General features: G+C 37.1%; 1 protein-coding gene and 1 long non-coding RNA gene across 2 annotated transcripts; one reads left to right on the forward strand and one right to left on the reverse strand.

Annotated features, from left to right (window-relative positions):
- Positions 1 to 12,407: 12,407 nt before the first annotated feature.
- LOC126212766 (uncharacterized) lies at positions 12,408 to 12,857 on the reverse strand. The gene has a single exon (XM_049940172.1). The coding sequence runs from the start codon at positions 12,855 to 12,857 to the stop codon at positions 12,408 to 12,410; it is 450 nt and encodes a 149-aa protein (XP_049796129.1).
- Positions 12,858 to 19,334: 6,477 nt separating this feature from the next.
- Positions 19,335 to 20,376, forward strand: LOC126213243 (uncharacterized). The gene is made up of 2 exons (XR_007541113.1): positions 19,335 to 19,716; positions 19,970 to 20,376. It is a non-coding gene; the product is annotated as an uncharacterized LOC126213243 (long non-coding RNA).
- The last annotated feature ends 51,713 nt before the right edge of the window (positions 20,377 to 72,089 follow it).

Genomic DNA, 72,089 nt, shown 5'->3' on the forward strand with positions numbered 1-72,089 from the left:
CGGCGGTGCACAAATGCTGCGCAGCTAGCGCCATTCGACGGCCAACACCGCGGTTCCTGGTGTGTCCGCTGTGCCGTGCGTGTGATCATTGCTTGTACAGCCCTCTCGCAGTGTCCGGAGCAAGTATGGTGGGTCTGACACACCGGTGTCAATGTGTTCTTTTTTCCATTTCCAGGAGTGTATTTCATGCTGTGAAAATTTTGCTACTTTCTTGGAAAAATTCTTGCTCGTTTTTAATGAAACTTTCCTCCTTACTGTGCATCATAAAAAAGTAGGAAATAAAGTAAATTGGATTACTGAAGGAATAAAAATCTCGAGTGCAAGAAAAAGACTTTTTGTCGAAATTCCAGTGTCTATTAGTAAAACTTCAAAAAGAAACCAAGAAAAGAGTCATGATAATCGCTGATTTCAAAACAGATCTAGCCAGTGGAGCCAATAACTCAACAAAATTCATTGATATGATTCAAACATCGGGTTTCTGCGCAAATTCTCTCGAGTAAACGAAGTGTCTGCAATATGAATAGATAATATTTTAACCAACTAAAACATAACAAAAGTCCTGATTTTATTACCCATGTAAAAGATTACAAAAATATTTTTTAAAAAGTTGTAAACACAGCCAAAGAACTGGCAAATAATATATTTATATTGGATAGTGAAAACAAATCAAAGGCATTATGGTCAGTAAACAAGGATGAAACAGGAGCCACAGGTAGAGGCCACGATATTTCTGAAATCAAGATAGAGGACGAAACTATTGTAAATCCTGTTCAAATTTCTGAATTTTTTAATGAATTCTTTATAAATGTAAACAAATCTAATGTCAATGTAGCAAAGTATCCAGACACGGTAAATTTCTTCAATGGTGAACACCTTAATGGTGAATTTTTCAGTACATTTACAAAAACTACAGTAAAAGTTATAGAAAATGTGATATTGTCACTAAAAAGTAAAACATCAGCAGGATGGGATGGGATACCAACAAAAGTGTTAAATACAGTATTTAAAATAATTGCACAGCCACTAACTACAATAGTTAACCAGTCCTTTCAAGAAAGTTATTTTCCAGGAACACTGAAGTATGCAGTAGTTAATCCACTATTCAAAAAATGAACACATGGGAAACTATCATCCAGTCTCTCTTCTTCCATCACTGTCAAAATATTTGGGAAGGTAGTCACCATACAAATACAAAACTTCATAGCAAAATTTAAAATAATCTCAAAAACCCAGTATTGATTTCAAAAAGGCAAAACCACAATATCTGCTCTAAATAATTTTGTTGATAAAATTAGCTTGTCTCTAGACAACTCACTGCATGACACAGGAATTTTTTGTGACCTATCAAAGGCCTTTGATATTGTGAATCACTCCTTGCTACTTTGTAAAATGGGAAAGTATGGAATTAGGGGCACAGTAACACAGTGGTTTAAATCTTATCTAACCAACCAAAGACAAAGAGTGGTTATAACATCAGAGAGAGAAACTTATACTTCAAAATGGAAAACCATTTCACAAGGAGTACCCCAAGGTTCTGTCTTAGGTCCCATTCTGTTTTTGTTTTACATAAATGTTCTGCCACTTAATATTGAGTTTTATTTGCAGATGACACATCCTTAATCATTGAAAGTAACATTTCAGATGGAATTCCACAAAATGTATTAAATACTTTAAAAAACTTAGGTACCTGGTTTGATTTAAATGGGTTAAAATTAAATATGGAACAGACTCAGTTAATGCAATTTAAAACAAAGCGTGCAAAATTAAATGATATTCAGGTCAGTCACTGAAACCAGGATTTGCAGGACGCTAACTGTGTGAAATTCCTAGGAATACAACTAGATAAAAATCTATCATGGGAGTCACACATACAGTACCTTGCAGATAAATTAAATAGCCTAGCACATGCAATGGGAATATTGTACAATGCCTCCACCATGGGCATAAGAAAAGTAGTATATGACAGCTACTTTGAGTCAGGAATAAGGTATGGAATTGTATTTTGAGGTACCTCAAACCATATGTGTCGAATACTAAAATTTCAAAAAACCATCATTAGAAATATGCACAATGTAGAGCGAAGAAAATCATGTCACCCATTCCTAAAAATCTGAGGATACTAAGTGTTCCCTCAATGTACATATACACTCCTGGAAATGGAAAAAAGAACACATTGACACCGGTGTGTCAGACCCACCATACTTGCTCCGGACACTGCGAGAGGGCTGTACAAGCAATGATCACACGCACGGCACAGCGGACACACCAGGAACCGCGGTGTTGGCCGTCGAATGGCGCTAGCTGCGCAGCATTTGTGCACCGCCGCCGTCAGTGTCAGCCAGTTTGCCGTGGCATACGGAGCTCCATCGCAGTCTTTAACACTGGTAGCATGCCGCGACAGCGTGGACGTGAACCGTATGTGCAGTTGACGGACTTTGAGCGAGGGCGTATAGTGGGCATGCGGGAGGCTGGGTGGACGTACCGCCGAATTGCTCAACACGTGGGGCGTGAGGCCTCCACAGTACATCGATGTTGTCGCCAGTGGTCGGCGGAAGGTGCACGTGCCCGTCGACCTGGGACCGGACCGCAGCGACGCACGGATGCACGCCAAGACCGTAGGATCCTACGCAGTGCCATAGGGGACCGCACCGCCACTTCCCAGCAAATTAGGGACACTGTTGCTCCTGGGGTATCGGCGAGGACCATTCGCAACCGTCTCCATGAAGCTGGGCTACGGTCCCGCACACCGTTAGGCCGTCTTCCGCTCACGCCCCAACATCGTGCAGCCCGCCTCCAGTGGTGTCGCGACAGGCGTGAATGGAGGGACGAATGGAGACGTGTCGTCTTCAGCGATGAGAGTCGCTTCTGCCTTGGTGCCAATGATGGTCGTATGCGTGTTTGGCGCCGTGCAGGTGAGCGCCACAATCAGGACTGCATACGACCGAGGCACACAGGGCCAACACCCGGCATCATGGTGTGGGGAGCGATCTCCTACACTGGCCGTACACCACTGGTGATCGTCGAGGGGACACTGAATAGTGCACGGTACATCCAAACCGTCATCGAACCCATCGTTCTACCATTCCTAGACCGGCAAGGGAACTTGCTGTTGCAACAGGACAATGCACGTTCGCATGTATCCCGTGCCACCCAACGTGCTCTAGAAGGTGTAAGTCAACTACCCTGGCCAGCAAGATCTCCGGATCTGTCCCCCATTGAGCATGTTTGGGACTGGATGAAGCGTCGTCTCACGCGGTCTGCACGTCCAGCACGAACGCTGGTCCAACTGAGGCGCCAGGTGGAAATGGCATGGCAAGCCGTTCCACAGGACTACATCCAGCATCTCTACGATCGTCTCCATGGGAGAATAGCAGCCTGCATTGCTGCGAAAGGTGGATATACACTGTACTAGTGCCGACATTGTGCATGCTCTGTTGCCTGTGTCTATGTGCCTGTGGTTCTGTCAGTGTGATCATGTGATGTATCTGACCCCAGGAATGTGTCAATAAAGTTTCCCCTTCCTGGGACAATGAATTCACGGTGTTCTTATTTCAATTTCCAGGAGTGTATGAGATGATTATTTTTGTACACAGTAACCCTGATTTCTTTGTAGCAAATCATTTTCAACATAATTACGACACCAGAAATCAAAATAATTTTATGCTGCCCACCCACCGCTTAAAACTTTATACTCAAACTCCACATCATACGGGCATGAACATTTATAACAAAGTAAAAGGAAGAGAATTGCTCAGCATAAATTTAGAAACACTGAAAAAAATCCTTATATGAGAAATTAGTGCAGAACTGTTACCATTCAGTAGCATTCATAAATGACAACCTGAAAATTTGAGCAGAAGAGAGCAATTACTTTGGACTGCTAATCTTAAAAGTTTGTTACTTTTGAAGAAAATTATTAATTGATTAATAAAGCAATTATTCAGTACTATATATTACAGGTATTGTAAGGAAAATTGTAAACCAGTTTTTGTGTTTTGACGAGTCTCCTGTACTTTTAAGTCAATTTGTTCGAAATTGTATTTTATGAGACAATAAACTTTTACTTCTGCATGTGCTTCTACTACTTGGAAACACAAATAGGCGATATTTCGCGCAGGGGCGATATTTGGGACACCAACTCTACTGTCTACCAACATGGTCACTTGACTAGCATGCAAGTGAGTCACTGGCAAAGGCAGAAAGCACACAGTCTTCTTTCACAAATTTTACTGTATATCAGAGAAACAGTGAGACAGCTTTTTGTGAATGTTCATGTTTAACATTTGGAAATACTCTGAAGATAAACCTGACCCCACTTTAATATCAACAAATGGCAGAAGCATGAATAAATGCTACAGTGTCACAATCGACAATGATGTGCTTTGTGGTTCCCAGCTCCTCAAAAGGAATACTGCACGATAAAATCCAAAATGTATCTCATTCAGAATTCCATAAGATATGTTTCTGTGTCATCGAAACATATATTAATGTACGATCCAATTTTACTATATAGTGATTGATTTGGCATATCTAAGGAGTTTTATTCTGTCTAGAGGGATTTGTGCGAAGCAAAACAGGACAAAACTTTGCTGCAGTATGCAGTGTGGCATTGACATAAACTTGTAGTGGAGAGGAAAGTGCTAGCTGTGCGCACCGTGACGCGTGCATGTTGTTTACCAAATATATATGTATTTGAGACAATTACGTCATGCCAGTTGCACATGCGCATAAGATTGTTAAAACGTGCACAACTGAAGGAGTACTTACGACGGAGTCTTATAGAGGAATAGCAATATAGCAGAGTGGGGTAGATTCATCGCTGTGTTTATCAGGTTACTGCATCTACATTATGTTCAAAGGCATTAAAAATTGCCGAGATATTGAAAGAAAGGGTCTTTGAGGTTTGCCAATGACATTGTAAGTCTGTCAGAGACAACAAAGGACTTGGAAGAGCTGTTGAAGCGAATGAACAGTGTCTTGAAAGGAGGATATAAGATGAACATCAACAAAAAACAAAATGAGGATAGAGGAACGTAGTCGATTTAAGTCGGATGATACTGAGGGTATTAGATTAGGAAATGAGACACTTAAAGCAGTAAAGGAGTTTTGCTATTTGGTGAGCAAAATAACTGATGATGGTCGATGTAGAGAGGATACTAAATGTAGACTGGCAATGGCAAGGAAAGCGTTTCTGAAGAAGAGAAATTTGTTAACATCGAGTATAGATTTAAGTGTCAGGAAGTCGTTTCTGAAAGTATTTGTATGGAGTGTAGCCATGTATGGAAGTGAAACATGGACAATAAATAGTTTGGACAAGAAGAGAATAGAAGCTTTCGAAATGTGGGGCAACAGAAGACTGCTGAATGGGTAGATCACATAACTAATGAGGAGGTATTGAATAGAATTGGGGAGAAGAGGAGTTTGTGGCACAATTTTACTAGAAGAAGGTATCGGTTGGTAGGACATGTTCTGAGGCATCGAGGGATCACAAATTTAGTATTGGAGGGCAGTGTGGAGGGTAAAAATCATAGAGGAAGACCAAGAGATGAATACACTAAGCAGATTCAGAAGGATGTAGGTTGCAGTAGGTACTGGGAAATGAAGAAGCTTGCATGGGATAGAGTAGCATGGAGAGCTGCATCAAACCAGTCTCAGGACTGAAGACCACACCAACAACGAATGGAAACACACACAAAGAATTATTTCGTATAATCACAGCTGCTTCAGTTACCTACTTAATCTCACTAGTATATCTTCTCAGTTTGTAATTTAGGACCGCAAAAACCAAGTTTATTTTGTTCAGCCACACCTTTGGAATATCTCAGTAAATTTTATTGTCCATTTCATTTCCTTGTATGAACAAGTGTTGTGATTTGTATATACTTCATTAGTTAATGTTACATATTTTGTTTTAGTTAAAATTTGATTTGATTTGATTTGATTTATTGTTGGTCACGTAGATCATACAATTTGTACAGCAAAGCACATCATGATGTAGGACAAGTCAATTTGAAAAATTATGTTAAGATGGGATATGTCGAGACGTGACAGTAGTGGCACAAAACTCACATAGCAGAATACATATAGGATATAGACAAAATATAAAAAAGGTGGTGTGTGATGAGAGATGACGGTGGTGCATACTGTACATAGCAGAATACATATAAGAGATACAGACAGAATATGGGTAACAAACAATTATTAATTTATCTTACTAAGTAGAAACATCTACAACTGAATAAACAGCTTATTGAAGGTGTAATATGGTTTAATAAGTTTTGTAGCAACTGGAACTCAGCACTTTGGTTAATCTCTCTCGATGACTGGCAACCAGCTTCGACACGCCCACCCTTGATGTCAAACTTAGCGTTTAATATTTCTACAAGACTCTAGCGACAGCGAAACAGGAGAAGTGACGTAGTTCACAGAAGTTACCATATCCAGTTGAAGTTGAAGGAGTTCTGAGTATTATCTTTGAAGATGAAATTTTGGCGGGCAGAAAGTTCTGTGTTTGTTATAGTTTTCGTCGAGGTGGTATATGTCGCGTGGAACTTTTATAGTTACTAAGTAATAGACTTTGTGGTATTATGATATCTAAGAGACGAAAAGCGGAACGCAAAATTGTTGGAGGGAAAACAGGAAATGTAATATACATTCTCATTCTGAGAGGCAAACAAGCTGATTAGTTAAAATGAATGTTGTTAGAATGTCGTATTTTCGCATAGAATATAAATATATAGGAGTTATTTAATACTGAGACGTATGAACGTTATAAACGGCAGATTTTTAGCTCCATAGCTGTGTTGTATGCAACTTAGTTCTGTTGTAGTGGCTGTTTGAAGGCTTATTCAAAGATAACTCTCGTTTAAACATGTTGAGATATTAAGTAATGGAGTTGTTGAACTTTATTTTAGTCACTGAAGTATATAGCGATGAAGCGCGCTTAAAACAGGAAGAGAAATGCAGCAAAACTGGAGATACGATGGGAAATTCGAATTTGCAATACAAGATGCAGAAATAGCAGAGAAGGATTCGTATGAATGTCTCGCTGAACATTCAGAAAATTCGTAAATCACATCAGTGTCTAGTAAATTCACTCTTTATTATTAAACATATGCACCATTAGGGAGTAAATGGTTTTGGATTAAGTATTAGAGCTTCAGTGTTAGAATGGACTATTTTTAGATCTTAGCCGTGCTGCTTAGAAAGAAAATGCTGTAGGACAGATGGAATAAAAGTATGGTGTCAGTCGTGTTTGTGGGCCAATATAGTGAGAAAGAACTCCTAAGGGCAGAGCAGGCAGTACTGGCGATCTTGGGTTGAACCAAAAACATGCAAACTCTGAACAAATGTTTCAACAGTAATTAAGTTTCATTCTTGATAATTTAGTCCTGTTTTCTTGCCAATTGGCAATCATTGCCTCATCACTATTTCCTACCTGAGGCTAACTTGGGGTTATTCACACAAGGTCAGGTGCTGATGCTACACCCATCTGCTTTGACCCATAATGTCACGGTGAGCATGGATGTTTTTAAGTCTTTGTGTTTGTAGATTGTGTGTTGTAGTATTTGGTGGCTCTCTGTTTTGCTGTATGTTTTTTAGTAAGTAGTTTGACATGAACTGAATGTTTCATGTTGGTATTGAAAGAATTTGTGCTGGCTTTCTGGTTACTTTGAACTTGCGTATTTTGACTGATGGATTCATTTGTATGTCTGGAAATATTAGTGCCGTGTGTTTCTTGTGGTCGGAGATCTAATATTTTTCTTTTATCTTCTGTGGTAAAGAAGATATAGATATTTATGAGTAGCTCATTGCTTGTTGCAATTAGTGTAGTTGTTTGCGTATATTGAAATTGGTGGTGGTGAAAGTTTTCATGAATTTTCGGGATTTCCTTGTTAGTGTTCGGTAATTGTTGGAATGTTATTGGTAGGTATCATGGGTACTGATGTACCATCGTTATTTAGGAAACATTTCTGACCGTGTGAACATGATTTGGTTTTGTTGTACTGAGGACTTTGGTGTAGATAGAGTAAGTGAAAGTGTTGTACCTAGGGCTTTGCTTGAGGTTTGTGGGTGAAGTGAAATTCGCAGCACCATGTGATAGAGTGGTTGGTTTCTGGTATTGAGGGCTTTTTTGGAGCTGTGTAGCTCAAGTGAAAATTGTGTTGAGTTTCTGAGTTCTGTATAGGTTACTGGTATTGAGGTCTTCATTTGAGATGTATAGGTCATGTGAATTTTACAACACCAATAGTTTACATTTGTGTAATTTCTTTTGTTAAGTTTTGAGTATTTTGTGTGCTTGATTTTTGGGTGAATATTTATCTTCCATTGACGTCATTATTCTTACTGTCGTATATTTAGTTTGTCCTCTTCATTTGGTTGTCCTGTTAGTTTCATTCTGTTGCTGGAGTTAAATACTTTACATGATATTTGTTTGTTCGCAGGTGTTATGAGTGATGTCGTGGTCACCATATTGTATGTGTCTGATACAGTGTACACCGTGTTGATGGTGTTACTCGTCAAAAAGGTGGGTGAAGTCATGACTTTACGCCAGTCTACCTTTTATAATAGAGAAGTAGATCACTTTATGTAAACCGATTTTGTTCTACAGATATAGTTTGTGTGTCTTTTGATTAGGTAAAAATAATGCTGTGTTCCAAGGCCCATTGATCTGTTTCTTTCAGAATGGTGTAGATTACTTTGGATTTACACTTTGTGTTTTTGTTTATGGCTACATACTGGCTGTTTACTGATTACCAGCTAGCTTAATGGCTGAAAAGTAATGATAATGAACATATTGGTCTCTGTCACTGCTCATGTTACTGTTACAGAATGTCAACATCTACTTTTAAATAGCACAAGCAATCATTGTAGTCTTTTTATACCACAAGATTTTTGTTAAATATCCATCTTTAGAGCAGTAGTTGCCAGAAGAAGCAATTTCAGTTCAGATTTAATATTTTGTAAAGGTTTACAGCAGTCAGTTGCCTTTGGTTTTATTCTTCAGTTTCTATTTACCATGACTGCTTTTAAATTAACACGCAATTTGTCATCAGATGGTATATATTTATTGCATATTTAAGCATTCTTGTGGCTTATGTAGTTATGGCAAGAGAACGAAACATACGCACCGAATGTGGTTAGAAGTATGTACAGTTCACACTTGGCCACAGCTGCACAACTCCAACAAAGCTGCAAACATGCAATAAATATGTACCACCTGATGATAGTGATTCAAAACTGGTCTTAGTAAATAAAGATTGAAAAATAATACAAAAGGTGGCTGACAGTAATTTCTGGAAAGTTATATATACATATAAAACTCTCCAGAAATTATATATATAACACCTCTCACATTATATTAGTGGGACAGTTATAAAAAGCTTTTGTAGCTATTGTTGAACGCTTTTGTGAACCTTAGGCAGACTTAGTGATAAACAATTATTATTTTTCCTTCTAAATTTTGATTGAATTAACCTCTTGGTTGACAGACAGCTATGGTGGCACAGGGTCTTCATTATATATATCATTCCATATACTTAGAACGAGCAAGGGCTGCACATGCAATGCTAATGGAGCAAAACATTCAATGAGATTCTTTTTTTTTTTGTCATTGTCTTAAGCGGTGGGAAGTACATCAGTGGGGATGGTGGATAGGGCGACAGATGGTCTCACCTTCCTGTGCATCATACTGTAGCTGAGAAAGCTGTGTGGTGCCTAAAAAACAGTCATTATCGCAGGCACATAGGTGTCAAGAAAGAACTGCCATTGGCTGACTTAGACACTGCCACAATCATGGAGCTATTTTAATCAAGGTGTAGCGTGGTTGTGAAAAAATCAGTTCAAGCTGAAATTTGATCTGCAATATCAATACAAGATACAAATATGACTTTTGTGTAAACTTTGCATCCTTAACTAGTATTTAACAAAGTTATGCACTCTGGTATGAATATATTTCAGAAGATCCCATCTAACATACAACAAGTAATTAGTTATCTCAGCAAATTCAAAGTAAACTTTAAAACGTATCTCATCAGTGACTCCTTCCACTGCACTGGACTCGCATTCGGAAGGACAACCGTTCAATCCCGCGTCCGGCCATCCTGATTTAGGTTTTCCGTGATTTCCCTAAATCGCTCCAGGCAAATGCCGGGATGGTTCCTTTGAAAGGGCACGGCCGACTTCCTTCCCCATCCTTCCCTAACCCTATGAGACCGATAACCTCGCTGTTTGGTCTCTTCCCCCAAACAACCAACCAACCAACCATCCTTCCACTGATTATCTTAGTGCAAGGATTTGATTCTAAGGCATTTGATCGTGTGAACCACATAAATTAATGATGAAATTATATCAGTATGGAATTAGAGGAAAATGCTATGACATACTTAAATCATACATTACAAACAGGAAACAATGCACGGAAATCAGACATACTAGTGGGGGAAATATAACGAACGACAGATCAGAATTGCAAACAGTTAAACACGGTGTGCCACAAGGGTCAGTACTTGGGCCAATACTATTTATACTCTACGTGAATGTCTTCTATAGCTATATAAATCATAAACTTATAATGTGTGATGATGACACAACAATCATTTGCACAGCTGACACAGGAGCTTGAGAAGGAAGCACTCCTGACTATCGAAAATGCAAATAAATATTTAACACAAAACAAGCTGTTTATGAATCAGTCTAAAACAATGAATGTAGTACTTCATGCCAAGCATAGTGAAAATTATAATATAAATGTTAATATAAATGGAAAGACTATTAAAGAAGTAACCAGCACAAACTTTCTAGGAACTATAATAGACAAACATGTGTGTAAAAAGATTAACAAACAGACCTTCATCATGCATAAAACAGCTAGGACTGTGGATGATAAAGACCTCAGATCAATGTATAATGGACTTGTCTTCCCACATATGTCTTATGCAGTTCATATATGGGGAAGTGCACAAGCTGGCTACTTAAAAAGAATATTCACAATTCAGAAAGAGGCAGTGAGAAGCATTGCAAAAATACAACCAAGACAGACCTGTAGGCAAGCTTTTGTACACTATAATATTATGACAGTATATTCACTGTACATATACTAAAGCTTAATCACAGTAAGGTGAAGCGATAAACACCACCTAACTAAAGATGTACACCAACGTGGTACAAGAGGAAATGAAATTACTACATGATAAACGGAAATCTAAAACTGTCTACAACTTCCCCTGAAAAAGCAAGCAAAAGGTTTTTTAATAAACTCCCCAAAATCATTAAAAAAGAAATGTTTTAAAAATCATTTGAAACTATATCTCACAGAGAAATGTATATACAGTTTGAGTGAATACTAAGATGGTGGTTAAATATGTTATATCATAATTGAAATGTACCTTTAAAAATTATCATTTCTGTATGTTGTCTGGATTTGTGTGTATATATTATGTGAAACATGTATTACCTTTGTATGCTTATAGAATATTTCTGTTTATTATTTGTTTCATTGATATATAACAAAATCAGGTTTGTTGTTAATAGCCTATTGTATGACACACCCTATGGTCTCTGCTGGATTTTCAGCTGGAGTCCATGGACAAAGAATAAATAAATAAAAATTCTTTAGATGGATGGCAGGTAGTGTGTTGTAAACTGTCCTATGTAATTACATATTTAGGTTACTGTTTTCCTTTAAAAATTACTTGATTAATGAAGTAAAAATTAAGGTTCTTATTAGACGTCCTGCAGCTATCTAATATAACTGAAATAGCAGCAGCTTCCTCTCTAATTCACTAGAATACATTTAACTGGCATAAACAGAACTAGCATTAAGCAGTATTGTGATAGTTTCTTGTTAATATAGTGTACAGCTTAAGCAATGTTTGGTTGTCTTTTGTTAATGTTTACCTTCAGTTGCTCCTTGTAGGTTCACCTTCTTGGTGGTAGAGTAGAAGATATTTCTATTCTTGTTCACCTTCTTGAAGTGGGACCAGAAAAATAAATATTACCACAATAGGGATTTTGTTCATCAAGCATGGAATGAAACAGCTGAGGATTGTGGAACAGACAGTAAGTACAAAAAAGTAAAGTAAATAGCTAAAAGACACAAAGAAAAAAGTAACACAAACAAGTTCGTTTATTTTCCTAATTTTAATTGTGTATAGATACTATTACAGTATTTTGATAATGAAATGACGTCCACAATAGTTACAGTATTTGATAATTTCGACATGAAATATATTTGCATTTATGACTGTTGACATAGTTTTTGAAGGCTTCTCTGACACTCCTCGCTCTTCTTGAAGCACTACTGTTTGCTCTGTCATTTTGGAAGCATGCTGCTAAAGCACTGTGTTCTGTTATGCCCTGGTCAAAAGACAATTGAAGGGAAATTTCAGGCCCATCTTTATCGATTATTATATTGTGCAAGCGCAGATGCACTGAATAATAATGTCTGCATGTACTACAGAAGTTTCAGTTCCCTTTCGGAAAAGACCCCACTTGCTGGCCATAATTCTGAAAGTGCGTACCACCACCGTTCTACCCCTCGATAGCCTCCTGTTAACTAACCTCTCTTCCTCAGTCTGTGACAGTCCAGGGAAAGGGCGCATTAAGTTTTCCAGTAGTGGAAATGTTTCATCTCCAGCCAACACTAATGGGTCTTTTACTGAAGTACCTGGTAGTTCTTTCGGTAGAGGCCAGTTTTCAGTTTCGTTCAAAATATTATTGTATAAGTTACTTGCTCTAAATGTGCCACCATCTGATTGCTTGCCGTAGCATCCAATGTCAACTGCTATTAATCTGCAGTTACCATCGGGTACAGCTAGTAAAGCAAGCGAAAAATATTTTTTGTAATTGTAATACATTGACCCAGAATGAGGGGGACACAGATTAGATTAGATTAGTACTTGTTCCACAGATCATCAATATGACACTTCGTAATGATGTGGAACATGTCAGGTTAATAAAAGGTATCTATACAAGATATTACATTACACAAAATACTACATGACACTTAATATTTTTAATTTTTTTGTGGGGGTTGGGGAAATTACCCACTTACTATACCCAAAAATTCATCTAATGAGTAGAAGGAGTTCCCATTAAGAAATTCTTTTAATTTCCTTTTAAATGATATATGGCTATCTGTCAGACTTTTGATGCTATTAGGCAAGTGACCAAAGACTTTCGTGGCAGCATAATTTACCCCCTCCTGAACCAAAGTTAGACTTAATCTTGAGTACTGAAGATCATCCTTTCTCCTAGTGTTGTAGCCATGTACACTGCTATTACTTTTGAATTGTTCCGATTGTTAAAACAAATTTCACAAGTGACTATATATATTGTGAGGCTACAGTGAAGATTTCTAGCTCTTTAAATAAGTGTCTGCAGGATGATCTTGGATGAGCTCCAGCAATTATTCTGATTACACGATTTTGTGCAATGAACACTCTTTTACTCAATGATGAGTTACCCCAGAATATGATGCCATACGAAAGCAGAGAATGAAAATAGGCATGGTAAGCTAATTTACTTAGATGTGTATCGCCAAAATTTGCAGTGACCCTAATAGCATAAGTAGCTAAACTCAAACGTTTCAGCAGATCCTCAGTGGTTTTTTTTTTCCATTTCAACCCCTCATCAATGCATTGTTATTGTTGTGGTCTTCAGTCCTGAGACTGGTTTGATGCAGCTCTCCATGCTAACCTATCCTGTGCAAGTTTCTTCATCTCTCAGTACTTACTGCAACTTACATCCTTCTGAATCTGCTTAGTGTATTCATCTCTTGGTCTCCCTCTACGATTTTTACCCTCCACGCTGCCCTCCTATGCTAACTTTGTGATCCCTTGATGCCTCAGAACATGTCCTACCAACCGGTCCCTTCTTCTCGTCAAGTTGTGCCACAAACTCCTCTTCTCCCCAATTCTATTCAATACCTCCTCATTAATTATGTGATCTACCTATCTAATCTTCAGAATTCTTCTGTAGCACCACATTTCGAAAGCTTCTATTCTCTTCTTGTACAAACTATTTATCGTCCATGTTTCACTTCCATACATGGCTACACTCCATACACCTAGATATTTTGAATATTCTACCTTAACCCGAACATGCTTACCACCAATGGCCCCCACACAATTCGGAAAATTCCAGTTGGCATACAGGTGTTTTGCAGCGGTTTGAAGCAGTGGTATAGTAGGATTTGCAGTTCATGTGATAAGGACAAAAATGTATTAAGTATACAGTGTACTTAATTATTTACGCATATTTTCACGTCTATATTTTCAGGCGAGGTACTGAAGAATAAATGGAAGAACCTACGTGACACTTTCCGCTCTGAACTCTAAAAAAATTCGTGCTGAACGTTCAGGAGACGAAGGTGGCATGCCGCCTTTCCAATCCAATTGCCTGTGGTACGAGCTAATGACGTTCCTGACTGACATAATGACGCCACGGAAGACCAAGACTAATGTTCACCACAGGAAAAAAACAGCATCGCAACACGACGACGCACACGGCGACGTGCTCTTCAAGACTGTCTGTAAGTTCAGAGGGTAGCGTTTCGATGCCTCCTCCCTCACCCACCCTACACACAAACCAAAACAAGAGTTCCAAGAAATCGACAAACTCTGAGTTGCTAAAAGTAGAGAAGCAAAAGTTGTTGCTAACTGAGCAGCAAATGTCGAAGTCAGAAACGCAAGATGACAGCTATCATTTTGTAGTGAGTTTGCTGCCAGCAATAAGAAAACTATCACCAGCAGTTCAGTTGAGAGCCAGGATAAAAATTCAGCACGTTCTTTTGAAAGAATTGGAATAATGTACCACTTCCACTGCACATTCGTTGATGTCACCCTATGCACCTGAAAATCCAGTTGAAATGGTAACTGCTGGAAATCCGCAAAATGAAATAGTCATCTCTGGAATTCCACCTGATGAAATTGTTATTTCATGCCACCAAGATTCTGAAAACTTTGATACTGAAGTGAGTGAACTGTGATGTATTTTACTTCTCATTGTCAACTACGTCAAAATTTATTAAAAGAAAGTTTGAATCTATCACAATTTGTAAATTTTTCATTATAAAATGATTGCTGTAAACTTAATATTGTATACGTACCTGTTGGTGACCATAACTTTCTCTTCAGGGGTAATAGTCATCCTGAAATTTGTGTTTTGCTTCTGTAATCTATTTGAAACAGACGACACTATATAATCAAACGTCTGTACCCATTCTGAAATAATTCCAAAATTTATCCTCATCTTTTCTCAAGTCACTGTACAAATGATGGAATTCTCCTAAAGCCCTCCTCTCCTTGTTGATTTCATGGACCCATTCACGACCGCGTTGAATCCTCAGAGCACTGTTTTCTGATAAAAAAGAATTTACTGGGTCGAGGAAAAACGACATCGTGCCGCGACTGCTCAATAACTGTTGGCCAGATCGCGCGCGCGCGCTGTATCGTGTGTAGTGTGAACGCTCCATCGCATTGCATCGCTTTGGCTATTATGCCTCGCATCGCGTCGTGTCGCTTCGCATCACAGTCAGTGTAAACGTACGCTTACCCACCGCAGTTCTCTATGGAAAACATTGAAGGCCGCCATCTCCTACAAGGAGTGCGCGCGCTGCCATCTGCCGGCGACGTGAAAGAATAGATTAGAGGTTAACTTAAATGCCGCCAGATGTCCACATGAGTTACCATACTTTACTTCCATATATACTTGACAATGAAACTCGCAGGTATGACAGATTGTTCCAAAAATGAAACAAAGATAGACCTTTCTGTGACATAGAACTTGTTGCAGGTTAAAAAGGGATGATTTCTTAAAGAAATTGGGAAAGATATGGCTGTTCTCACAATGTATACTGCCAATAACGTTTTTAAGTATAACGTTGTCATTAAATTTTCCTATGTCGTAAGTGCTTAACTCTAACCCGAACGATTTGTTTGGGGTGAGACCAAAGCTGGTAATTTTTGAAGGAGGATGTGCAAGCATGTCCTCTCATGTAGGAATCAATAGGTTATTTTAATACGGTAAGCTCAACGTCTGGGCGAGCATTAGATTTGAATGCAGACGTCCTCTATCGCTACTTTACATGTTACGGACGTAAGAGAATTTCTTGGTAATTTTTATGCTAGGGATTTAGCGTATCATAATTATTTACGAGTAGTTGTTACTCTCTTCGGCTGACACCGTGGACACCACAAGAAAATAGGCACAGGAAGGAATACAAAGTGGAGCATGCATTTCTTGTATAGATGGCATCTGAGGTACTCCTCATCTGTGCTAAAGCAGATGTAGCTTTAAGAATATGTAAGTACAAATCAATCAAATGGTGTATACATCTCAAAAATTAATGCAGTTTAGCTATATAGCGTTGGTGAAACAGAACTCTGTACTCGCAGTTAATGATTCTCATCTGATAATCCTCGTATGCATGTAATGGCCAGTAGGGACTAAAAAACGAGCATCAGTACAATTCAGCCGCATGAATCAGTTATGAACGAATCAGTATTATTTAATTTTATTTAGATATGATAACAAACCAGTGGCCGAACATGATAGTTGTTTCAATTTTGAATTTAATATCTGATTCACTACCTGTGCTTCTTCCGCATAACACCAGTTTTTCTGGCCTGTGCGGTGCCTACTGCACCTCGATCCTGACCTAAATAACTGTCAGTTTTGCCCTCCCCCTCCCATCACATCACATCCGTCTTACTTTACCAAAATACTTTTCCTGTTTCAATAATCTATCCACCCTACCTCTTATACAGAGTGTTCATGTCCTACCTTTTGCTTCATTATACCATAATTAATTATTGTCAAATGGTGGCTCCTGGGAAAACTCAGTCTACCTTTTTTTATTTGTACCACAATGAAAAGTGGAATTTTGAGTCTTCTGCAATGAAAGTCTGGAGATAACACTTGTCAGGCAACTACACAGGTTTTGTTGGCGTCCTCACATCGAAATGTTTTGCCTTAGGGTAGATGACGTCTTGTTGTGAATACAAATGGTCTAAAATTGATTGTTTTGTCATTATTTTTATATATGATATCCCTGATTTATTCAATTGTTCTACCTGTTTGTATATGTATAGGTGAATTCTTGTGAGGCGCTGATCAGCCACCAGTTCTTAATATTATTGCTGCCTTCATCATCAGAAATGTCTTTCCAATAGCTGCTCTCCAACTTTTCACAAATCTTTCTGTGTGGTCGACACACACCCCTCGAGCTGCCCTACTTTCTTACCCTGTGCCATTCCTCTCCTAACAGTGAAGTAGTGTAGTGCCTAGCATGCTCAAGTAGCAGTAGGGAGGCTCAGTTACGATTCTTGTTCCGGCCATCCAAATTCGGGTTTTGTGTGGTTCCCCAGATCTCACCAGACAGGTGATAAACCTTTGTAGCATGTGATAGCCAGTAGGGACTACAAAATGAGTATCAGTACAATTCACCCACATAAGTCAGCTATGCACGAAATAGTGTGTATTTAATTTTATTTAAATATGATAACAAACCAGGTGCAGATATGGTTCCGTCAGAAGTCAACAGCCACTTCTTTTCCTAAAAGTCTGATCATAAACTGTCTCTAATGACCATGGCCATCAACAGGACATACAAAACTGCTCTTACTTCTATTACAAACACAAATTTGTGTATCTGTGATGATATTGTTATAAATTTGGCAGAAGAATATGCTAGTACAAAGGTCTATCACTAAGGGCACCCTTACCCAGGAGCAGGGCACCACCCCCTTCCTCCTCCAGCTGTCATCAAAATTGCAGGGATAGAAAAGTAATAGATGTATACTACTACTCATTCTGTAGGGTAATTCCAAGTATTTCATCAGTTCATTGAATACAGCATGACGCCTGACGTGCTGTATTCAATGAACTGACGTGTGTGTGTGTGTGTTTGATTTTTTCCCATAATCAAATTTTATTCATATCTTCCGAGTTAGGAAAAGCCTTTGTGTTATATTGAAATTCTGATGCACTGTAAAGTTCTACAGTATGGCTTTATCTCTGTGATTTGACTTTAGATTTCCTATCAGTCCAGTGCGAAGAACTCTCTGGAGGTGAGCAATACACTTGGTTTTCATTGTTTGGTTATTCCAAAGTAACTGAAAAGTCCTGGCAAGAAATATCCTGGAAATGGGGACTAGTGTTTTAAAATGCGATATTTTAATATAAAAGTATTGTAACTTCATGTAGTTAATTAAATCTTCAGTAAAATCTGTGGAACGCATGTTACAGTGTTTAAATTATGAGTACTTAAAGGGTTACATATTTGTTAAAGCAAAGTTCCCTATCTATGTCCAGCCTATTTAGGTCATTACATTAATCACTGTGTTATCCTGTAAATTGCTGTTATTTGCCACACTGAATGTCACTTGGTAGGTACAATTTAAAAACAAAGTAGATATGTAAACTACAATGGGCCTGACAATCTTAAATTCAGTTCTTTTCCTTCGTAATTTAACGAACCATTCACTTTGTTGACATGACAGCTGGCTTGTTCATATCATCCATGCATACATCTATGGGACACCAAAGGAAATAAGGCAAGTTTCTTGCAAACCTGAACATTTAAAATTTGCATTTGACTTGAAAATGCAACGAATACAAATCAGTGCATCTAAACTGTCAATCATTGCTTTTGGAGTTCTGGCTTTATCAATTAACGACACAAACACAATGAAAGTGAATAGAAATGGATTACGAAAGCACGCTTTTCATAGCACATACTTCTCTTCTCGGTTATTCGAAATGTATAAAGAAAAAGGAATTACAGTAGTAAGGCCAGAAGCTTCATATTTTGGTGTTGTATTACTGTATCGAATACGCATTTAACACCAGAAAAACGGTTAAGTTGCGCTCCTTATGCTCTGTTGTTCACTAAAACAGTGTAACATTTACTATATAAAATAAATATCGCGTGCACACGACAGAAATAACGAACAAGAAGGAATTGTAAACACTCGTCTGCTAATGCTTTGGGGGGATCCAAGATAGCGGCAGGCCCCGCGCACTGGTTTCAAAACAACGTACAGCGTAAGTCTGCAGCGCCATCTCCCCTTATTCTACCTCCATGGTAGCAACACTATGGGTTGTATGAATAAAAACGAGAACATTCACCAGAGTTGATACTAAGAGCAAAAGAACATTCTCAAAGAAATTTCCAGTTTCGTATGAATAAAAACTAGGAAGATAATTTTTGACCCTGAAGTACTTCCTCTCTACCTCCCCGCCCAACGAGTTAAAATTTTAACTCGTTGTCCCCGCCTTACTGAGTAATTTCTCAGTAAAGAGATTAAACTCTAACATCTTTGGTCCTTAGTTTGTTTCGTTTGCGTGTGTTTTGTGATACCGAAAGTTTTTCTCACATTATTTCTGTGCCGAAATGGAAGACTCAGAATTAGCCTTTGTCAACATTATAAAAGATTACCCCGCAATCATCAGTAAATCGCAAACTCTGGCCGCAAGAAGGGAGAAGGCAGATTGTATTAAGGAAATACAACACCGTTATAGGGTTAGTTTCCGGGAAAGAAATTACAGACGGGCAGATAATGGACAAACTGCACAACATGAAATCCCTTATTGAGGCCAAGTCGGATGTTAATAAGATGGCAACCATTAAGATTTCCCTGAAAAATTGAGAGCAGACATTTTTGAAGTTTTTGGACGGAGATGACTGCAACCCAACTATCCACAGAGTTCTTGGTAAGTTCAATACTTTCCGATTTTTTAATTACGTGCTTAATGCTTTGAAATTGTGATTCAGAAAAATACGTATTTTTAACAAAGGGAAAACGAAACAACGTTTGGTAAATTTCGTGTAATATATCACCAGTGTACTATGCATGAAATTGAACGAACCCCTCCCACATTTCTGCGTAAACCTGTTTGGTATATTTACTAACTAAAAACTGAATCCTGACACACTACTATTACTTCTTTTTTAAATTTTTATTAGGAGCTTGTGCAGTAGGTGGTGGTTGCACCTCTGTCATCTCTTCACCACGAAATTCGGAGGTAGCTGACAGACTGCACCTTGTATGAACAAGAATCAATGTTGCAGCTACCACAAATAGTTGCAGCCGACCCTATGGATCTCATGGGCCCCGAAGTCGTCATACCTGCTCAGTCGCCTGCTTCGGGGCATGAGAGAGTGCCTAATTGTCAGAGATTGAGTATGGAAACAGATGAGACAGTTAATTTGTCTACTTCAGAGCTGCAAAGGCTGGTGCTATTATACCAATTAGACATATTGAAACGAAAGCAGCAGAAATTGATGCGTGATGAAGAGAAACAATAAAAACATTGTGTAGTGTCTTATTTACATACCGAATTTTATCAATAAAAACATCTTTTTTAAGTGAATGTTCATTTACATTCCTTATTTACCAAATTCCATATCCTCTTACAAAAAATTATTCATTGCTAATTTCTTTTCAATTAAACAATAAGAGTAATATAATCCAATCTGAAATGTTAAAAAAGTGTATGCACTTATATTGTTGTGTCCGGCCAGTATCTTCACCACATCCTTGAAACAATTTCTGGCAAAGTAAAGCAAAATCAGTAACTTGTTTTACTGTAGCATCTGGCAAATACCTTCACCACTAATTTTTGGTACAATAAAGCAAAAAGAGTAACTTGTTTCTATTTTAAATGCTGCAAGTAAGACAGTTGGGCACTTATTTACTGTAGCACCTGGCAAATATCTTCACCACATCCTTTAAACAATTTCTGGTAAAGTAAAGGTAAAAGGGTAACTTGTTTGTATTTTAAAAGCTGCAGGTTAGACAGTTGTGCACTTAATTACTGTAGCATCTGGCGAATACTTTCACTGCTAATTTTTGGTACAGTAAAGCAAAAAGAGTAAGTTGTTTCTATTTAAATGCTGCCAGTTAGACAGTTGTGCACTTATTCACTGTAGCACCTGGCAAATACCTTCGCCACAACCTTGGAACGTTTTTGGTAAAGTAAAACAAAAACTTGTGCCATCAATCTGCTGAAGTTGCAGTACATAAATTACATTAAGGTTCCAGCAGTTCACATTAACCTGTTGTGTCCAAAGCTATTTACTGTAGTATCTGAAAATTCTGTTCCAGTTTGAATAGTAGTTACATGTTAAACAATTTTTGTTGGAAGTAAAATCGATGACAGAGAATGAAGGAAAAAAAAAACACTAAACAGCATTTTATTATGTAACATCAGAGCACTGTGCTTTATTTTCATGAGGGAATAATTATTGTAATTACAAAAAATATACAAATTGGGTGTAATTATTCAATGTTTTGACAGACTCCCATACATTACAGTTAACGTATTACATTTACAATTTCCCGTCTTCTATTTATTCCACGTACACATACGTTTGCTGCTTCCTCTTCTCCCAGTACTGGAAGATTGTTGTCGTCATCAATAGGTGCCTCAGAATCCTCATCCCCTATATGTTTTGCTACGTTGTGCAAAACAAAACAGGCTATTATCACACTGGGGATTTTTGTTTGGGCAAGCCTTATTTTATTTTGCAGAATTGGGAAACGCCTTTTCACCTGTCCAAAGCACCGTTCGATTATCACCCTTTCCTTAGAGTGAAGTCTGTTGGGTGCCCTCTCATGAGGTATTTCGGGATTTTGAAATAGTGTCATTAACCACGGTGCAATGCCATATCCTTCGTCTCCTAAAATTAGGGCGTTGCACTGGTTCTCACGCAATATATGATACATAACGGAGTTTCTCCATATCCTAGCGTCATGTACAGACCCAGGCCATGCAGCATCAACACTCGTAAACATTTCACTGTTATCACACATCACCTGCACTTTTATAGATGGAAAGCCCTTTCGATTAACATATTCGTCTCCATGTGAAGAAGGTTTCATTATAGGTATGTGAGTGCAGTCTAGAGACCCTACCGCACATGGAAACTTGTATCTCGATTGCCGTGTATATTAATTTAAACCATTAACTTTTTCTGTTTGTGTGTATGCAGTACTGAACAGTGATGTTGCTATTGGCTGACTACATCACGTATCCTAAGCTCTGAATACCCGCTGTCATCGGCTGGCGAGATCACGTGACATGAGCCATGACTGGCTTACAAAAGCGCATCAATATCTCTATTTAAATGCTTCAGAAAGTAGCATGTGGTGTTTAGTGGAATTCAAATGTATACTTTTGTAAAACGAAAATATGCAGCGTAAATGTTGCTGCACATCAAAGATCTTTCCAGAACGTGTTTCTTTCCCCTGTGTTTAGTTTTCTAAAGCACCGGGAAATTCTACTCCCATGTATAAAACCATAACTATTCACAGGACTGATAAGTTATACAGTTCCAAGAGAAAATATACTGTCAGTTAACAGGGAAAAATTATGTTTTCATCCAGGAGAAAGTGTAATTTTAACCGGGACAAAAACGGGAATTTTTTTTCTTTTTATCGTACACCCTGACTAACAATGCAATATGGACATCACATCAAACTACACATACTTGAAAATGGTGATTAAGCCATAACAGTCTGTTGTAATTAACGATTACTTATTATAAGCAGCTATTTGATGTATCTACTCTAACAAAAATGTTACTCACTCAGTTAAATGAATACACTGAAAAAACTTCATTTTTAATGGTTCCTTCTATCACAAAGGTGAAGCCAAAATATTTGTTTAAATAATCAAATTAAAAGATATATTTATATGAACAATACTATTGCAAACCTCGTAATTATTTTGGAATTAATTATGAGCTGGCTTTGCTATATGTTTTTGAACAGAGCCAAATATATACTTTAAGAGTCCTAGTAGTTCTTATCCAAATGTTTATAATTATTACAGAATTTATATTTGTTTATAAGTCAACAATAGAATCTAAGTCATGAAAAAGTTACTGATTTCACCCTATTACAAAAGATATTAACTAGGAATGGTCAAAATAAATTAGGAAATTAATTACATACACAAAATGAAGCACAAAATTAGACCTTGTGTTATATTTCTTAAGAGTGAGAGCCAACCTTTACTCTTTTATGAAAATCCAGATTATACTCTTTTATGTTGACGGTAATTAGGCAAAAATGAAAATAAAATGAATTTAAAGAGGGAGGTGGCAAAACAAGAGTGGTAGTAAAAAGATCTCAACTTGCTTCATCACATGCTGATCACCCAGTATCACAGTCAAATCTCGAATTGTCACTTGTCACAAAGGAATGAAAAGCCTTGCTCACCAAGTCCAGGTTTTACACTACTTGTGGACCAGTAAAATATACAGTATTCACAAATTATTACATTTATGGAGCATTACATATAAAACCAGAGGTACAGTTACAATATAATTTCTTAAACCTTATTACATGTTTACTCCATCAAAGATCTTGAGTATTCAGATACATTAGTACAATGTCAGCAGAGAAATTTATGGGATCTATATAAATCTATGGATTAGTGGTGTTGCAACGTGTGATTAAAATTTTGAGACACTTATTTATAAATATTTGTGAAGATATGAGTTCCAGCATTTCCTTTTGACATCCTCTCCTTTTTTTCCCAACACTACTAAATTCACTCTCTTTATCTCTACTATATTCTCTATGCAACTTTCTGAACACAGAATCTGTCTTAAAACTCTTGGAACAGACTCAAAATTTCGTGTCTGTTATTTACTACTCGAGGAAAGGACTTACTTCCTAACAGCTCAAGTTGCATGTTTTTCATAAATGAAATATTTAAGTTTGTATCTACAACAACAGAATGAGTAAGCAATGGTGCTGGGTTTCTTGTGATCTTCAAAAAATTGACACACTCACTCTTCCTTGCAGTTCCAAATTCTTGGCATGTAACTCTTGTAAATAACTGAGGGGGAAACTTCATCATAATCATTTTTAGTAGACAGACTATAGCGTAATGCTGCTGTTAGTTTATATTCAAGACTCAGTTTTTTCTGCTTTGGCCCTTGACATCTGCTGTCTTCAGCCAATAAGTAGTGAAGCAGTCTTGGAATATCAGTGGAACTTCATGTGACTTCAAATGTGCGTTATCAAGGGGAGCACATAATAATTGTTCCGTGCTTTCATCCTAAATTTGTATTTCCCACGGAACATCAACCTTCTGAAAGTGGACATGGCAGAACAGCAAATAAAAGTGAATAAGTAATGGGTATTTCACAATCAGGTACTTATACGCCACAAGAGATTTATCAAAACCACTATATGTATATAAAGTTACTGTCCTGCTATAAAAACACAAGAAGCCTCTCTGCTCAGAAACAGAGATCCACTCGTGAATATGAAACATGGGGAAGGGACAGCTACTCCGTGCACCCATCATGACAAAATATTTCACAGAATAACTAAAAACACTGGAGAGAGGAAGAGATTAACTTGTTTCATGATAAATTAAAGGTATTGTAAAATGCCCAATATAAATTAATAATGGTGATAATACATATGTTCATAGTTTGGTAATATGAATCTTAGAAATCTGGTGGAAGCTGCATGTTCATAAATTCCCTAGAAAGAGAAAAACACACACACAAACACTAGTCTTTTTGGAGGCTGCTATGAAAGAATACAAAATAATTACTAATAGTTGTGGATTTATATAGCTATCAAAACCTAATATCCATGAGGCCCTTCTGCATCTCTGTGTTTCGACTATTAATTCACATTCTGTACATTATTTCATAGGCTACACAAAAATTGACAGCATTAAGAAAGCTGGATCTTTGCCACTTAAGTGCTGCATATTAGCAGAGACATGAGCATTCAATTCATTTCAAATAATTTAATTACATACTTAATTAGGGAAGTCTAGGGCACTCACATATGTATGAAATTCAGACGCAGAAATTAAGACAATTTGTAGAAAGAACTCATACAAGACACTTGTAACTTTTTCTAAAGACATGTATGTTGACAGATTTTTTTGTCTGTTTTCGTATATGCTGATAAACTACAAATCTTGAATGTAAAAATAGGTCTGTCTTTCAATTTGCTGTAACCTACATATGCATGTTTCCCTTTTGTGAATCTCCATCTGCATTTCTAAAGAAAAATAATTATTTGTGAATTATAAAATCACTCAGTGCTATACCCAAAATTACTTACAGGAATTTTAAACATCTGGTTGCTAGAGATAATTTATTGGAGATGTACTATGTGCAATAGCTACTTGGAACTTGGTTTTGATTTACTAGGTTGACTTATATGAACAGGCAGCTACTGAAAGTTTTTACAGCAGAAAACAGAACTGAATACTACTTCCAGTCCATTGGAAGTGACTTATATTCTGCATATATCACACTTCATTGGAAATTGATTTGTTTGCTAACAATGTGTACTACAGAGGAAATGTAATGCCATGTAAATGCAGTGTAAGATACTTGATGTTCTTGAAGAAACCTCTGCTTGACTCAGTTATCAGTTTTATACAAATTTGTCTTTCTTGCACTTATGGGATAAAGAATTTACATAATGTAAAGAACCTAATGTTTGTAGGGCTCACCAAGTCATTAAAATTAAATTTTCTTAACAACTTAAAAAAAACAAAAACCCACACTTGAACTTGCAGAAGGAATAAGGCTCTTCCTGTGAATTCATGATAACTATGTCTTCCTCATTTTTTCATCCTCTGGATATTTAAACACAGAAACTTTTGGGCCCCTATTGTAGTTGTCTCTAAAGTTCAGCACACAGCAGCTAAATGGCATTATGCCAATATAATAAGTGATTATTCCAATCACCAACGAACTAAATTATGACACAGTTAGATGCAGCACGGTGTTTATGACCTTTTGAAGACACATGTTGTGATGTCACGTCCAATGAGGTGCTGCCTTTATACACAAGGATGTAAGTCATTCAGTCTTGGGGGTAAAAGAGTATTAGCACTTCAGATAAGGTTTTTCATATGGAAACCTTGCAGCTCAAAACACTGTTTTATATGCACAGCTCATTTAGACATAGCCATAATTTGTTGTGCACTCTGAATAGCCATAGTGTATTTTAACAATGTGTTACCATCTTTGTATCTGTGTAAACAATTGTATATGTACTGCTCCTTATTTTGATGAAACGTCAGTTGTGAAAACTGGCTAGCTAACTGTGTGAAATTCCTAGGAATACAACTAGATAAAAATCTATCATGGGAGTCACACATACAGTACCTTGCAGATAAATTAAATAGCCTAGCACATGCAATGGGAATATTGTACAATGCCTCCACCATGGGCATAAGAAAAGTAGTATATGACAGCTACTTTGGGTCAGGAATAAGGTATGGAATTGTATTTTGAGGTACCTCAAACCATATGTGTCGAATGCTAAAATTTCAAAAAATCATCATTAGAAATATGCACAATGTAGAGCGAAGAAAATCATGTCACCCATTCCTAAAAATCTGAGGATACTAAGTGTTCCCTCAATGTACATATATGAGATGATTATTTTTGTACACAGTAACCCTGATTTCTTTGTAGCAAATCATTTTCAACATAATTACGACACCAGAAATCAAAATAATTTTATGCTGCCCACCCACCGCTTAAAACTTTATACTCAAACTCCACATCATACAGGCATGAACATTTATAACAAAGTAAAAGGAAGAGAATTGCTCAGCATAAATTTAGAAACACTGAAAAAAATCCTTATATGAGAAATTAGTGCAGAACTGTTACCATTCAGTAGCATTCATAAATGACAACCTGAAAATTTGAGCAGAAGAGAGCAATTACTTTGGACTGCTAATCTTAAAAGTTTGTTACTTTTGAAGAAAATTATTAATTGTTTAATAAAGCAATTATTCAGTACTATATATTACAGGTATTGTAAGGAAAATTGTAAACCAGTTTTTGTGTTTTGACGAGTCTCCTGTACTTTTAAGTCTATTTGTTCGAAATTGTATTTTATGAGACAATAAACTTTTACTTCTGCATGTGCTTCTACTACTTGGAAACACAAATAGGCGATATTTCGCGCAGGGGCGATATTTGGGACACCAACTCTACTGTCTACCAACATGGTCACTTGACTAGCATGCAAGTCAGTCACTGGCAAAGGCAGAAAGCACACAGTCTTCTTTCACAAATTTTACTGAATATCAGAGAAACAATGAGACAGCTTTTTGTGAATGTTCATGTTTAACATTTGGAAATACTCTGAAGATAAACCTGACCCCACTTTAATATCAACAAATGGCAGAAGCATGAATAAATGCTACAGTGTCACAATCGACAATGATGTGCTTTGTGGTTCCCAGCTCCTCAAAAGGAATACTGCACGATAAAATCCAAAATGTATCTCATTCAGAATTCCATAAGATATGTTTCTGTGTCATCGAAACATATATTAATGTACGATCCAATTTTACTATATAGTGATTGAATTGGCATATCTGAGGAGTTTTATTCTGTCTAGAGGGATTTGTGCGAAGCAAAACAGGACAAAACTTTGCTGCAGTATGCAGTGTGGCATTGACATAAACTTGTAGTGGAGAGGAAAGTGCTAGCTGTGCGCACCGTGACGCGTGCATGTTGTTTACCAAATATATATGTATTTGAGACAATTACGTCATGCCAGTTGCACATGCGCAAAAGATTGTTAAAACGTGCACAACTGAAGGTGTACTTACGACGGAGTCTTATAGAGGAATAGCAATATAGCAGAGTGGGATAGATTCATCGCTGTGTTTATCAGATTACTGCATGTACATTATGTTCAAAGGCATTAAAAATTGCCGAGATATTAAAAGAAAGGGTCTTTGAGGTTTGCCAATGACATTGTAAGTCTGTCAGAGACAACAAAGGACTTGGAAGAGCTGTTGAAGCGAATGAACAGTGTCTTGAAAGGAGGATATAAGATGAACATCAACAAAAAACAAAATGAGGATAGAGGAACGTAGTCGAATTAAGTCGGATGATACTGAGGGTATTAGATTAGGAAATGAGACACTTAAAGCAGTAAAGGAGTTTTGCTATTTGGTGAGCAAAATAACTGATGATGGTCGATGTAGAGAGGATACTAAATGTAGACTGGCAATGGCAAGGAAAGCGTTTCTGAAGAAGAGAAATTTGTTAACATCGAGTATAGATTTAAGTGTCAGGAAGTCGTTTCTGAAAGTATTTCTATGGAGTGTAGCCATGTATGGAAGTGAAACATGGACAATAAATAGTTTGGACAAGAAGAGAATAGAAGCTTTCGAAATGTGGGGCAACAGAAGACTGCTGAATGGGTAGATCACATAACTAATGAGGAGGTATTGAATAGAATTGGGGAGAAGAGGAGTTTGTGGCACAATTTTACTAGAAGAAGGTATCGGTTGGTAGGACATGTTCTGAGGCATCGAGGGATCACAAATTTAGTATTGGAGGGCAGCGTGGAGGGTAAAAATTATAGAGGAAGACCAAGAGATGAATACACTAAGCAGATTCAGAAGGATGTTGGTTGCAGTAGGTACTGGGAGATAAAGAAGCTTGCACAGGATCGAGTAGCATGGAGAGCTGCATCAAACCAGTCTCAGGACTGAAGACCACACCAACAACGAATGGAAACACACACAAAGAATTATTTCGTATAATCACAGCTGCTTCAGTTACCTACTTAATCTCGCTAGTATATCTTCTCAGTTTGTAATTTAGGACCGCAAAAACCAAGTTTATTTTGTTCAGCCACACCTTTGGAATATCTCAGTAAATTTTATTGTCCATTTCATTTCCTTGTATGAACAAGTGTTGTGATTTGTATATACTTCATTAGTTAATGTTACATATTTTGTTTTAGTTAAAATTTGATTTGATTTGATTTGATTTATTATTGGTCACGTAGATCATACAATTTGTACAGCAAAGCACATCATGATGTAGGACAAGTCAATTTGAAAAATTATGTTAAGATGGGATATGTCGAGACATGACAGTAGTGGCACAAAACTCACATAGCAGAATACATATAGGATATAGACAAAATATAAAAAAGGTGGTGTGTGATGAGAGATGACGGTGGTGCATACTGTACATAGCAGAATACATATAAGAGATATAGACAGAATATGGGTAACAAACAATTATTAATTTATCTTACTAAGTAGAAACATCTACAACTGAATAAACAGCTTATTGAAGGTGTAATATGGTTTAATAAGTTTTGTAGCAACTGGAACTCAGCACTTTGGTTAATCTCTCTCGATGACTGGCAACCAGCTTCGACACGCCCACCCTTGATGTCAAACTTAGCGTTTAATATTTCTACAAGACTCTAGCGACAGCGAAACAGGAGAAGTGACGTAGTTCACAGAAGTTACCATATCCAGTTGAAGTTGAAGGAGTTCTGAGTATTATCTTTGAAGATGAAATTTTGGCGGGCAGAAAGTTCTGTGTTTGTTATAGTTTTCGTTGAGGTGGTATATGTCGCGTGGAACTTTTGTAGTTACTAAGTAATAGACTTTGTGGTATTATGATATCTAAGAGACGAAAAGCGGAACGCAAAATTGTTGGAGGGAAAACAGGAAATGTAATATACATTCTCATTCTGAGAGGCAAACAAGCTGATTAGTTAAAGTGAATGTTGTTAGAATGTCGTATTTTCGCATAGAATATAAATATATAGGAGTTATTTAATACTGAGACGTATGAACGTTATAAACGACAGATTTTTAGCTCCATAGCTGTGTTGTATGCAACTTAGTACTGTTGTAGTGGCTGTTTGAAGGCTTCTTCAAAGATAACTCTCGTTTAAACACGTTGAGATATTAAGTAATGGAGTTGTTGAACTTTATTTTAGTCACTGAAGTATATAGCGATGAAGCGCGCTTAAAACAGGAAGAGAAATGCAGCAAAACTGGAGATACGATGGGAAATTCGAATTTGCAATACAAGATGCAGAAATAGCAGAGAAGGATTCGTATGAATGTCTCGCTGAACATTCAGAAAATTCGTAAATCACATCAGTGTCTAGTAAATTCACTCTTTATTATTAAACATATGCACCATTAGGGAGTAAATGGTTTTGGATTAAGTATTAGAGCTTCAGTGTTAGAATGGACTATTTTTAGATCTTAGCTGTGCTGCTTAGAAAGAAAATGCTGTAGGACAGATGGAATAAAAGTATGGTGTCAGTCGTGTTTGTGGGCCAATATAGTGAGAAAGAACTCCTAAGGGCAGAGCAGGCAGTACTGGCGATCTTGGGTTGAACCAAAAACATGCAAACTCTGAACAAATGTTCCAACAGTAATTAAGTTTCATTCTTGATAATTTAGTCCCGTTTTCTTGCCAATTGGCAGTCATTGCCTCATCACTATTTCCTACCTGAGGCTAACTTGGGGTTATTCACACAAGGTCAGGTGCTGATGCTACACCCATCTGCTTTGACCCATAATGTCACGGTGAGCATGGATGTTTTTAAGTCTTTGTGTTTGTAGATTGTGTGTTGTAGTATTTGGTGGCTCTCTGTTGTGCTGTATGTTTTTTAGTAAGTAGTTTGACATGAACTGAATGTTTCATGTTGGTATTGAAAGAATTTGTGCTGGCTTTCTGGTGAGTTACTTTGAACTTGCGTATTTTGACTGATGGATTCATTTGTATGTCTGGAAATATTAGTGCCGTGTGTTTCTTGTGGTCGGAGATCTAATATTTTTCTTTTATCTTCTGTGGTAAAGAAGATATAGATATTTATGAGTAGCTCATTGCTTGTTGCAATTAGTGTAGTTGTTTGCGTATATTGAAATTGGTGGTGGTGAAAGTTTTCATGAATTTTCGGGATTTCCTTGTTAGTGTTCGGTAATTGTTTGAATGTTATTGGTAGGTATCATGGGTACTGATGTACCATCGTTATTTAGGAAACATTTCTGACTGTGTGAACATGATTTGGTTTTGTTGTACTGAGGACTTTGGTGTAGATAGAGTAAGTGAAAGTGTTGTATCTAGGGCTTTGCTTGAGGTTTGTGGGTGAAGTGAAATTCGCAGCACCATGTGATAGAGTGGTTGGTTTCTGGTATTGAGGGCTTTTTTGGAGCTGTGTAGCTCAAGTGAAAATTGTGTTGAGTTTCTGAGTTCTGTATAGGTTACTGGTATTGAGGTCTTCATTTGAGATGTATAGGTCATGTGAATTTTACAACACCAATAGTTTACATTTGTGTAATTTCTTTTGTTAAGTTTTGAGTATTTTGTGTGCTTGATTTTTGGGTGAATATTTATCTTCCATTGACGTCATTATTCTTACTGTCGTTTATTTAGTTTGTCCTCTTCATTTGGTTGTCCTGTTAGTTTCGTTCTGTTGCTGGAGTTAAATACTTCACATGATATTTGTTTGTTCGCAGGTGTTATGAGTGATGTCGTGGTCACCATATTGTATGTGTCTGATACAGTGTACACCATGTTGATGGTGTTACTCGTCAAAAAGGTGGGTGAAGTCATGACTTTACGCCAGTCTACCTTTTATAATAGAGAAGTAGATCACTTTATGTAAACCGATTTTGTTCTACAGATATAGTTTGTGTGTCTTTTGATTAGGTAAAAATAATGCTGTGTTCCAAGGCCCATTGATCTGTTTCTTTCAGATTGGTGTAGATTACTTTGGATTTACACTTTGTGTTTTTGTTTATGGCTACATACTGGCTGTTTACAGATTACCAGCTAGCTTAATGGCTGAAAAGTAATGATAATGAACATATTGGTCTCTGTCACTGCTCATGTTACTGTTACAGAATGTTAACATCTACTTTTAAATAGCACAAGCAATCATTGTAGTCTTTTTATACCACAAGATTTTTGTTAAATATCCATCTTTAGAGCAGTGGTTTCCAGAAGAAGCAATTTCAGTTCAGATTTAATGTTTTGTAAAGGTTTACAGCAGTCAGTTGCCTTTGGTTTTATTCTTCAGTTACTATTTACCATGACTGGTTTTAAATTAACACGCAATTTGTCATCAGATGGTATATATTTATTGCATATTTGCAGCATTCTTGTGGCTTATGTAGTTATGGCAAGAGAACGAAACATACGCACCGAATGTGGTTAGAAGTATGTACAGTTCACACTTGGCCACAGCTGCACAACTCCAACAAAGCTGCAAACATGCAATAAATATGTACCACCTGATGATAGTGATTCAAAACTGGTCTTAGTAAATATAGATTGAAAAATAATACAAAAGGTGGCTGACAGTAATTTCTGGAAAGTTATATATACATATAAAACTCTCCAGAAATTATATATATAACACCTCTCACATTATATTAGTGGGACAGTTATAAAAAGCTTTTGTAGCTATTGTTGAACGCTTTTGTGAACCTTAGGCAGACTTAGTGATAAACAATTATTATTTTTCCTTCTAAATTTTGATTGAATTAACCTCTTGGTTGACAGACAGCTATGGTGGCACAGGGTCTTCATTATATATATCATTCCATATACTTAGAACGAGCAAGGGCTGCACATGCAATGCTAATGGAGCAAAACATTCAATGAGATTCTTTTTTTTTTGTCATTGTCTTAAGCGGTGGGAAGTACATCAGTGGGGATGGTGGATAGGGCGACAGATGGCTCTCACCTTCCTGTGCATCATACTGTAGCTGAGAAAGCTGTGTGGTGCCTAAAAAACAGTCATTATCGCAGGCACATAGGTGTCAAGAAAGAACTGCCATTGGCTGACTTAGACACTGCCACAATCATGGAGCTATTTTAATCAAGGTGTAGTGTGGTTGTGAAAAAATCAGTTCAAGCTGAAATTTGATCTGCAATATCAATACAAGATACAAATATGACTTTTGTGTAAACTTTGCATCCTTAACTAGTATTTAACAAAGTTATGCACTCTAGTATGAATATATTTCAGAAGATCCCATCTAACATACAACAAGTAATTAGTTATCTCAGCAAATTCAAAGTAAACTTTAAAACGTATCTCATCAGTGACTCCTTCCACTGCACTGGACTCGCATTCGGAAGGACAACCGTTCAATCCCGCGTCCGGCCATCCTGATTTAGGTTTTCTGTGATTTCCCTAAATCGCTCCAGGCAAATGCCGGGATGGTTCCTTTGAAAGGGCACGGCCGACTTCCTTCCCCATCCTTCCCTAACCCTATGAGACCGATAACCTCGCTGTTTGGTCTCTTCCCCCAAACAACCAACCAACCAACCATCCTTCCACTGATTATCTTAGTGCAAGGATTTGATTCTAAGGCATTTGATCGTGTGAACCACATAAATTAATGATGAAATTATATCAGTATGGAATTAGAGGAAAATGCTATGACATACTTAAATCATACATTACAAACAGGAAACAATGCACGGAAATCAGACATACTAGTGGGGGAAATATAACGAACAACAGATCAGAATTGCAAACAGTTAAACACGGTGTGCCACAAGGGTCAGTACTTGGGCCAATACTATTTATACTCTACGTGAATGTCTTCTATAGCTATATAAATCATAAACTTATAATGTGTGATGATGACACAACAATCATTTGCACAGCTGACACAGGAGCTTGAGAAGGAAGCACTCCTGACTATCGAAAATGCAAATAAATATTTAACACAAAACAAGCTGTTTATGAATCAGTCTAAAACAATGAATGTAGTACTTCATGCCAAGCATAGTGAAAATTATAATATAAATGTTAATATAAATGGAAAGACTATTAAAGAAGTAACCAGCACAAACTTTCTAGGAACTATAATAGACAAACATGTGTGTAAAAAGATTAACAAACAGACCTTCATCATGCATAAAACAGCTAGGACTGTGGATGATAAAGACCTCAGATCAATGTATAATGGACTTGTCTTCCCACATATGTCTTATGCAGTTCATATATGGGGAAGTGCACAAGCTGGCTACTTAAAAAGAATATTCACAATTCAGAAAGAGGCAGTGAGAAGCATTGCAAAAATACAACCAAGACAGACCTGTAGGCAAGCTTTTGTACACTATAATATTATGACAGTATATTCACTGTACATATACTAAAGCTTAATCACAGTAAGGTGAAGCGATAAACACCACCTAACTAAAGATGTACACCAACGTGGTACAAGAGGAAATGAAATTACTACATGATAAACGGAAATCTAAAACTGTCTATAACTTCCCCTGAAAAAGCAAGCAAAAGGTTTTTTAATAAACTCCCCAAAATCATTAAAAAAGAAATGTTTTAAAAATCATTTGAAACTATATCTCACAGAGAAATGTATATACAGTTTGAGTGAATACTAAGATGGTGGTTAAATATGTTATATCATAATTGAAATGTACCTTTAAAAATTATCATTTCTGTATGTTGTCTGGATTTGTGTGTATATATTATGTGAAACATGTATTACCTTTGTATGCTTATAGAATATTTCTGTTTATTATTTGTTTCATTGATATATAACAAAATCAGGTTTGTTGTTAATAGCCTATTGTATGACACACCCTATGGTCTCTGCTGGATTTTCAGCTGGAGTCCATGGACAAAGAATAAATAAATAAAAATTCTTTAGATGGATGGCAGGTAGTGTGTTGTAAACTGTCCTATGTAATTACATATTTAGGTTACTGTTTTCCTTTAAAAATTACTTGATTAATGAAGTAAAAATTAAGGTTCTTATTAGACGTCCTGCAGCTATCTAATATAACTGAAATAGCAGCAGCTTCCTCTCTAATTCACTAGAATACATTTAACTGGCATAAACAGAACTAGCATTAAGCAGTATTGTGATAGTTTCTTGTTAATGTAGTGTACAGCTTAAGCAATGTTTGGTTGTCTTTTGTTAATGTTTACCTTCAGTTGCTCCTTGTAGGTTCACCTTCTTGGTGGTAGAGTAGAAGATATTTCTATTCTTGTTCACCTTCTTGAAGTGGGACCAGAAAAATAAATATTACCACAATAGGGATTTTGTTCATCAAGCATGGAATGAAACAGCTGAGGATTGTGGAACAGACAGTAAGTACAAAAAAGTAAAGTAAATAGCTAAAAGACACAAAGAAAAAAGTAACACAAACAAGTTCGTTTATTTTCCTAATTTTAATTGTGTATAGATACTATTACAGTATTTTGATAATGAAATGACGTCCACAATAGTTACAGTATTTGATAATTTCGACATGAAATATATTTGCATTTATGACTGTTGACATAGTTTTTGAAGGCTTCTCTGACACTCCTCGCTCTTCTTGAAGCACTACTGTTTGCTCTGTCATTTTGGAAGCATGCTGCTAAAGCACTGTGTTCTGTTATGCCCTGGTCAAAAGACAATTGAAGGGAAATTTCAGGCCCATCTTTATCGATTATTATATTGTGCAAGCGCAGATGCACTGAATAATAATGTCTGCATGTACTACAGAAGTTTCAGTTCCCTTTCGGAAAAGACCCCACTTGCTGGCCATAATTCTGAAAGTGCGTACCACCACCGTTCTAGCCCTCGATAGCCTCCTGTTAACTAACCTCTCTTCCTCAGTCTGTGACAGTCCAGGGAAAGGGCGCATTAAGTTTTCCAGTAGTGGAAATGTTTCATCTCCAGCCAACACTAATGGGTCTTTTACTGAAGTACCTGGTAGTTCTTTCGGTAGAGGCCAGTTTTCAGTTTCGTTCAAAATATTATTGTATAAGTTACTTGCTCTAAATGTGCCACCATCTGATTGCTTGCCGTAGCATCCAATGTCAACTGCTATTAATCTGCAGTTACCATCGGGTACAGCTAGTAAAGCAAGCGAAAAATATTTTTTGTAATTGTAATACATTGACCCAGAATGAGGGGGACACAGATTAGATTAGATTAGTACTTGTTCCATAGATCATGAATATGACACTTCGTAATGATGTGGAACATGTCAGGTTAATAAAAGGTATCCATACAAGATATTACATTACACAAAATACTACATGACACTTAATATTTTTAATTTTTTTGTGGGGGTTGGGGAAATTACCCACTTACTATACCCAAAAATTCATCTAATGAGTAGAAGGAGTTCCCATTAAGAAATTCTTTTAATTTCCTTTTAAATGATATATGGCTATCTGTCAGACTTTTGATGCTATTAGGCAAGTGACCAAAGACTTTCGTGGCAGCATAATTTACCCCCTCCTGAGCCAAAGTTAGACTTAACCTTGAGTAGTGAAGATCATCCTTTCTCCTAGTGTTGTAGCCATGTACACTGCTATAACTTTTGAATTGTTCCGATTGTTAAAACAAATTTCACAAGTGACTATATATATTGTGAGGCTACAGTGAAGATTTCTAGCTCTTTAAATAAGTGTCTGCAGGATGATCTTGGATGAGCTCCAGCAATTATTCTGATTACACGATTTTGTGCAATGAACACTCTTTTACTCAATGATGAGTTACCCCAGAATATGATGCCATACGAAAGCAGAGAATGAAAATAGGCATGGTAAGCTAATTTACTTAGATGTGTATCGCCAAAATTTGCAGTGACCCTAATAGCATAAGTAGCTAAACTCAAACGTTTCAGCAGATCCTCAGTGGTTTTTTTTTTTTTCCATTTCAACCCCTCATCAATGCATTGTTATTGTTTTGGTCTTCAGTCCTGAGACTGGTTTGATGCAGCTCTCCATGCTAACCTATCCTGTGCAAGTTTCTTCATCTCTCAGTACTTACTGCAACTTACATCCTTCTGAATCTGCTTAGTGTATTCATCTCTTGGTCTCCCTCTACGATTTTTACCCTCCACGCTGCCCTCCGATGCTAACTTTGTGATCCCTTGATGCCTCAGAACATGTCCTACCAACCGGTCCCTTCTTCTCGTCAAGTTGTGCCACAAACTCCTCTTCTCCCCAATTCTATTCAATACCTCCTCATTAATTATGTGATCTACCTATCTAATCTTCAGCATTCTTCTGTAGCACCACATTTCGGAAGCTTCTATTCTCTTCTTGTACAAACTATTTATCGTCCATGTTTCACTTCCATACATGGCTACACTCCATACACCTAGATATTTTGAATATTCTACCTTAACCCGAACATGCTTACCACCAATGGCCCCCACACAATTCGGAAAATTCCAGTTGGCATACAGGTGTTTTGCAGCGGTTTGAAGCAGTGGTATAGTAGGATTTGCAGTTCATGTGATAAGGACAAAAATGTATTAAGTATACAGTGTACTTAATTATTTACGCATATTTTCACGTCTATATTTTCAGGCGAGGTACTGAAGAATAAATGGAAGAACCTACGTGACACTTTCCGCTCTGAACTCTAAAAAAATTCGTGCTGAACGTTCAGGAGACGAAGGTGGCATGCCGCCTTTCCAATCCAATTGCCTGTGGTACGAGCTAATGACGTTCCTGACTGACATAATGACGCCACGGAAGACCAGGACTAATGTTCACCACAGGAAAAAAACAGCATCGCAACACGACGACGCACACGGCGACGTGCTCTTCAAGACTGTCTGTAAGTTCAGAGGGTAGCGTTTCGATGCCTCCTCCCTCACCCACCCTACACACAAACCAAAACAAGAGTTCCAAGAAATCGACAAACTCTGAGTTGCTAAAAGTAGAGAAGCAAAAGTTGTTGCTAACTGAGCAGCAAATGTCGAAGTCAGAAACGCAAGATGACAGCTATCATTTTGTAGTGAGTTTGCTGCCAGCAATAAGAAAACTATCACCAGCAGTTCAGTTGAGAGCCAGGATAAAAATTCAGCACGTTCTTTTGAAAGAATTGGAATAATGTACCACTTCCACTGCACATTCGTTGATGTCACCCTATGCACCTGAAAATCCAGTTGAAATGGTAACTGCTGGAAATCCGCAAAATGAAATAGTCATCTCTGGAATTCCACCTGATGAAATTGTTATTTCATGCCACCAAGATTCTGAAAACTTTGATACTGAAGTGAGTGAACTGTGATGTATTTTACTTCTCATTGTCAACTACGTCAAAATTTATTAAAAGAAAGTTTGAATCTATCACAATTTGTAAATTTTTCATTATAAAATGATTGCTGTAAACTTAATATTGTGTACGTACCTGTTGGTGACCATAACTTTCTCTTCAGGGGTAATAGTCATCCTGAAATTTGTGTTTTGCTTCTGTAATCTATTTGAAACAGACGACACTATATAATCAAACGTCTGTACCCATTCTGAAATAATTCCAAAATTTATCCTCATCTTTTCTCAAGTCACTGTACAAATGATGGAATTCTCCTAAAGCCCTCCTCTCCTTGTTGATTTCATGGACCCATTCACGACCGCGTTGAATCCTCAGAGCACTGTTTTCTGATAAAAAAGAATTTACTGGGTCGAGGAAAAACGACATCGTGCCGCGACTGCTCAATAACTGTTGGCCAGATCGCGCGCGCGCGCTGTATCGTGTGTAGTGTGAACGCTCCATCGCATTGCATCGCTTTGGCTATTATGCCTCGCATCGCGTCGTGTCGCTTCGCATCACAGTCAGTGTAAACGTACGCTTACCCACCGCAGTTCTCTATGGAAAACATTGAAGGCCGCCATCTCCTACAAGGAGTGCGCGCGCTGCCATCTGCCGGCGACGTGAAAGAATAGATTAGAGGTTAACTTAAATGCCGCCAGATGTCCACATGAGTTACCATACTTTACTTCCATATATACTTGACAATGAAACTCGCAGGTATGACAGATTGTTCCAAAAATGAAACAAAGATAGACCTTTCTGTGACATAGAACTTGTTGCAGGTTAAAAAGGGATGATTTCTTAAAGAAATTGGGAAAGATATGGCTGTTCTCACAATGTATACTGCCAATAACGTTTTTAAGTATAACGTTGTCATTAAATTTTCCTATGTCGTAAGTGCTTAACTCTAACCCGAACGATTTGTTTGGGGTGAGACCAAAGCTGGTAATTTTTGAAGGAGGATGTGCAAGCATGTCCTCTCATGTAGGAATCAATAGGTTATTTTAATACGGTAAGCTCAACGTCTGGGCGAGCATCAGATTTGAATGCAGACGTCCTCTATCGCTACTTTACATGTTACGGACGTAAGAGAATTTCTTGGTAATTTTTATGCTAGGGATTTAGCGTATCATAATTATTTACGAGTAGTTGTTACTCTCTTCGGCTGACACCGTGGACACCACAAGAAAATAGGCACAGGAAGGAATACAAAGTGGAGCATGCATTTCTTGTATAGATGGCATCTGAGGTACTCCTCATCTGTGCTAAAGCAGATGTAGCTTTAAGAATATGTAAGTACAAATCAATCAAATGGTGTATACATCTCAAAAATTAATGCAGTTTAGCTATATAGCGTTGGTGAAACAGAACTCTGTACTCGCAGTTAATGATTCTCATCTGATAATCCTCGTATGCATGTAATGGCCAGTAGGGACTAAAAAACGAGCATCAGTACAATTCAGCCGCATGAATCAGTTATGAACGAATCAGTATTATTTAATTTTATTTAGATATGATAACAAACCAGTGGCCGAACATGATAGTTGTTTCAATTTTGAATTTAATATCTGATTCACTACCTGTGCTTCTTCCGCATAACACCAGTTTTTCTGGCCTGTGCGGTGCCTACTGCACCTCGATCCTGACCTAAATAACTGTCAGTTTTGCCCTCCCCCTCCCATCACATCACATCCGTCTTACTTTACCAAAATACTTTCACATCGAAATGTTTTGCCTTAGGGTAGATGACGTCTTGTTGTGAATACAAATGGTCTAAAATTGATTGTTTTGTCATTATTTTTATATATGATATCCCTGATTTATTCAATTGTTCTACCTGTTTGTATATGTATAGGTGAATTCTTGTGAGGCGCTGATCAGCCACCAGTTCTTAATATTATTGCTGCCTTCATCATCAGAAATGTCTTTCCAATAGCTGCTCTCCAACTTTTCACAAATCTTTCTGTGTGGTCGACACACACCCCTCGAGCTGCCCTACTTTCTTACCCTGTGCCATTCCTCTCCTAACAGTGAAGTAGTGTAGTGCCTAGCATGCTCAAGTAGCAGTAGGGAGGCTCAGTTACGATTCTTGTTCCGGCCATCCAAATTCGGGTTTTGTGTGGTTCCCCAGATCTCACCAGACAGGTGATAAACCTTTGTAGCATGTGATAGCCAGTAGGGACTACAAAATGAGTATCAGTACAATTCACCCACATAAGTCAGCTATGCACGAAATAGTGTGTATTTAATTTTATTTAAATATGATAACAAACCAGGTGCAGATATGGTTCCGTCAGAAGTCAACAGCCACTTCTTTTCCTAAAAGTCTGATCATAAACTGTCTCTAATGACCATGGCCATCAACAGGACATACAAAACTGCTCTTACTTCTATTACAAACACAAATTTGTGTATCTGTGATGATATTGTTATAAATTTGGCAGAAGAATATGCTAGTACAAAGGTCTATCACTAAGGGCACCCTTACCCAGGAGCAGGGCACCACCCCCTTCCTCCTCCAGCTGTCATCAAAATTGCAGGGATAGAAAAGTAATAGATGTATACTACTACTCATTCTGTAGGGTAATTCCAAGTATTTCATCAGTTCATTGAATACAGCATGACGCCTGACGTGCTGTATTCAATGAACTGACGTGTGTGTGTGTGTGTTTGATTTTTTCCCATAATCAAATTTTATTCATATCTTCCGAGTTAGGAAAAGCCTTTGTGTTATATTGAAATTCTGATGCACTGTAAAGTTCTACAGTATGGCTTTATCTCTGTGATTTGACTTTAGATTTCCTATCAGTCCAGTGCGAAGAACTCTCTGGAGGTGAGCAATACACTTGGTTTTCATTGTTTGGTTATTCCAAAGTAACTGAAAAGTCCTGGCAAGAAATATCCTGGAAATGGGGACTAGTGTTTTAAAATGCGATATTTTAATATAAAAGTATTGTAACTTCATGTAGTTAATTAAATCTTCAGTAAAATCTGTGGAACGCATGTTACAGTGTTTAAATTATGAGTACTTAAAGGGTTACATATTTGTTAAAGCAAAGTTCCCTATCTATGTCCAGCCTATTTAGGTCATTACATTAATCACTGTGTTATCCTGTAAATTGCTGTTATTTGCCACACTGAATGTCACTTGGTAGGTACAATTTAAAAACAAAGTAGATATGTAAACTACAATGGGCCTGACAATCTTAAATTCAGTTCTTTTCCTTCGTAATTTAACGTATTTTTCACTTTGTTGACATGACAGCTGGCTTGTTTATATCATCCCTGCATACATCTATGGGACACCAAAGGAAATAAGGCAAGTTTCTTGCAAACCTGAACATTTAAAATTTGCATTTGACTTGAAAATGCAACGAATACAAATCAGTGCATCTAAACTGTCAATCATTGCTTTTGGAGTTCTGGCTTTATCAATTAACGACACAAACACAATGAAAGTGAATAGAAATGGATTACGAAAGCACGCTTTTCATAGCACATACTTCTCTTCTCGGTTATTCGAAATGTATAAAGAAAAAGGAATTACAGTAGTAAGGCCAGAAGCTTCATATTTTGGTGTTGTATTACTGTATCGAATACGCATTTAACACCAGAAAAACGGTTAAGTTGCGCTCCTTATGCTCTGTTGTTCACTAAAACAGTGTAACATTTACTATATAAAATAAATATCGCGTGCACACGACAGAAATAACGAACAAGAAGGAATTGTAAACACTCGTCTGCTAATGCTTTGGGGGGATCCAAGATAGCGGCAGGCCCCGCGCACTGGTTTCAAAACAACGTACAGCGTAAGTCTGTAGCGCCATCTCCCCTTATTCTACCTCCATGGTAGCAACACTATGGGTTGTATGAATAAAAACGAGAACATTCACCAGAGTTGATACTAAGAGCAAAAGAACATTCTCAAAGAAATTTCCAGTTTCGTATGAATAAAAACTAGGAAGATAATTTTTGACCCTGAAGTACTTCCTCTCTACCTCCCCGCCCAACGAGTTAAAATTTTAACTCGTTGTCCCCGCCTTACTGAGTAATTTCTCAGCAAAGACATTAAACTCTAACATCTTTGGTCCTTAGTTTGTTTCGTTTGCGTGTGTTTTGTGATACCGAAAGTTTTTCTCACATTATTTCTGTGCCGAAATGGAAGACTCAGAATTAGCCTTTGTCAACATTATAAAAGATTACCCCGCAATCATCAGTAAATCGCAAACTCTGGCCGCAAGAAGGGAGAAGGCAGATTGTATTAAGGAAATACAACACCGTTATAGGGTTAGTTTCCGGGAAAGAAATTACAGACGGGCAGATAATGGACAAACTGCACAACATGAAATCCCTTATTGAGGCCAAGTCGAATGTTAATAAGATGGCAACCATTAAGATTTCCCTGAAAAATTGAGAGCAGACATTTTTGAAGTTTTTGGACGGAGATGACTGCAACCCAACTATCCACAGAGTTCTTGGTAAGTTCAATACTTTCCGATTTTTTAATTACGTGCTTAATGCTGTGAAATTGTGATTCAGAAAAATACGTATTTTTAACAAAGGGAAAACGAAACAACGTTTGGTAAATTTCGTGTAATATATCACCAGTGTACTATGCATGAAATTGAACGAACCCCTCCCACATTTCTGCGTAAACCTGTTTGGTATATTTACTAACTAAAAACTGAATCCTGACACACTACTATTACTTCTTTTTTAAATTTTTATTAGGAGCTTGTGCAGTAGGTGGTGGTTGCACCTCTGTCATCTCTTCACCACGAAATTCGGAGGTAGCTGACAGACTGCACCTTGTATGAACAAGAATCAATGTTGCAGCTACCACAAATAGTTGCAGCCGACCCTATGGATCTCATGGGCCCCGAAGTCGTCATACCTGCTCAGTCGCCTGCTTCGGGGCATGAGAGAATGCCTAATTGTCAGAGATTGAGTATGGAAACAGATGAGACAGTTAATTTGTCTACTTCAGAGCTGCAAAGGCTGGTGCTATTATACCAATTAGACATATTGAAACGAAAGCAGCAGAAATTGATGCGTGATGAAGAGAAACAATAAAAACATTGTGTAGTGTCTTATTTACATACCGAATTTTATCAATAAAAACATCTTTTTTAAGTGAATGTTCATTTACATTCCTTATTTACCAAATTCCATATCCTCTTACAAAAAATTATTCATTGCTAATTTCTTTTCAATTAAACAATAAGAGTAATATAATCCAATCTGAAATGTTAAAAAAGTGTATGCACTTATATTGTTGTGTCCGGCCAGTATCTTCACCACATCCTTGAAACAATTTCTGGCAAAGTAAAGCAAAATCAGTAACTTGTTTTACTGTAGCATCTGGCAAATACCTTCACCACTAATTTTTGGTACAATAAAGCAAAAAGAGTAACTTGTTTCTATTTTAAATGCTGCAAGTAAGACAGTTGGGCACTTATTTACTGTAGCACCTGGCAAATATCTTCACCACATCCTTTAAACAATTTCTGGTAAAGTAAAGGTAAAAGGGTAACTTGTTTGTATTTTAAAAGCTGCAGGTTAGACAGTTGTGCACTTAATTACTGTAGCATCTGGCGAATACTTTCACTGCTAATTTTTGGTACAGTAAAGCAAAAAGAGTAAGTTGTTTCTATTTAAATGCTGCCAGTTAGACAGTTGTGCACTTATTCACTGTAGCACCTGGCAAATACCTTCGCCACAACCTTGGAACGTTTTTGGTAAAGTAAAACAAAAACTTGTGCCATCAATCTGCTGAAGTTGCAGTACATAAATTACATTAAGGTTCCAGCAGTTCACATTAACCGGTTGTGTCCAAAGCTATTTACTGTAGTATCTGAAAATTCTGTTCCAGTTTGAATAGTAGTTACATGTTAAACAATTTTTGTTGGAAGTAAAATCGATGACAGAGAATGAAGGAAAAAAAAACACTAAACAGTATTTTATTATGTAACATCAGAGCACTGTGCTTTATTTTCATGAGGGAATAATTATTGTAATTACAAAAAATATACAAATTGGGTGTAATTATTCAATGTTTTGACAGACTCCCATACATTACAGTTAACGTATTACATTTACAATTTCCCGTCTTCTATTTATTCCACGTACACATACGTTTGCTGCTTCCTCTTCTCCCAGTACTGGAAGATTGTTGTCGTCATCAATAGGTGCCTCAGAATCCTCATCCCCTATATGTTTTGCTACGTTGTGCAAAACAAAACAGGCTATTATCACACTGGGGATTTTTGTTTGGGCAAGCCTTATTTTATTTTGCAGAATTGGGAAACGCCTTTTCACCTGTCCAAAGCACCGTTCGATTATCACCCTTTCCTTAGAGTGAAGTCTGTTGGGTGCCCTCTCATGAGGTGTTTCGGGATTTTGAAATAGTGTCATTAACCACGGTGCAATGCCATATCCTTCGTCTCCTAAAATTAGGGCGTTGCACTGGTTCTCACGCAATATATGATACATAACGGAGTTTCTCCATATCCTAGCGTCATGTACAGACCCAGGCCATGCAGCATCAACACTCGTAAACATTTCACTGTTATCACACGTCACCTGCACTTTTATAGATGGAAAGCCCTTTCGATTAACATATTCGTCTCCATGTGAAGAAGGTTTCATTATAGGTATGTGAGTGCAGTCTAGAGACCCTACCGCACATGGAAACTTGTATCTCGATTGCCGTGTATATTAATTTAAACCATTAACATTTTCTGTTTGTGTGTATGCAGTACTGAACAGTGATGTTGCTATTGGCTGACTACATCACATATCCTAAGCTCTGAATACCCGCTGTCATCGGCTGGCGAGATCACGTGACATGAGCCATGACTGGCTTACAAAAGCGCATCAATATCTCTATTTCAATGCTTCAGAAAGTAGCATGTGGTGTTTAGTGGAATTCAAATGTATACTTTTGTAAAACGAAAATATGCAGCGTAAATGTTGCTGCACATCAAAGATCTTTCCAGAACGTGTTTCTTTCGCCTGTGTTTAGTTTTCTAAAGCACCGGGAAATTCTACTCCCATGTATAAAACCATAACTATTCACAGGACTGATAAGTTATACAGTTCCAAGAGAAAATATACTGTCAGTTAACAGGGAAAAATTATGTTTTCATCCAGGAGAAAGTGTAATTTTAACCGGGACAAAAACGGGAATTTTTTTTCTTTTTATCGTACACCCTGACTAACAATGCAATATGGACATCACATCAAACTACACATACTTGAAAATGGTGATTAAGCCATAACAGTCTGTTGTAATTAACGATTACTTATTATAAGCAGCTATTTGATGTATCTACTCTAACAAAAATGTTACTCACTCAGTTAAATGAATACACTGAAAAAACTTCATTTTTAATGGTTCCTTCTATCACAAAGGTGAAGCCAAAATATTTGTTTAAATAATCAAATTAAAAGATATATTTATATGAACAATACTATTGCAAACCTCGTAATTATTTTGGAATTAATTATGAGCTGGCTTTGCTATATGTTTTTGAACAGAGCCAAATATATACTTTAAGAGTCCTAGTAGTTCTTATCCAAATGTTTATAATTATTACAGAATTTATATTTGTTTATAAGTCAACAATAGAATCTAAGTCATGAAAAAGTTACTGATTTCACCCTATTACAAAAGATATTAACTAGGAATGGTCAAAATAAATTAGGAAATTAATTACATACACAAAATGAAGCACAAAATTAGACCTTGTGTTATATTTCTTAAGAGTGAGAGCCAACCTTTACTCTTTTATGAAAATCCAGATTATACTCTTTTATGTTCACGGTAATTAGGCAAAAATGAAAATAAAATGAATTTAAAGAGGGAGGTGGCAAAACAAGAGTGGTAGTAAAAAGATCTCAACTTGCTTCATCACATGCTGATCACCCAGTATCACAGTCAAATCTCGAATTGTCACAAAGGAATGAAAAGCCTTGCTCACCAAATCCAGGTTTTACACTACTTGTGGACCAGTAAAATATACAGTATTCACAAATTATTACATTTACGGAGCATTACATATAAAACCAGAGGTACAGTTACAATATAATTTCTTAAACCTTATTACATGTTTACTCCATCAAAGATCTTGAGTATTCAGATACATTAGTACAATGTCAGCAGAGAAATTTATGGGATCTACATAAATCTATGGATTAGTGGTGTTGCAACGTGTGATTAAAATTTTGAGACACTTATTTATAAATATTTGTGAAGATATGAGTTCCAGCATTTCCTTTTGGCATCCTCTCCTTTTTTTCCCAACACTACTAAATTCACTCTCTTTATCTCTACTATATTCTCTATGCAACTTTCTGAACACAGAATCTGTCTTAAAACTCTTGGAACAGACTCAAAATTTCGTGTCTGTTATTTACTACTCGAGGAAAGGACTTACTTCCTAACAGCTCAAGTTGCATGTTTTTCATAAATGAAATATTTAAGTTTGTATCTACAACAACAGAATGAGTAAGCAATGGTGCTGGGTTTCTTGTGATCTTCAAAAAATTGACACACTCACTCTTCCTTGCAGTTCCAAATTCTTGGCATGTAACTCTTGTAAATAACTGAGGGGGAAACTTCATCATAATCATTTTTAGTAGACAGACTATAGCGTAATGCTGCTGTTAGTTTATATTCAAGACTCAGTTTTTTCTGCTTTGGCCCTTGACATCTGCTGTCTTCAGCCAATAAGTAGTGAAGCAGTCTTGGAATATCAGTGGAACTTCATGTGACTTCAAATGTGCGTTATCAAGGGGAGCACATAATAATTGTTCCGTGCTTTCATCCTAAATTTGTATTTCCCACGGAACATCAACCTTCTGAAAGTGGACATGGCAGAACAGCAAATAAAAGTGAATAAGTAATGGGTATTTCACAATCAGGTACTTATACGCCACAAGAGATTTATCAAAACCACTATATGTATATAAAGTTACTGTCCTGCTATAAAAACACAAGAAGCCTCTCTGCTCAGAAACAGAGATCCACTCGTGAATATGAAACATGGGGAAGGGACAGCTACTCCGTGCACCCATCATGACAAAATATTTCACAGAATAACTAAAAACACTGGAGAGAGGAAGAGATTAACTTGTTTCATGATAAATTAAAGGTATTGTAAAATGCCCAATATAAATTAATAATGGTGATAATACATATGTTCATAGTTTGGTAATATGAATCTTAGAAATCTGGTGGAAGCTGCATGTTCATAAATTCCCTAGAAAGAGAAAAACACACACACAAACACTAGTCTTTTTGGAGGCTGCTATGAAAGAATACAAAATAATTACTAATAGTTGTGGATTTATATAGCTATCAAAACCTAATATCCATGAGGCCCTTCTGCATCTCTGTGTTTCGACTATTAATTCACATTCTGTACATTATTTCATAGGCTACACAAAAATTGACAGCATTAAGAAAGCTGGATCTTTGCCACTTAAGTGCTGCATATTAGCAGAGACATGAGCATTCAATTCATTTCAAATAATTTAATTGCATACTTAATTAGGGAAGTCTAGGGCACTCACATATGTATGAAATTCAGACGCAGAAATTAAGACAATTTGTAGAAAGAACTCATACAAGACACTTGTAACTTTTTCTAAAGACATGTATGTTGACAGATTTTTTTGTCTGTTTTCGTATATGCTGATAAACTACAAATCTTGAATGTAAAAATAGGTCTGTCTTTCAATTTGCTGTAACCTACATATGCATGTTTCCCTTTTGTGAATCTCCATCTGCATTTCTAAAGAAAAATAATTATTTGTGAATTATAAAATCACTCAGTGCTATACCCAAAATTACTTACAGGAATTTTAAACATCTGGTTGCTAGAGATAATTTATTGGAGATGTACTATGTGCAATAGCTACTTGGAACTTGGTTTTGATTTACTAGGTTGACTTATATGAACAGGCAGCTACTGAAAGTTTTTACAGCAGAAAACAGAACTGAATACTACTTCCAGTCCATTGGAAGTGACTTATATTCTGCATATATCACACTTCATTGGAAATTGATTTGTTTGCTAACAATGTGTACTACAGAGGAAATGTAATGCCATGTAAATGCAGTGTAAGATACTTGATGTTCTTGAAGAAACCTCTGCTTGACTCAGTTATCAGTTTTATACAAATTTGTCTTTCTTGCACTTATGGGATAAAGAATTTACATAATGTAAAGAACCTAATGTTTGTAGGGCTCACCAAGTCATTAAAATTAAATTTTCTTAACAACTTAAAAAAAACAAAAACCCACACTTGAACTTGCAGAAGGAATAAGGCTCTTCCTGTGAATTCATGATAACTATGTCTTCCTCATTTTTTCATCCTCTGGATATTTAAACACAGAAACTTTTGGGCCCCTATTGTAGTTGTCTCTAAAGTTCAGCACACAGCAGCTAAATGGCATTATGCCAATATAATAAGTGATTATTCCAATCACCAACGAACTAAATTATGACACAGTTAGATGCAGCACGGTGTTTATGAGCTTTTGAAGACACATGTTGTGATGTCACGTCCAATGAGGTGCTGCCTTTATACACAAGGATGTAAGTCATTCAATCTTGGGGGTAAAAGAGTATTAGCACTTCAGATAAGGTTTTTCATATGGAAACCTTGCAGCTCAAAACACTGTTTTATATGCACAGCTCATTTAGACATAGCCATAATTTGTTGTGCACTCTGAATAGCCATAGTGTATTTTAACAATGTCTTACCATCTTTGTATCTGTGTAAACAATTGTATATGTACTGCTCCTTATTTTGATGAATCGTCAGTTGTGAAAACTGGCTAGTCATATTGTCTTTCAAATGTGATATTGCTGTGTATGTCAACACATATTTGAGATGTAAGTTTCACATTTATTTAATCACAAATGGACTTTTTATGTGAATTTGTAACGCCTGTGCTCTATTGATACAAATAAATTAATTTATGTAATTATCATTTTGCAAATGATCAGTAAGCTTAATGTTAGGTTGGTGCATATGTTCACAGTGTTCTCGTTTTGCCTGTTGTTATTTCGGGTATCATGGGTTTATTTATCGATTGTCATATTTTTTATTTGTATTTCACTGTTCTTACCCGAGTTTACATATTGTCATTTTGAGATAGTCAGTGGAGCTATGGACATTATAAAATGGAGTGCCAAATGGACAAATCAGAATGTCTCCGACATATTATTCTGTTTGAGTTCAGTAGAGGGGTGACAGCAATGGAAACCTATGCACCCTGCCACTGGACAGATCATGGCAAGAAAATGGTTTTCTCATTTTAAGAAGGATAATTTTGATGTCAGTGAATGTTCACGTTTAGGAAGTTTTCGAGGTTTGAAGGAGACAGTTAAAGGCATTGATCAACAGTGATCCATGTCGGTGTACTCGAGAATTGACAGATGTGATGAACTGTGATCACTCCACCATCATGCAACATTTGAATGTGATGGGGAAGGTTCTCCAGGTGTGTGTGGTCACGGCATTCTCTAAGCCAAAATCACAAAAATCAGCGGGTGGCCACATCTGCATCTCTGCTCGCTTGTCATCAATTGGCTCATGAACAACCTATCCTGCATCATTACTGGTGACAAGAAATGGTGTCTTCCTGCTAACATAATGAAAAGAAAGCAGTTGTTGAGCCCAAACAAGGCAGCAACTCCCAGTACAAAGAACTGTGCCCACCCGCAAAAAAATATGTTATGCATCTGGGGGAACAGTAATGGTGTGACGTACTATGAATTGGTTGTCCAAGGTATAACCATCACCGCTGACATTCATTGTCAACAACTGAGATGTCTTGCAGATGCAATCCAAGAACATTGACCAGGGAGACTGCATGAAGTGATGCCATTCCACAATAATGGCACCCGCATTTTGCTAGACTGGCAAAAAACACTATACAGGTGTTGTTGGGTTGGGAAGTCAATCCACACCGACCATATTCACCGGATCTTGTGTTCTCAGATTTTCATGTTTTCCACACTCTGTTGAACAGCCTACAAAAAACTTCCTTTCCAGATGAAAATGTGCGCTGAACGTGGTTAGACGAGTACTTTGCCTCAAAACTGTGTGATTTCTACAGTCGTGGAACTGAAAAGTTACCCCTGTGTTGGCAGACATTTGTCAATAGTGGAAGAGAATATATTATTGGTGGGTAAAGTCTCTGTTATGTTTGTATGTTGTGGTTATTAAATTCACAGAGAAATCCTATGAACTTATTCATCAACCCAGTAGATTATTATTAAAGCTATTATAAGAATGTGTCATCAGTATTTAAGAAGATAATTTTTGTGATGTATTGTGACTTATCCACTAGGTTCCACAGATATGAAAATAAAGTAGCAATGCAAGCAGCCCTCATTTAAGTTCAGTCTTTGGATATGTTTGCCTCACAAGAGGAATATAAGAACTTAAAATGGCGGCAGGTAGACAGGAGACAGCACTAAGGAGACCAATTCGGAGGAGCCTCTCTACCTTGTGCTTGACCCCTGAGCTTGTCATTTGCTGTCTCTGTAGCCCTCCTCATGTTTCCATTATCTGTTCTCACCGGATGGCACCATATGGTGTCCAGGTAAGTAACAACATAGTATAGGAATCTATGGAGAGAATAAACTCAAAGCTGTTAATACAGGTAAACAAAAATCAAGAGATCTATGGTAATATCCCAAGAAAGAATTTCTGGATGTTTTAAGTTACAATTGTAAAATTGTGTTAAGTTTTCAATAAATACATCCTCATTACATTGTTATAATTAAAGAAGTAATAGTTTTAAATAATTTACAGTAATTCTACTTCTTTAATTAACCATCTTTCACATCGAGCTTGTCAGTTTTTGCAACAGATGACACGATTTGCCTTGTATGTTATGAGGTCCGTTTCATTTGACATTGCGGGTACCGCAAGCATTTAACATTCCATTGTCACTGGTCACTGATAAATTTTTTCCATGTAATATAGGGGTGCAAAACAGATATGATTCTAAAACCTATCTACAGTGTTTCCAAAAAAAAAAAAAAAAAAAAAAAAATATGTATTTTGGCCTACTTCACTTCATGTGTCATTATCTGGAAAGAACAAACTGGAAATCTTCTCGTACACAAGCTACTGACATAATTTTGCTCTCAAATGGTCAGTTTCAGTGAGTGGGAGTACTATGATGTGTCATGAGTTGTTGGTCTGACAGGCTGTGTCTTAAAAATGTTGCTCTAGTAGCAGCTACGTTTTAACAAGAGGAATGCTCTTCATATGTGTAATGAGCCCAACTGCACACTTTATGCCATACAACTTGTATCTTTCAGTGTGACTCTCATTCGCCACAAATTTTTCATCTTTCAAGTAGTCACTTACCTCTCTGAGAGACAATTAATGCACACATTTGAAATTTCACAAGTTCGAGATTTATTTCATTTTTAAGATAATTTGCACACATTGCCCGTAATGGAAACTTTTTGGTTGTGCATAGCCTCCTCAGTTCTTGTGTAGCATATATGCTACCTCCAATTATTATTATTACTATTATTATTTCTTTCCTTTCTCAGACGTTATGTCTGGTTAAAAATGGAAAGTGACGCGGACCTTGATCAAGCGTCACTTCCTTTTAACTGTACAGTATATGTTACATTGCATTTAGGAACTTTCGGGCAATTGAACAAGTGTCAATAATTACGGATTTCTGTAGTTGTATATATACATTTGGATGTAGCTGTATTGCGTTGATGTACTGGTGGATATTGTGTGGTATGACTCCTGTAGTTGATAGTATAATTAGTATAATGTCAACTTTATCCTGATGCCACATGTCCTTGACTTCCTCAGCCAGTTGGATGTATTTTTCAATTTTTTCTCCCGTTTTCTTCTGTATATTTGTTGTATTGGGTATGGATATTTCGATTAGTTGTGTTAATTTCTTCTTTTTATTGGTGAGTGTGATGTCAGGTTTGTTATGTGGTGTTGTTTTATCTGTTATAATGGTTCTGTTCCAGTATAATTTGTATTCATCATTCTCCAGTACATTTTGTGGTGCATACTTGTATGTGGGAATGTGTTGTTTTATTAGTTTATGTTGTATGGCAAGTTGTTGATGTATTATTTTCGCTACATTGTCATATCTTGCGGGGTATTCTCTATTTGCTAGTATTGTACATCCACTTGTGATGTGATCTACTGTTTCTATTTGTTTCCAAAGTCTGCATTTATCTGTTGTGGTATTGGGATCTTTAATAATATGCTTGCTGTAATATCTGGTGTTTACGTTTGATCCTGTATTGCAATCATGAATCCTTCCGTCTCACTGTATACATTGCCTTTCTTAGCCATGTGTTGGATGCGTCTTGATCGATGTGTGGCTGTGTTAGATGATATGGGTGCTTGCCATGTAGTGTTTTCTTTTTCCAATTTACTTTCTTTGTATCTGTTGATGTTATGTGATCTAAAGGGTTGTAGAAGTGGTTATGAAATTGCAGTGGTGTAGCCGATGTATTTATATGAGTGATTGCTTTGTGTATTTTGCTAGTTTCTGCTCGTTCTATAAAGAATTTTCTTAAATTGTCTACCTGTCCATAATGTAGGTTTTTTATGTCGATAAATCCCCTTCCTCCTTCCTTTCTGCTTAATGTGAATCTTTCAGTTGCTGAATGTATGTGATGTATTCTATATTTGTGGCACTGTGATCGTGTAAGTGTATTGAGTGCTTCTAGGTCTGTGTTACTCCATTTCACTACTCCAAATGAGTAGGTCAATATTGGTATAGCATAAGTATTTATAGCTTTTGTCTTGTTTCTTGCTGTCAATTCTGTTTTCAGTATTTTTTTTTAGTCTTTGTCTATATTTTTCTTTTAGTTCTTCTTTAATATTTGTATTATCTATTCCTATTTTTTGTCTGTATCCTAGATATTTATAGGCATCTGTTTTTTCCATCGCTTCTATGCAGTCGCTGTGGTTATCCAATATGTAATCTTCTTGTTTAGTGTGTTTTCCCTTGACTATGCTATTTTTCTTACATTTGTCTGTTCCAAAAGCCATATTTATATCATTGCTGAATACTTCTGTTATCTTTAGTAATTGGTTGAGTTGTTGATTTGTTGCTGCCAGTAGTTTTAGGACATCCATGTATAGCAAATGTGCGATTTTGTGTGGGTATGTTCCAGTAATATTGTATCCATAATTTGTATTATTTAGCATGTTGGATAGTGGGTTCAGAGCAAGGCAGAACCAGAAAGGACTTAATGAGTCTCCTTGGTATATTCCACGCTTAATCTGTATTGGCTGTGATGTGATATTATTTGAATTTGTTTGGATATTAAGTGTGGTTTTCCAATTTTTCATTACTATGTTTAGGAACTGTATCAATTTAGGATCTACTTTGTATATTTCCAATATTTGTAGTAACCATGAGTGGGGTACACTATCAAATGCATTTTGGTAATCAATGTATGCATAGTGTAGCGACCTTTGTTTAGTTTTAGCTTGATATGTCACCTCTGCATCTATTATCAGTTGCTCTTTACATCCTCGTGCTCCTTTGTAACAGCCTTTTTGTTCTTCATTTATAACTTTGTTCTGTGTTGTATGTGTGATTAATTTCTGTGTAATGACTGAAGTCAATATTTTGTATATTGTTGGTAGGCATGTTATGGGGCGATATTTAGCTGGGTTTGCTGTGTCTGCTCGATCTTTAGGTTTCAGATACGTTATTCCATGTGTAAGTGTATCAGGGAATGTGTATGGGTCTGCAATGTAACTGTTAAATAATTTAGTTAGATGTGAATGTGTTGAAGTGAACTTCTTTAGCCAGAAATTTGCTATTTTATCTTTTCCAGGGGCTTTCCAATTGTGAGTAGAATTAATTGCTTGGGTGACTTCATGTTGCAAAATTATCACTTCAGGCATTTGCGGTATCATCTTGTACGTATCTGTTTCTGCTTGTATCCACCGTGCATGCTTGTTATGTTGTACCGGGTTTGACCATATGTTGCTCCAGAAGTGTTCCATGTCTGTTATGTTTGGTGGATTGTCTATTTTAATGTGTGTGTTATCTATTGTCTGGTAAAATTTCTTTTGGTTTGTGTTGAATGTTTGGTTTTGTTTCCTTCTATTTTCACTTTTTTTGTATCTTCTAAGTCGTTTGGCCAATGGTTGTAATTTCTGCTTCTTTTCATCTAATTGCTCTATCGCTTCTTGTTGTGAGATTTTACCTAACCTTTTTCGCTTTTTTTCTGACATTTCATTTCTTATAAATTGTGTTAGCTGTCCGATGTCTTTTCTCAGTTTTTCTATTCTGATCTGTAGCCTGTGTTGCCATGCTGGTTTTGTGGGTTTCTTCTGTGTGTTGGTTGGTTCTGATCTGTGCCTAGTGTGTATATTTAGTGTAGTGAGTGCTCCTATATAAACCAGTAGTTGTAACTCTTCCATAGTTGTGTTTTCATTTATTTTGTTGTGTATGATTGTGTTGATAATTTTTATTGTTGTTTCGACTTGTGGGTTATTTGGCAGTCTATGCAAGAATGGTCTAATGTCTGTATTTGTGTCTTTGTATTCTATATATGTCAGCTGAAATTTTTCTTCTATATCTAACATGTGTGTCACTTCGTGTTCTATTTGTGCTTGTTCTGGTGGCTGTCTTAAGATTTCGTTTTCCTCTGACTGTTTAATTGATGTGTGTTGTTCTTTGTTTGTTTGCTCTGGGATGTTTGAGTCCATTACTGTATTTTCTTCTTCTTCTTCTGATTGCACATTATTTTGTTCTAGTATTTGTTGTACTTGTTGTTTGATGTTTTCTAATTCTGACTGGGGTATCCTGTTATTTTTGATTATTACCCGGATCTGATCAGCTAGTCGTTGTTCTGTTAAAAATTTTAATTCTGGGTATCTGGTAATAAATGTTGTGTGTACTTGTGATCTGTATCCAATTGTGTTGGTTCCTAGGTTTGTTGCTTGGTAATAACAGAACATGAGGTGTCGATTAACTTCATCTGACCATCTCATCCTCTGTCTTTGTTTTCCTTCTAGGGTGGTTGCAGGAAGCATATCCTGCAAAACACCTCTATTTGGATTTAAATCATTTTCCAGTTGGCTAGCAGTGTCGTTACCATTGTGGGCGGGCATAGGGTTCAAGCGTCGTCCCCGACCATGACGGCGCTTGTCCGAGGCTTCTTTAGTTCTGTCCTGAACCAAGTAATCACACTAAAAGGGGGGTTAGCCCTATTAGTGGTTTGTTCTTTTCGTCGCCTTTTACGACTGGCAGAACATACCGGAGGCCTATTCTTTTCCCGGGCCTCCACGGGGGTTATTATTATTATTATTTCTTTACTTTCTCAGACTTTTTAGAAGTCTGGTTAAGAATGGAGTGACGCGGACCTTTATCAAGCGTCACTTCCTTTTTGCTGTACGGTACATGTTATATTGCATTTAGGAACTTTCGGGTAATTGAACATGTATCAATAATTACGGATTTCTGTAGTTGCATATATGTGTTTGGATGTAGCTGTATTGCATTGATGTACTGGTGGATATTGTGTGGTATGACTCCTGTAGTTGATACTATAATTGGTATGATGTCAACTTTATCCTGATGCCACATGTCTTTGACTTCCTCAGCCAGTTGGATGTATTTTTCAATTTTTTCTCCTGTTTTCTTTTGTATATTTGTTGTATTGGGTATGGATATTTCGATTAGTTGTGTTAATTTCTTCTTTTTATTGGTGAGTATGATGTCAGGTTTGTTATGTGGCGTTGTTTTATCTGTTATAATGGTTCTGTTCCAGTATAATTTGTATTCATCATTCTCCAGTACATTTTGTGGTGCATACTTGTATGTAGGAACTTGTTGTTTTAAAAGTTTATGTTGTAAGGCAAGCTGTTGATGTATTATTTTTGCGACATTGTCATGTCTTCTGGGGTATTCTGTATTTGCTAGTATTGTACATCCGCTTGTGATGTGATCTACTGTTTCTATTTGTTGTTTACAAAGTCTGCATTTATCTGTTGTGGTATTGGGATCTTTAATAATATGCTTGCTGTAATACCTGGTGTTTATTGTTTGATCCTGTATTGCAATCATGAATCCTTCTGTCTCACTGTATATATTGCCTTTTCGCAGCCATGTGTTGGATGCGTCTTGATCGATGTGTGGCTGTGTTAGATGATACGGGTGCTTGCCATGAAGTGTTTTCTTTTTCCAATTTACTTTCTTCGTATCTGTTGATGTTATGTGGTCTAAAGGGTTGTAAAGGTGGTTATGAAATTGTAGTGGTGTAGCCGATGTATTTATATGAGTGATTGCTTTGTGTATTTTGCTAGTTTCTGCTCGTTCTATAAAGAATTTTCTTAAATTGTCTACCTGTCCATAATGTAGGTTTTTTATATCGATAAATCCCCTTCCTCCTTCCTTTCTGCTTAATGTGAATCTTTCTGTTGCTGAATGTATGTGATGTATTCTATATTTATGGCATTGTGATCGTGTAAGTGTATTGAGTGCTTCTAGGTCTGTGTTACTCCATTTCACTACTCCAAATGAGTAGGTCAATATTGGTATGGCATAAGTATTTATAGCTTTTGTCTTGTTTCTTGCTGTCAATTCTGTTTTCAGTATTTTTGTTAGTCTTTGTCTATATTTTTCTTTTAGTTCTTCTTTAATATTTGTATTATCTATTCCTATTTTTTGTCTGTATCCTAGATATTTATAGGCATCCGTTTTTTCCATCGCTTCTATGCAGTCGCTGTGGTTATCCAATATGTAATCTTCTTGTTTAGTGTGTTTTCCCTTGACTATGCTATTTTTCTTACATTTGTCTGTTCCAAAAGCCATACTTATATCATTGCTGAATACTTCTGTTATCTTTAGTAATTGGTTGAGTTGTTGATTTGTTGCTGCCAGTAGTTTTAGATCATCCATGTATAGCAAATGTGTGATTTTGTGTGGGTATGTTCCAGTAATATTGTATCCATAATTTGTATTATTTAGCATGTTGGATAGTGGGTTCAGAGCAAGGCAGAACCAGAAAGGACTTAATGAGTCTCCTTGGTATATTCCACGCTTAATCTGTATTGGCTGTGATGTGATATTATTTGAATTTGTTTGGATATTAAGTGTGGTTTTCCAATTTTTCATTACTATGTTTAGGAACTGTATCAATTTAGGATCTACTTTGTATATTTCCAATATTTGTAGTAACCATGAGTGGGGTACACTATCAAAAGCTTTTATTATTATTATTATTATTATTATTATTATTATTATTATTATTATTATTGCTGCATTAACTTTAATAATGCAACATAAAAACATAATTTTTACTAAGCGTGCAACGCAAGTATGAGAAAACCACATTTCATTTTATGCTTCCGTAAAGTCTCTACTTCGCCTACGAACTCAGAGACAACATGAAGTATACATAGGGTGTAAACGATTATTGTGTGGAAGTTGAAATGAAGAATTTTATACAAGACACTTGTGGTCTATTAAGTTGGGAAACAACCACCAAAAGGTTTACAAGACTATATGAGCTATAGCCCATGTGCGTCGCATGAGATTTTCATGTTCTCTTCTCCAACTCTCTACACATCGTCATCGATTGTTTCGCAATTGTTGCTTGCATTAGCTTGTTATTTCTTCACTGCCTAATTAATACATGTTTGTCTGTTTGTTGTATCTGCTCGTAATGGGCAACACATCGTCCGTAATTGGCGAGCAGTCTGTACTCGGGGCTGGTTTTCCATGCGCCACCCTATATTATTTCCCTGCGATCAGTCACACAAGGCTACAGTTGGATAAACGAGAGGTTCTGCAGAATCACAGAAATTACTTCTAAAAGTGTGTAAGAATTCTGTAATGAATAAAAACTCTATACTCCAGGGGGGGAGGCAAGTGCCCCCTCTTGGTGCCCTCCAGTCTTCAGTCACCTACACTACTAGTTTTCAGTTTTTCATAAGAACCATAGACCAAGCACAAATGAACGGTGAGCGAGTAAAAATGAACGGTTCCCATAAACGAACGATCGGCAGTGAACTAGTTCCCAAGGATGAACCAGTTTGCCCATCTCTACTGTCAGTATTAACAGCGTCCGCACCCATAATACGACACACAAGAGTTCCAAAACTATTTGCCTACAATTTGATTAACTGTGCTGGTACTGCACTTGGAGCGTTCTGCCTCCAAGTTTTGTTAAACTTTCCCTTTCACCCCCACCTGTCCCCGATGTGATGTGGCACTCAAGTCCTCTCACCACATCATTGGCTCTAGTTTTGTACTGCTAGTTAGTAGTTTTCTAAGGCTTGATTGTAGGGAGAGAGGCGTAACCCCTGTACGGTCTCTCACTGCGTCCTAAGCTTGCCGTCACTTGTTTGTTACGTATCAGTGTCCCTACCAGAGACCCTTTCTTTATCCCTCTTCTCCCATGCTCTCTGTGTCACTGGGAAATGCTCGCTCCACTAATATTGTCAACATGTGTACTGAGTACACTTGGAGCTATGCCTGTCAGTGGTACTCTAAAATGGCCTCCGATCACTCTGTTTTCATATCATTGTCTTTGGCCACCCGACGTGCTGACTCCTGGTGGACACGCTAGCTGCACTGTGACTTCTTTGCCATGCCCTAAGACTTCTGTGACTTAATGTTACTCTCCACGTGTTACTATTTATCGGTAAAAGTCTAGAATAGGACCAGTAGTGCACTTAAGGTGTTTCGTGCAGGAATGTTGTCAGCGCTTGCCTTGATGTGTAGTGGGAACAATAGAAGGTGTGTCAGCTGTTTGTATTACGCAGCCAGTGGTAGAGCAGCAGGCAGCAGATGTGGAGCCGCTGATAGAATAGCTATAATGAGGGCACGGTAAGTTGGCTGACTACTCGCGAAATACTAACTGTTAAAGAGGCGGCACCGTTCAGATCACTTTGTGTCAGTGTTCTGTTTCAGACTGTGGCCACCCTCAGCAACTCCCAAAACTGTGACTCTGTAAGTCCCTGGCTATTATTGTTTGTGAGAGTGAATAATTAATTGATTAGCAACAGTAATTGTCCTTAGATTGAAGTGCATTATGAGCTACGATAATAAATTTTACCAAATGTTTTGAATGTCGTCGCTCTTCCACTCATTGTGTTGTATTACAAGAGGCGTAATTTAATTTCATATTTTTTTTACTAGAAATATGTACTGCATTTAGAGATAATTGCTTCTACAATAGGCATTCACAAATCTGTGCTACTTCTGCATCAGAACTTATCCCGTAGCAGCTGAGTTGCACGTGCCCGTGAGTTGTCAAAAAAATAAATAAATAAAAAAGGACCTTCCTCTGATGTCCTCCAACCCTACAGCCGCTGCACTGCTTACCCCCCCCCCCCCCCCCCTTTCCCTCACATCCCTCCCCCGAGGTATGCATTACTTTACTGATATCAATTAAAATCATGCACTTCTTAACATATTACTGTCTGTAAGTATTTTAAGTGTGGCTGAGGACCATGCACTGCACAAATACTCAATTTGGGCTGCAGTAGTAGTAGTAGTAGTAGTAGTAGTAGTAGTAGTAATTTCACTATGAATTTGATACACTTTTGATAAATTAATCCACGAGACATGCAGCAGTGGATGAAGTTGCTGTGCAGAACTAAATCACTCGAATCAGTCCACTTTATAGCACTCACTGTCATAATCACAAAAAATATTTATCTCGAAACTCCCCAGTGCACCGAAAAACAGCTAACAAGACAGTGGTTTCCTTTTTGGTGCCAGAAATATCTTGCCTCTCATATTGCCTCTTTTTGGTTATGTTAAAGAATCATCCCGTTGGCTACGCGAAACTGACACGTCAACCTGTGAGCAGTAAATAAGCACTTCTGTGACTGCCACTGGCCCCGAACCCCTGGTCTAGATTTTAGCCCTATTTTTCTATAAGACTTTACTGTTTTCTGTCGCTATGATAATGAGTCTCTGGACAGTGCACTTAAAAAAATTGATAGATCCCTCATCTGTTGTCACTGACTCGATAATTTCAGTCTTGCACTGAAAAAAGCTTTTTTTTTTTTTGTCACACAACACTCTGATTCATTTCTTCTAATCAATTGCACCAGGGATTTCTTTGTTGCAACATTTACTTTTCAAATACCGCAGAAAACTTTTCTTATCCAGTCTAAAGAAAATTACTAACTAAAAACTTCTGCGGTGTGTTTCAATGTTTTGCATGAAGTGTGCATAAGCAACAAAGTCAAACTGGCTTTGTAAATGAGTAAACAACTTGAAAAAATGCATTGAAACAACATGTACAAAGAAAGAAACAATTGGAAGTTTACAAACCTGTTCAAAGTGAAATATTACTGCTGCATTTTTATAACATTTACGTACAGACAGGTATAAACACTTTATATTATAGTCATACCAGTCTCAGGACTGAAGACCACAACAACAACGATAGTCATTGATTATTTTAACATCAGCTTCTTATTTAATGACAAAACTTTCTTTATTAATACACTTTAGGAAACTTTAAGATGACAAATTATATGTAGTAAATCATTTACTGTTCAGAAAGCTAACCAAACTTCATACTCCACAAAGTTAAAAAAACCTGCAAAATATTTTACTGCCAGAATTGTCAGTCTAATAAAAGTAGGATACTCGGAATTAACTCACTTGGAGAGGGCCCTGTCTATGAATGTGACTGGGGCTCATCACGGGTGAGCGCACGTGGTTAGAAGTTCCACAAAAGTTATTATTCAATACATAACACCTGGTCCATTGGATGTACATATTTAGACAACAGTTCTGCTGCTAGTGGCAAATTATAGTGGCTATAAAATTGGCAGTAAAGCAACCATGGTTCATGATGTTAGCCACGTGCATTGGCATTGTTAATACCAATAGGGCCACCATCCGAGGGTAATTTACACGTTCACAAGTTGTTCTTGCCCCAATTTGCACACTCAAATTAATCACAACAGCTGACCAAGGTTGCTGCTTGTGACAATAGCCTGCTTTATTTCTTCGTTGATAGTCCTTAGTGTCGATGTACTGCATTGTTATACTGGCTGAAAAGGGAGGGGGGGGGGGGGGGGAGGGTTGGAATTATATCACTGACTACTGTAAATGATGTAGGCAACAGCTGCACAACTGTGTTTCACAGTTCTTTACTTTAACCGTTCATAACAACCAATATTACACAATTATATTGCCAGTTCACTATTGGTAAATGTTGATAAGTCTTGTTAGTAAGTTGAAGACATCAGCATCCTACTACAGCAGTTTGCTGCTGAACATCTATGAGCAGTAAAAACCTAACCACACAGTTCACTGTTCCTGCAGAATAATACGATATGTGTGACACTATTTTTCAAATAAATCAAGCAGAGATGGTTCGTAACTGTTCCAGCACACCGCCTATTTGTGTTACACTTATTCCACTGTTAAGTTGATGCATTGTCATTAATTTAAACAATATATATTTTCTGTCAGACTAACAGCCGTCAACTGACTGTCTCGGGACCAAAAATCTGTCCTTTATATATCCTCACAATAATAGGCACTGAAACTATACGTTGTTTCATGTTTAAGTAACAGAAATTACAATTATAACATTACTGCTGTCGTGTCATAACAAACATTTAATTTCAACTTCTTGACACCATTTATGATCTTAATAAAGCAGTGACAGTTGCAACAGTCAAGTAACAATGCAATATGGACGTCACATCAAACTAGATGTACTTGAAAATGGTGATTAAGCCGTGACAGTCTGTTGTAAATAAAGATTACTTATTATAAGCAGCTATTTTGTGTATCTATTCTAACAAAAACATTACTCACTCAATTAACTGAATACATTTTAAAAACACTTAATTTTTAATGGTTCCTTCTATCACAAAGGTGAGACCAAATTATTTGTTTAAATGATGAAATTAAAAGATATAGCTATCCAAACAATACTTTTGCAAACCTGGTAATTATTTTGGAATTAATTAAGAGCTGGCTTTTCCATGTTTTTGAACAGAGCCAAATATATACTTTAAGAGTCCTAGTAGTTCTTATCCAAATGTTTATAATTATTACAGAATTTATATTTGTTTATAAGTCAACAATAGAATCTAAGTCATGAAAAAGTTACTGATTTCACCCTATTACAAAAGATATTAACTAGGAATGGTCAAAATAAATTAGGAAATTAATTACATACACAAAATGAAGCACAAAATTAGACCTTGTGCTATATTTCTTAAGAGTGAGAGCCAACCTTTACTCTTTTATGAAAATCCAGATTATACTCATGCATGTTAATGGTAATTAGGCAAAAATGAAAATAAAATGAATTTAAAGAGGGAGATGGCAAAACAAGAGTGGAAGTAAAAAGATCTCAACTTGCTTCATCACATGCTGACCACTCAGTAGCACAGTCAGATCCCGAATTGTCACTTGCCACAGAGGAATGAAAAGCCTTGTTCACCAAGTCCACCTTTTTCAGTCCTGCCAAACTATTTCGGTAGCAGCAGGACTTTACTACAGGTTTTACACTACTTGTGGACCAGTAAAATAAGCAGTTTTCACAAATTATTATATTCACGGAGCATTACATATAAAACCAGAGGTACAGTTACAATATAATTTCTTAAAACACCAAAAAAATTAACATAATTATTACATGTTTACACCACCGAAGATCTTGAGTATTGAGATACATTAGTACAATGTGAGCAGATAAATTTATGGGATATACATAAGTCTATGGATTACTGGTGTTGCAACCTGTGATTAAAATTTTGAGACACTTATTTATAAATCTTATTTGTAAATATGAGTTCCAGCATCTCCTTTTCACACTCCTCACCTTTTCCAATGCTACTAAATTCTCTCTCATTATCTCTACTATATTCTCTATGCAACTTTCTGAGCACCCAGAATCTGTGTATTAAAACTCTTGGAACAGACTCACAATTTCATGTCTGTTATTTACTACTTGAGGAAAGGACCCATTTCCTGACAGCTAAAGTTGCATGTTTTTTTTTATAAATGAAATATTTAAATTTGTATGTACAACAGAATGAGTAATCATTGATGCTGGGTTTCTTGCGATTTTCAAAAAATACATACACTCACTCTTCCTTTCCGTTCCAAATTCTTGGCATATAACTCTTGTAAAGAACTGAGGGAGAAATTTCATCATAGTCATTTTTAGTAGACAGACTATAGTGTAATGCTGCTGCTAGTTCATTTTCAAGCCTCAACTTTTTCTGCTTTGGCCCTTGACATCTGCTGTCTTCAGCTGATAAGTAGTGAAGCAGTCTTGGAATATCAATGGAACGTCATATGACTTCAAATGTGGGTTTTCAAGGGGAGCACATAATAATTGTTCCGTGCTTTCATCCTAAATTTGTATTTCCCATCGGACATCAACCTTCTGAAAGTGGACATGGCAGAACTGCAAATAAAAGTGAATAAGTAATGGGTATTTCACAACCAGCTATTTATACTCCATAAGAGATTTATCAAAACCACTATATACATATAAAGTTACTGTCCTGCTATAAAAACACAAGAAGCCTCTCTGTTCAGAAACAGAGATCTACTCATGAATACGAAACATGGGGAAGGGACAGCTACTCAATGCACCCATCATCGCAAATAATTTGACAGAATAACTAAAAACAGTGGAGAGAGGAAGAGGTTAACTTGTTTCATGGTAAATTAAAGGTATTGTAAAATGCCCAATATAAGTTAATAATGGTGATAATACATATGTTCATAGTTTGGTAATATGAATCTTGCCGGCCGCAGTGGCCATGCGGTTCTAGGCGCTACAGTCTGGAATCGCGTGACCACTACGGTCGCAGGTTCGAATCCTGCCTCGGGCATGGATGTGTGTGTTGTCCTTAGGTTAGTTAGGTTTAAGTAGTTCTAAGTTCTAGGGGACCGATGACCAAAGAAGTTGAGTCCCATAGTGCTCAGAGCCATTTGAACCAATATGAATCTTAGAAATCTGGTGGAAGCTGGATGTGCATCAATTCCCTAGAAAGAGAAAAGAAAAAACACACACACACACACACACACACACTAGTCTCTTTGGAGGCTGTTATGAAAGAATACAAAATAATTACTCAAACTTGTGGATGTATGTAGCTATCAGAACCTTTGTGTGGGCTGTGTAAATATTAACTATTTTAAATGATAGTGCTTTTTATAGAATATCCATGAGGCCCTTTTGCATCTCTGTGTTTCGAATATTAATTCACATTCTGTACATTATTTCATAGGCTGCCCAAAAATTGACAGCCTTAAGAATGCTGGATCTGTGCACTTACGTGCTGCATAGTAGCAGAGACATATGCATTCGATTCGTTTGAAATAATTTAATTGCATACTTAATTAGGGAAGTCTAGGGCACTCACATATGTATGAAATTCAGACCCAGAAATTAAGACAATTTGTAGAAAGAACTGATACAAGACACTTATAACTTGTATGTTCATGGAATATTATTATTATTGTTATTATTATTATTATTATTTGTGTGTCTGCTTATAAACTACAAATCTTGAACATAAAAATTAGTTCGTATCTTTCCATTTGCTGTAGCCTACATATGCATTTTTCCCTTTTGTGAAACTCCATCTGCATTTCTAAAGAAAAATTATTGTTTGTGTATTATAAAATCAGAAGCATTTTTCACTCAGTGTTATACCCAAAATTACTTACACGAATTTTAAACAACCGGTTGCTAGAGATAATGTATTGGAGATGTACTATGTACAAAAGCTGCTTGGAACGTAGTTTTCATTTACTACGTTGACCTATATGAACTGGCAGCTACTGAAAGTTTTTACAGCAGAAAACAAAACTGAATACTACTTCCAGTCCATTGGAAGTGACTTATATTCTGCATATACCACACTTCATTGGAAACTGATTTGTTTACTAACAATGTGTACTACAGAGGAAATGTAATGCCATGTAAATGCAGTGTAAGATACTTGATGTTCTTGAAGAAACCTCTGCTTGACTCAGTTATCAGTTTTATACAAATTTCTCTTTCTTGCACTTATGGGATAAAGAATTTGCATAATGTAAAGAACCTAATGTTTGTAGGGCTCACCAAGTCATTAAAATTAAACTTTCTTAACAACTTAAAAAAGAAAGCACACTTGAACTTGCAGAAGGAGTAAGGCTCTTCCTGTGAATTCATCATAACTATGTCTTCCTCATTGTTTCATCCTCTGGATATTTAAACGCAGAAGCTTTTGGGCCTTTATTGTAGTTGTCTCTACAGTTCAGCACACAGCAGCTAAGTGGTATTATGTCAATATAATAAGTGATAATTCCAATCACCAACGAGCTAAATTATGACACAGTAGCATGCAGCACGGTGTTTACCAGCTTTCGGAGATTACGGACGATGCCATGTTGTGATGTCACATCCAACATGTGTAGCTTTCTTTCTTTACAAGGTGCTGCGTCTGTACGTGTGGATGTAAGTCGTTCAATGTTCGGGGTGAAATAGTATTAACACATCAGATAAGGTTTTTCATGTAGAAACTTGGCAGCTCAAAACACTGTTTTATATGCACTGCTCATTTAGACACAGCCATAATTTGTTATGCACTCTGAATAGCCGTGGTGTGTTTTAACACTGTCTTTGTATCAGAGTTCACTTTTGTATGTGCACTACCCCTTTATGTTTATGAATCGTCAGTTGTGAAAACTGGCTAGTCATATTGTCTTTCAAATGTGATATTGCTGTGTATGTCAACACACATTTGAGATGCAAGTTTCAAATTTATATAATCACAAATGGACTTTATAGGCGAATTTGCAACACCTATGCTCTGTTTGTACAAATGAATTAATTTGTGTAATTATCATTTTGCAAATGCACAGTAAGCTTAACTCTAGGTTGGTGCACAAGTTCATAGTGTTTTTGTTTTGCATGTTGGTATTTTTGTTATCATGGATTTATTTATCGAATGTCATTTTTTATTTGTATTTCACGGTTGTCTGAGTTTACATACTGTCTCTTTGAGATGGTCAGTGGAGCTGTGGACATTAGAAAATGGAGTGCCAAATGGACATGCATCTTGCATGGGGGTAATACCACTGGACAGAGCACGGCAAGAAAATAGTTTTCTCATTTTAAGGAGGATTGTTTTGATGTTAGTGACTCTCCACATCCAGGAAGAGCTTTGGGGTGTGACGAAGATGGTGAAAGGTGTTGATCGACAATGATCCATGTCATTGTACTCGATAACTGACAGATGTGTCGAACCGTGACGATTCCACCATTAGGCAACATTAGAATGCAATGTGGAAGGTTCTCCAGTTGTGTGTGCTGGTACGGCATGCTCTAAGCCAAAATCACGAAAATCAGCGGGTGGCCACATGTGCATCTCTGCTCGCTTGTCATCAATTGGCTCACGAACAACACCAACCGTTCCTATCCTGCATCATTACTGGTGACAAGAAATGGTGTCTTCCTGCTAACATAATGAAAAGAAAGCAGTTGTTGAGCCCAAACAAGGCAGCAACTCCCAGTACAAAGAACTGTGCCCACCCGCAAAAAAATATGTTATGCATCTGGGGGAACAGTAATGGTGTGACGTACTATGAATTGGTTGTCCAAGGTATAACCATCACCGCTGACATTCATTGTCAACAACTGAGATGTCTTGCACATGCAATCCAAGAACATTAACCAGAGAGACTGCATGAAGTGATGCCATTCCACAATAATGGCACCCACATTTTGCTAGACTGGCAAAAAACACTATACAGGTGTTGTTGGGTTGGGAAGTCAATCCACACCGACCATATTCACCGGATCTTGTGTTCTCAGATTTTCATGTTTTCCACACTCTGTTGAACAGCCTACAAAAAACTTCCTTTCCAGATGAAAATGTGCGCTGAACGTGGTTAGACGAGTACTTTGCCTCAAAACTGTGTGATTTCTACAGTCGTGGAACTGAAAAGTTACCCCTGTGTTGGCAGACATTTGTCAATAGTGGAAGAGAATATATTATTGGTGGGTAAAGTCTCTGTTATGTGTGTATGTTGTGGTTATTAAACTCACAGAGAAATCCTATGAACTTATTCATCAACCCAGTAGATTATTATTAAAGCTATTATAAGAATGTGTCATCTGTATTTAAGAAGATAATTTTTGTGATGTATTGTGACTTATCCACTAGGTTCCACAGATATGAAAATAAAGTAGCAATGCAAGCAGCCCTCATTTAAGTTCAGTCTTTGGATATGTTTGCCTCACAAGAGGAATATAAGAACTTAAAATGGCGGCAGGTAGACAGGAGACAGCACTAAGGAGACCAATTCGGAGGAGCCTATCTACCTTGTGTGTGACCCCTGAGCTTGTCATTTGTTGTCTCTGTAGCCCTCCTCCACTTTCCACTATCTGTTCTCCCCTGATAGCACCATAAGGAATCCAGGTAAGTAACAACACAGTATAGGAATCTGTGGAGAGAATCAACTCAAAGCTGTTAATACAGATAAACAAAATCAAGAGAATTGTCTGTGGTACCATCCCAAGAAAGAAATTGTACATGTTTTTCTTATAACTTGCAAGAGATATGTTTTAAGTTATAATTGTAAAATTGTGTAAACTTTTCAATAAATACACCCACATTACATTGTTATAATTAAAGATGTAATAGTTTTACAATTATTTACAGTAATTCTACTTCCTTAATTAACCATCTTTCACATCGAGCTTGTCAGTTTTTGCAACAGACAATATGATTTGCCTTGTATGTCATGAGGTACATTTCATTTGCAATTGTGGGTACCGCAAGCACTTAACATTCCAGTGTCAATGGACACAGATAAATTTTTTCCCATGTAATGTACAAGTGCAAAACAAATATGATTATAAAACCTATCTACAGTGTTTTGATCACTATAAAGTAGAAAAAAATTATCTATGTGTTATGGCCTACTTCACTTCATGTGTCATTATCTGGAAAGAACAAACTGGAAATCTTCTCGTACACAAGCTACTGAAAGGGCCTGCAGGGACTTACGTAGATTGTGGACAGTTGGGAATGTGGGTCTCACGGGAAGCGTGCAAGGGATAAGTCTCTGCAGTCACGCTATGCATCTGTGTCCTCAGTGGCTTAGATGGATAGAGTCCCAGTTGGGGCACACATTTTCAGCTGTCCCCATCAAGGTGTGTGTACAACACCTGTCGGCAGCTGAGGGTTTCAATTAATTATCATTTATTCTAGAGAATGTGCATCGTCATCAATGGTATCTGTTCTTTCGAGAACAGTTACTATCTTCCTATATACAGTGCATTTGCTGATAATGAAAATAGCAATAATATTAACAACTAGTAGGTCCACAGACTGGAGCCTCACACAAATTCATATATTCATATATGTATAGGTAGAACTACTGAGTAAGTTTGAGAGATTGTGTATAAAACTTACTGCAAGAAATAATGAAGTATCAACAACCTTCAGTCCAAGGCCAGTAGGTTCTACAAACTGACATGGGGAGGCCGCGACATTGGGATCACGAATTTACTTCAAACTTTACACGCCTTTAGTAGGCCATTAAAACAACATAATGAGTAAGTAGTAAGGCGTACTACACTGGCAGTTCCGAGTAAATCGCAAGAAAAGTTTTACACATTTATTACGTGGTTTATGTATCTGTGCATAGGTGCCACATGTTACAATTCAGGGTAATCAAGTGGTTAATGTTCGAGGTTCGTATGACAAACGAGTGTGAGACAATGGTACGACACCCCTCCGAGCCTTCATTTTTGTAGTACAAGTGTAAATTCTGTGATATTAAAAAAATTTGCACCTACACTATTCGTTCTTGCTACATTAGCAACGTCTCACCTCTATGCAGGTTAACTGCCAGATGGTGCCTGCCTCTGTTTTTCCAGCTTCAAGTGTCGAGGTGCAAAGTAGTTCCAAATACCTTACCAGACTGCAGTATAAGTGACTTCGCAAATCACAACAGGCATACATTTACAGGAAAACTCTGTGCATTTCTTCACTTATCTGTCGATACTCATTAATAGGTTTGTTCTGATAATTAAATTTAATTAAAAGTTGTAAGTAGTCAAAAACATGAAATTCACGAAAACTTCATTAAAATATACATGTTGTTTTGGTAAATTGTGTTACCTATCAAATGTCATATAAATTAAATAATATGACCTGTGATAGAAAAAATATAAATTAAAACTTAAGCTCGAAGGGCAGTCAAACCGTTACCTCATACACATTAGCCTCGTGATACTCAACTGCTAACCCCTTGACCACCACACCACAATAAACTGTTGACAGCCAAAACCAATGCGCAGGTACATCAGTTACACAATAGATGTGTAAAACTTCTCTTGCAATTTTCTCAGAATTGCCAGAGTAGTGCACTTTACTACTTGCACATTATGTTGTTTTAGTGGCCCACTAAAGGTATACAAAGTTTGAAGTAGATCTGTGATCCCAGCATCATAGCCTCCCATTGTGAGTTACAGTATCATTTAGCCACAAGAACCAGTTATGCATGAACCAGTGTGTAGCCCAGTTTGTTTAAATATTGTAACAAACCTGTGGCTGAGCATGGTAGCCATCACAATTTTGATTTTAACGATTGCTTCACAAACTGTGCTCCTTCCACCTAACACAAGTTTCTCTGGCATGTGATGAGTCATCAGCTGCCTTAGGGGAATAGTTCATGTCATGAGATTGTTGCCAAAATCTATACAGCAAATTCTATGTGTCTAACAAGATTACCTCCATACTTTCAGGCCGAAAGACCCAAAATTGCTCTCTGTAGTGTTGTTCAAACAAGTGTAGAATCGGTTGTCCCAGGAACTTGAGAACTAGTTGCTTATACAGACACAAAGAACCTATTTGAGAAGTAGGGTGGGAGTGTAGAGTGAGGAAGAGGGAGAGAGAGAATATTGTGCTGACTGAAAGATTATGAATGAAAAGATAATAGGAACAGCAAGAGTCTTTGCTAAGACAGGAAAGATGGGAGAGGAAAGGATTAAAGTGCATTAGTTTTATAAAACATAGGTAAAATATGATTCATTTGTACTTACTCTTGTGGCAAAATCTATGTTGGCACAGTTGTGGGGCACCTCAGATACACTCTGCAATAGCAAAACATCCTTCATCTTGCATTCCTTCCCTCCACCCTTCTTCTTGTGGTGGTCACAGTGTGTAAACTGGTATAGAGACTTTGGCAGTATGCACTACTTGAAAAACTCAATTCTCTTTACTTTTCCAAACAAATGGGCACGAAAGCACACTCTGCACGTGTGAGACAGGTGCTGAAGCATTAAAACACATGCACGGTAGATACACTGTGTGTAAAGTCCTTAGATTTAGCAATCCAGATGATGATGTCACCACTAACAGAATATAATCAGCTTCTGTGTTTGACAGATCTAAACCCTTTGCACATTCTTGAAGTCCTGATACCCCGTTTCTGCTATTGTGTGTCAGATTTATAACACATATAGTTATCTTCCTTGTTTCTCTGATAAAAAGTTTGGGCTTCTGGGATCATCCTTGCTTTTGTTTATTTCCTCCTAATCACTGAACTCTGTAATACCAAGGCAGTATGTGCAGAGCAACCACTAAATTCACCACTAAACTGGACATAGCACACTCTACAGAAAACAGTTCCTCATCCATTACTGTCATTGAAGCATTGGTTAGTTAGGTTTACATGATTCACAAATACATGTGCCTTACTATGTAAAAATAAGGGCCTTCTCTATTGTAAGATTTGATTGCTGAATTCTTCAGACGGAAGAATTCTTCATGCGGTTAGGGAGGAAAGCATTTACTAAAACTTTAATAACACCTCTCTCCATTTTATCTGATGTGTGCCTAAGGGAAAAATGTCTCCCTTTTATGCAGTGATTCAACAGTGTTAGTTTTATTAATACTGGTGAATTTTCTATCATCCACGATGCAGATACTGATAGCCAACACTCACCAAAATAAGCAACTGCACTGGATTTTCTTGTAAATACTTCACAAATTTTGAGATTTCCTGTATTAGCTAAGATGATGACACAGCTGTTTCTCATCACAGGATCAGAATTTGCTTACTGTCTCCTGGTACAGCTAAATTTTCCGCTTACAAAGCTATTACTGTTATGCTTACTCACAGAAAAGTGGACACCAGTAAAGGCTGGACAGAGCAAATGTTCCCTCAGTTGCCCGTATCCCATGCTCAGGAAAATGTGTAATCTAGGAAGCAGGACATGTGTTTGTGTTCCACCTCTTGAAAGCTTCTAGAGCTTCCTGAATTGATTGCAATTTTCTATGTGAGGAAAGAATATCACAGCTACTAAACTGCATACATTAATTTTCATTCCTTGGAAAAATAGTGAAATATCAACAACATAAGGAAAAAGATATATTGCCGACTCACTGTAAAGATGATGCAGAGTTGCAGGCAGGTACAGCGGAAAGACTGTTACGTATGTAGCTTTCAGCCAAAGTGTTCTTCAGAAAGGGAAATACACACACACACATATTCATATTCATTCACACAAGCAAGCACATCTCATGCACACATGACTGGCATCTCCGGCAGCTCGGATTGGAATGGCATACTCCATTATCTTATATGCTGCATGAAGCAAATAAACCCCACTGTACTTCTTTAAGAGTTCCATTTGCCAATTGTTCTGATGATAAAAGGGCAGTGGCTGACCATTTTCACAGTCATTTGGAAAAGGTCTGAAAAAATTCTCTTGTCTCTCATTTCCTTATCTGACTCATTAACTTGATTATTTAACCATCCTTATCAGTAATGGTTTTCTTTAACACAGAGCCTGATAAATGTGCTCATAAATTGTTTTGTATGTTGGGTAGAGCATTATTTTCACATATGATCTCCTTTCCTCAATGAGGTCAGTGACTACAAATATTATATGATGTAACCTAATAACCCTCACTGACGTATTTCCATTTGCAACAGTATTACTTTTTTTGCAGGTAAAGAATGCATGCATCCTCTTGCTTTCACACAATCTGTACCGTGATTGTGGCACACTGCTCATGTGCTTTGTCCATTACATTGGTCTTCTAGATACCAACCTGTTAAGGGCCTTCGTTATGCTAATGTTGATGTACTTAAGGCTCTGAAAAAAATAACATTGATATCAAAGGAAAGGGAAGAAAGAGGACAACTGGAG

This window comes from Schistocerca nitens, chromosome 11 (genome assembly GCF_023898315.1).
Source record: "Schistocerca nitens isolate TAMUIC-IGC-003100 chromosome 11, iqSchNite1.1, whole genome shotgun sequence".
Taxonomy (NCBI): Eukaryota; Metazoa; Arthropoda; class Insecta; order Orthoptera; family Acrididae; genus Schistocerca; species Schistocerca nitens.

What these genes read in the sequence shown, in the direction of transcription:
- LOC126212766 (XM_049940172.1), bottom strand. Translation starts at nt 12,857, where the DNA reads ATGTATTACAATTACAAAAAATATTTTTCGCTTGCTTTACTAGCTGTA.